This window comes from Aspergillus mulundensis (genome assembly GCF_003369625.1).
Source record: "Aspergillus mulundensis strain DSM 5745 chromosome Unknown scaffold_3, whole genome shotgun sequence".
In the NCBI taxonomy this organism is placed as follows: Eukaryota; Fungi; Ascomycota; class Eurotiomycetes; order Eurotiales; family Aspergillaceae; genus Aspergillus; species Aspergillus mulundensis.
This window is the reverse complement of record NW_020797891.1, coordinates 1800794-1852350: the sequence shown is the minus strand read 5'-3', so window position 1 is coordinate 1852350 and position 51557 is coordinate 1800794. Positions and strand designations below refer to the sequence as shown.

The following is a 51557-nucleotide window of genomic DNA, read 5'->3' as shown; positions in this document are numbered from 1 at the left end:
TAAAAAGTTTTTTTTAAATTATATTATTATTATTATAATTCTTTTAATAGTCTTTTTTAAAATTACAAGGTTATTAAAGTTTATTTAGCAGGGGACTATTAGTTACTTAATAAATTAAATAAATATATTATATATTTATTAATTAGCTTTAGCCCTTATAATTTATTAGCGTGCTTTTTTAATTTAAGTATAAATTTATTATTATTTTTTTTTATAGCATTCTTGCTTTTATAATTTTTTTTTTTTATTAAAATTACTTTTAGTATTACCTATAATTTTTTAATAATTTTTTTATTACTTTTATTTTTTTACCCCTAGGCGGGCCCTTTATATTTTAATATTTTTTATATAATTTGGGGTTTAATAATAAGGGCGTCCTTAAAATTTTTTAGTTAAAAGTTTATAAATTTTTTTTTAGGTATATTAATTAGTTATTAAATTAAGGTTTATAATTACTTTTTTAAAGTATTATTTACTAGTTCTTAAAATTAAGTTTATTACCTAGCTATTATATAAAACAGGTTTTTTTTAAAAAAAAAAGTAATTAAAATTATAAGTTATGTTTATATATTATAATAAACTTAAAAAAATATAAATTATTATAATAAAAAAGGCATTATATATTTATAATAAAAACTAATTACTAATTTTTTTAAGTTAAAGTTTAAAGTTAAACTTAGTATTTTATATATTATATAACTGGCCGCTACCTTGGCACGTGGCTAGTTTAGCGCCAAAGTTTTTTTGCCCGGCGGCCTCAGGCCGCCGGATTGCATTATTACAACACTACGCAGTTGCAACACCATAACGGTGATAACACTTAGTTAGTAAGCTTTAATATTAACATGTACTTTCTTAATTTAGTAGGGCCCTAGTTATTAAAACTATAGTTTAATTATTATTTTTAAATCTTGCTCCTGCCTGCTATTTTATAAAAGTATATAATTACTTTTTTTAGTAGCATGTGCCTAATAATATAATTATTATTTTAAATATTTTTATTTTTTTTTAAATATATTTTAGTTATAGCACCACTTTCTTTATATCTTTATTTTTTTTTAATTTACCGGGTTTTTATAATAATTAGGTTTTTTTAAGTATAAATATTTTTTTAAGGTAGGGTTACCCATGTGGGTACTTTAAGTTTAATTAAAAAAATTACTTTTTAGCCTATAAGTATTTAAATAAGTATTATTCCCGTGGTTTTATAAGTTATTAATTAAATAAATTATAGTATTAGGTAAAAGTATTAGGTTTAGTCTTTTTTAATATTATTAATAAGTTTGCTAATAATATTTTTAATAACTTAGTTTATATACTTCATAGTGGTATTTACTTTTAAATATTATAATAAAATATTAACCTGCTTAACCTTATATTTTTATAAAAAATATTAATAACTTCCCTTTTTATTTTTGGACCTTTATCCAGGACTATTTAGTAGGAAACTTTAAATTTATAAATAATATATTTAAATAAGAACTTTATAATAGCAGGTGTATTTATAGTAATTAGTAGTTTATTTTTTTATTATTTTAATAGCAGGTAAGTTCCTAGTACTATATACCTAAAATTAATATTAAGGGGTATATAAATAATATTAATATTAAAAATATTAAAAAAAGCAGCGCGGTAATAAAATAAAGTTTTTTATACTTTTATTAGGGATTCCTAGCTTAATAGGTAAGGTATTTTCTTATTAAAGCTATTATATTTATATAACTGCCTAATTACTAGTACCTAAAAATAGGTAATTATAGGTACCTTCACGATTTTTATGCCCTAATTTTTTATATATTATTTTAAAAATTATATAGTATTTTTTTATATTATTAACTATTTATTAGACTAGTTAGCCTTTAAAGCCTTTTTAAAATAGGTAACCTTTATATAAAATATAAATAGTAGCAGCGGCTTAAAGCTTATAATAATTTAATTAACTTATTTTTAATAATTTTAATAAGGTTACTAGGTACCGGGCAATCTTATAATACCTAGTTAAATAATAGCCTTTTAAAAATATACTTACTTTTAGGTTAGGCTTATTTTTATTTTTTTTAATAATAAGTTATAATTTTTTAAGATTTTTATAAACTTACTAAAGGCCCTTGCCCTAGTTAATTATATTTATATTTTAATTATTTTTAGTTTTACTTTTACCTATTTATTAATATTAATTTTAGTATTTTTTTATATTATGTTTTTCTTTATAATAGGCCTGTGTAATAAAATATTTATAATTATATTTTTATTACTTAGTATATACTTTATAATAAAGTTAAATATTTAAATTTATACTAACTAACTTACTACCAGCGCGCCTAATAAATTAAATACTAACTTATTTAATTAGCTTACTAGGGTATTAGCATTAATTTTTTAAAAAAAATATACTTTATATAGCTAAAACCTAAGCTTTTTAAAAGCTATTATAAAACCTTAATATTTTTTTTAATATTATATTATTTTTTTATATTACTTTATATGCTAGAGTTATATCTTACCATGTGTTATTTTTTATTTTTTTTTATATAATACATACCTTTTATTTATTTAGGCTTGTATTTATTACTAAGATAATTATTAGCAAGGTAATAATATAGTTAATAGGTAGCATGTATAAAAATATTATAATAATTTTTTATAAATAAATAAAGGTATTTTTTTATTTTTTTTCCTATTATTAATAGGTATTTTTATAAAGTAATAGGTATAGTGGTTTAGCTTCCTGGGTATAATAATTAATAATTATTTTAAACCCTGTTATTAGCCCCGCGAACTCGCGGACTTACTTAATATTTTAAGGCTTAGGTTAATAAAAAACCTTAACTACCTTTATTACTTTAAAATATTTTTTATTATAGTTATATACCTATCCCATAATTTTAAGCCTTTTTATATAAAATTATAATTTTTTTATTAAAACTATAATATTAATAAGTTTTACTAGGTAAAGCGCGTGATTTAGGTTTACTAAATACTTTAATATATATTATTAAATTTTTAATAAAGTCTTTTTATTATTATACTTAATTTTAGGTTTTTTCACGCTAATATTATCCAAAAATATTTATATTATTAATAGTATTAATTTTTTTAAAAATTTTTTTTAACCCTAATAAACTAGGGAATTAAGTTTATAGCTTTTTATATAATAGTTATTTATTAAAAAAAATTTATTATAATGTGAATGGTAGTCTTATTTTTATTTTTAGGGTTTAAAGTAATTTAGTTATACCTAAATATTTAATTAATAAGGGATGCCATGGCCATGCTAGTAAACTTATTAAAAAATTTATTAATATTTAGCGGGAGGTTTGCGTCACGCACGGTAACTTTATTAAGTTTAATAATATTAATTACTAGTTAATAATTACCGGGTGTTTTTTTAATAATTAAAAAGTATAGGTTTTTATAAGGGCCCTGGGAGTATTTAAATATTTTAGTTTTTAGGTATTTTTTAAGTATTTTAATTATTATTTTTTAGGCTACTCGCGGGATTTTAATTAAAAGTACTTACTATACTTGGTGTTTTATTATTTATAGTTATTATAGGGGCGCTACCTTTAGCCACACCTAGTTAATATTCTTGGTTTTTTACCCCAGCGCTTTTTTTTTAATATAATATATTTAATAGTATTTTTTTACGCTATTAACTAGTTTTTAATTTTTAATTTTATAGCTTTTTTAGGTATTAGTTAGGTTCCCCGTGGGAACTAGGCAATTTATAATTAAAAATAAAAGTTAAACTTGGTACTTGCTTTAAGCACTTAGTAAAAAAAATAATATTATTTAAAATAAAGTTTTTATTAATTTTTTATGCCTTTTAGCATGTTACCCCCTTTTGCACTATTTACTAGTTATACTTTATTAACTTTTTTTTTAAATAGGATTACCAGCCGGGCTGTATTTAAAAGCCGTGTTTTATATATTTTTTTAGCTTTATACCTTATTTATTAAATATATTTTAGGGGCTTACTCGGGCGTTTTAATAATTTTTAAGTAATTTTATTAGCGGGTGCTTTATATATATTAAGTAAATTAAATATAAACTTAGTGGTTATAAATTTATAGCCTGTAATTAGCTTAATAATTTTATATTTATTTAAATATAAAATTACTAGGCGTGAAATTAACTTGATTTTTAGATTTTTAAGTAACTAGGGGGTGTTTAAGTAATATTTAACTTACTTAATAATTTTATATTTAACTAAATATAAAATTATTTTAACTTTTAATTTTTTAAATACTTGGGTATAGCTTGGGCATTTAGCTATTTTATTAAAAACCTTATTTATTAGTTATTTTAGGGCCCCTAGTATTATTATTTTAGCTTTTATAATAAATAACCACTTAATATTATAATTCTTGCTTAGTCTTTTAAATCCTGCCTAGGCTAAATATTTTTTTTATACCTAGCTAGTAATAGCTTTTAAAATATATAAATTTTTAAAAGTTAGTTATAACTAGTGGAATAGATTATATATTTTATATTATTATTTTTTTAGTATTTATTATAAACAAGGCTTGGTATTAAAAAGGCCTTTTTAAAATATTTTTTTTAAGTTATTTAATATAAAATAGTTAACACTTTAGTATATAAAGTTATTAATAATTATTAAAAAGTTTTTTATAATACTTATATAGCTACTTTTAGCTTAATTTATAATTACTATTTTTATTTATGGTTTTAGCCTATAAGGCAAGTTAATTTTTTTATATAATTATTTATTAATAATATTAAGTTTTATGCCGGTGTCCAGGAGCGCCTTTATAAATTATTTTTTTATTTTAATTAAAATTTTAATACTTAGGAATATATAGGGTTTTTTTTACTAGGTAAAAGCTTAAACCTTAAGCCTTTTATAATAATATTTATAAGTATTACTTGCGCAGGTTAAAAAGGTATATTATTAATTAACTTAGGCCCTAATACTAGGTTTATAGTAACTATATCTTTTAAAATTATTTAAGAAATTTAGGTAATAGTGCTGGAAGGGCTTAAATTTATAAAAAGTTAATAAAAAAATATAAAGTATAGGTGTTTAAATACCTTAAAAAGGTTATTAATTATAATATTAATTATAGGTTGTTAAAGTACGCGGTTAAGTATAAAGTTTATTAATATTTTTTTTAGCTTAATTACTAGCTTATTTTTAACTACAGGCCAGGATTAAATAATAGCTTAAGGCTTTTTTTTTTAACCTTTATAACTTTTATTACTTTTTTTACCCGGGGCTATTTTTCCGCGTTTTTTAAAAGCTTAAACTTTTTAATTATCCTATTTACATACTAGTTAAATCTTATTAATTAAATAGTAGGGTACTTATTATTAATAACTTTATATTTTTTAATTTATTTATTAATTATAAATAACTATAGTTACACCTTAATTAAATTATTAAACTTATAGTTAAAGTTTTTATTATTTTTAATATTTTTTTTTAAGTTTTTAGTATTTACAAGCTTAATAACTAAGGCTTTAATAATACTAATATTTACCTTTAAAAACTTTAGCTTAAACTAGTTTTTAATAACTTTTAATACTTACTTTATTATTAATACTTTAAGCTAGCCTTTAATTTTAGGTTTTTTATTTTTTACCTTGCTAATATATAATTTATTAATATTTAGGTTTTTATAATATATTTTATTTATTATATTTATTACTTATATAATATAAGTACTTATATAATATTTTAAGGTTTTATAATAATAGTAATTATTATAAGGCAGGGGTACTTAAACCAGGAGTATTAATATATTATTAAATAAGTATTATTAACCTTAGTATTATTAAGGCGGGTATTACTAGGGCAGGTATTACTAAAATAAGTACTACTAGGGTAGTTATTATTAAGGGGCGGCTTTAGTTTAAGGGGAAATATATATAATAATTTAATATATAAATACTTAGGGGGGCGGTATTTACCATGTATTTAAAAGGTAAAAAAGCTACTATACCTACTAGGTTATTATAACTTTAAGGTTTAGTTATAATACTTTAATAGCTTTTATAATTTTTAAAAATTATTTTAAATAGGACTAGGGTGCCTTTCCTACTAGCTTATGGTTTTATTAAATAAAACTAGGGGTTTTTTAATTATTAAAATACTAGCTATATATTTAAAAGTATTTAAAATATAGCCTTTTTTTAGCTTTTTTTTTAAGAATATAATAACCTTTTTATTAAATTTAAAATATAGTTTTTTTACTACAAGAGCATCCAGCGTGTATTTTTTAATTATTTTATATTTAAGCTAGCGGTGGCTCCTTACCTTTAGCCTAGACTTTTTAAAAACTTATTAGGCTAGGTTACTTAAAAGGCCTTGGGTTAATTAAATATATTAAGTATAATTATTTAATTATTAATTTATATAACTTAGGCTAAAATTATATTATATTTTATAATATAATTATAAAGGTTATTAATTTACATGCATAGCTAGCTTTTAAATTTCTTAAAATATTAGTATAATTATTTAATTTAGTATTAGTTAAGGCGCTAGTATTTATTTAGTATAATAATTTTTAAAAATTTTTAGTCCTATTTAGCGTACCCTTTTAGGTTTTTAATAATATTTAAAATATTGTAACTATAATAGCCTGCTACTTAAATAACCTTTTTTAATTTATTATAAATATTTTAGTTTTTATAAGCTTACTTATACACTTTTAAAAACCTGGTTATATTTTTATTATTAAATATAGGTACGCCTAAAGTACCAGGAATTAATATAAAGATAATTAATAAAAGGTAATATTTTTTTTATTATACCTTTTATATTTTTAAAAATGCTAGTATTACTACCACGGGAGTTATTAAAAGGCATGTAAATTTTATTAATAATATTATTAGGCTTATCTTTAACCGCGGGGGATATATTATTAAAATTTTTAATTATAAGCATGGGTATTTACTTAGTATTTTTATTATTATTTTTATTTAAAAACTTAAATACATGGGATATTTTTACTTAATAATAAAAGTTAATAAATAGGTAGTAGGCTTGTATATATTAAAGGTTTTAAATAATTTTTTAAAGGGCTAGGTTTATAAATACTTAGTAAAAAATAAAACTTTATAATTATAAAAAGGGACTTATAAAATATTTTTATTTTATTATTAGGCACCTAGTATAACTACCTGGGTGGGCCCCTGGGAGCTTTACTTTAAATTTATTAGTTATATTAATAATAAATTTATTAATTTTATTATTTAATTTATTATATTTATTAGGTAATTAGCATTTTTTAGGTTTTTTTAGTTTATTATTTTTTTTAAAAATATTAGGGCGCTTTATGCGCGGCCTACCTATTTTTTTTACTAAATTTAATTTATACTTATTATTTAATTTTTTTTAACCTTTAGGCCTTAATAATTTTTTACCCCTTTTTTTAATACTTTTAAGTACCTAAGTTACCAAGGCATAGCTACTAGTATTAAAAACTTTTAATTTAGGGGTTTAGTAAATACTTTTTTTACCCTTATAATATTAAAAAAACATGCCTTGCGTTAATTACTAATATATAAAAGGGTAGTACTAAAGTATAAAAGCTAAAAAAGCTAAATAATAATAATAACCTAAAACTAAATAGTATATAATATAGGTAGGAATAATAATAAAAAAATGTATATATTAGGGTAAATAATAAACTAGGTACAGGAGGCAGGAGGTAAGGCTATAAGTACTATAGGAATCAATATTGGGGTGCAACCCCACTACAATATAAAATGCCTTAAATACTTATTTAGCTTAGTAAACCTTACTACTATAAATTACTATATAAGACTTAATATAGTGTTAAATTTAACATAACATTAGCTTTAATATAATATTAGCTTTAACTAGGAACCTTAGCTTGGGGACCTTAGGTTTTAGGCGTTGTTTAAGTAATAAACTAAAGGCATGCCTTATATTAAATTACCTTAATAACTAAAAAGTAGTTATAGGGGGCGTGGATATAAAAATATTTAAATACTACCTACTTTTTAAATAAAAATAACTTAGGGAATTACTTAAAGGCCTTAGGCCTTTAGGCAAGGCCTATATAAAAAGGCTAAAGGCTATAATATATCTAGTTTTTTAAGCAATCCTTTTAGTTAAATTTATTAAGGTTCTAAATACTTCATTCTTATTGGTCAAAGATACTTTGCCAAGCTTTATTATTATTAGTAAAGAACATCTGGGTGCTAGGGCGCCCTTACAAATTTTAGTAAGGTAAATAATTTTTATAAGGTTAGTATTAAGGTGCCATGGTATATTAATATATAAAATATAAATAAATAAAAGTTTTTATTATAGCTTTTATTTTTAGCTAAAAAAACTTTTATTTTATTAAAAATTTAGTTTTTATAAACTAAAATATCCTGCTAAAGAATTATTATAATACACTTAAATAATTATAGTTTTAAGCCTTTAATTTAATAAAATATAAATTTAATTTTAAAAAGCTAGTAATTTACTTTTTATAATTAACTAGTTTTTAAAACTTAATTTTTTAGCTTTTATAACTTAATTTTTTTATTTTTAAGGCTATAATTTACTTCTAAGTTTAATTATTTATAAATTATAATACTAAAAGTAACTTTATTAAATAATTTAATATATAATTAAAATAAATATTTTTAACTAATATAATATTTTAAACTTAATATTAAGTTAAAACCTAATTTTTTAAGGTTAAATTATATACCTATAATACCATAGTTTTTAAGATTAAAATTTAACTTTATTTTATTTTAATAATAAAATTTTTTTAAAAAAATATTAAAGTATTTATTACACCTAATACTTTAAACTTAAATATCTTGTTTTTTATTTAAATTAAGCTTTTTTTTATAAAAACTTTATATTAAGTTTAGGCAAGTAATTATTAATATTTTAATATTTTATACTATTTTTTTTTAATAAGTACTAAAAAATCTTTTTTTAAAACTAATTTAGTCTTACTTTTATACCTTTTAAATAAGGTATTTACAGGGTTATGCTTGCCTGGGTAATATAAAATTTTAATATTATATATTATTAAATTTATATATTATTTTACTTGCTTTTTACTATACTTTTGCTATTATATAAAAAATAAAAATTTACATAATTTAACTATACTATTATTATATAAAAAAACCTTTAAAATATTGCCTTTAATAATAAAATAACTAAATAATAGTAAATAGCTTTTTATTTAGGATTAACTAATTAATTTTTACTTTAATAAATTTATAAGACTAAAATATAACTAAATAATATTTTTTTATATTATTTAATTAAAAATAAATTCTAGCTATCCCCTTATTACTAGTATTTACTTTTAACTATTTTTTTAAATAAAATTAAAATAATATAATAATAGGGCTTTTATAAAAATATTAAAAAGAAATTAAAATACTAGCTTTTTATACTTTTAAAATTACAAGGGCCTAATTTTCTTTTTATATTATATTTTTTATTAAACTAGTTAATAGCAAGGTAGTTCGTGCAAAATTATAAATAGAATAATAATAAAAATTAATAAAACCTAAAAAAATTATAAGGCTTTATAAAAATAAGGTTTTTTTTATAAGGTTATAATAATTACTTATTCCAGGTTTATTTTAATACTATTTTAATTAACTATAAAACCTAGGAATTTTACCTCTTTCTTAAAAAATATATTTTTTAAATTAGTAAATAATTTAGCTTTGCGTAAATATTTAAAAACTTGTTTAATATACTTAATATATTACTTAAAATTAATTTAAAAAAATATTATTAAAATAAATAATATAAATTTAGTCCAAAATATTATAAACTATAAAATAAATATAACTTTAAAAAGTGGCAGGAGTATTAGTTAAACTAAAAGGTATAATAATATACTTATAGTAATTATAATAATATTAAAAAGCTATTTTTACTAGTCTTCTTCGCGAACCTAAATATAGTAATAAGTATTTTTTAAGTTAATTTTAGTATAATAAGTTACTCCTAAGATTTAGTTAAAAATTTTTAAAATAAAAAGTAAAGAATATTAATTTTTAATTATTATTTTATTTAACTCTTAATAGTTAATATATAATTATAAGCCTTTATTTTTTTTTAGGTATAAAAAAATAGGTGCTCCGGCAGGACTTTTAAAAGGTTTAATATAATTATATTAAATATTTTTATTAATATACTAGTATAACATGGCTAATTTAATAAAAAAAATAGATTAGCTTATAAAAAGGTAACTAGCTATTTATTATTATAATATTATATATAAGTATTAACTTTAAAGATATTATTTTTATACCGTGTAAGAAAAATATATTTTAAAATATATTAAGTTTAGGTAGCAAATTATTTATTTAATTTAACTTATTATTATTATAAACTTTTTTAAATAAAAAAATAATAATAAATATATAAGCTTAATTCCTGCAAGCCTTTATAAACTTATATTATTTAAAAATTTAGTGGTTTACTGCTTTATTACTAAATTATTATTAATTTATTATTATATAAATATACATGGCTTGGATAGTTATAATAAAAAAATAATTAAGTATTTAATTTTAATTTAATTTATTTTTATATAAGGCTATTTAAATATTTTTATAGTACCCTTAAAATTAGTAATCTTAATAAATACTTTTTATACTTTTTTAAATTATCTTGCTAACTGCTATATTTTTTTAAAATAAAATAAAAAAGTTTTACTTAATTTAAATAAGCATGCTTAATAAATTTTATACTTACTATATTTACCTTTACTCTAGTATTTAAATTTACTTTAATTTTAATTTTATTTTATAAAGCTTTTATTATTATTTTTATTTAAAAATACTTATTTATTTTTATTTTTAAATATTAAGCTAGGGCATAAGACTTTATTTTAATTTTTTTTATTTTTTTTATATATTTTACTTTTATTTTAATTTATATACTTACCTTTTTACTAATTATCTTGCTTTTTTTATAATATTTTTTATTTTAAAAATTTTTAACTACTACCTTGTAAACTTTTATAATATAATTAAAATTTATTAATTAAAAGTGAAGGTTTTATAATAATTTTATATAATTAAGTATAATATAACTAGGTTTTTTATACTTAAAACATGTTATAAAAGTTAATTTTAACTAATTTTAATTTAATATTATTTTAGTATAGCTTTAAAAGGGTTTTATTATACTAAAAGTTTATTTTATAAGTATTTTATTATAACTTTTTTTAAAAGTTTATTTAATAAAATAACTTTTTTTAGGTTTTTTTGCCACGAGTAAATTTATGTTAATTTTTTTTAAATTAATAATATTTTCTTTTTATTTAGTAGGTTTTAATTATTTATTATAATATAAGGTAATACAGGGTTATAAATATAATATATAAAATTAATATTATAAAGTAAGTTAAATTAAATATTTTTTAGTATTTAGGAGTTTTATATTATTAAAATTATAAATTTTATTTTAAAGTAAAGGTAAAAGCTTGCTAAAATAGTATTAAATTTATATTTTTTATTATTTTTTAAAAAATACTATTTTAAAGTAGTTAAATAATTAGTAAAATCCCTAAAATCTTGGTTTCTTTTTAAATAAGTTAACTTTAGTTTAACTATAGTATTTAGTAAATTAATTATTAAACTTTTTAAAATTATAGTAGTTTATTTTTTAAAATATTTTTAAAAAAAATCTTAATATTTTTTATTTATACCCTTTAATTTATTAATATATTAAATTTAGTTATTTTTATATACTAACTTTATTATAGTTAAAGCTTTTAAAATTTACTATTAATTTAATCTATATTTTTAGGTGTTTTTTAAAGTTTAATTTTAAAGTATTAAGCTAATTAAAATATTACTATAGGCTAAAATTAAAATTATACTTAAATATATTTTTATTTTTAATTTAATTATAATTTTTTAGTAAATTATTCTAGTATTAATATTATTTTAAAGATATTTTATATTTAATTAATTAATTTTTTAAATACTTAATATATTTTTTTATATTTTATAGTTATTAGGTTACTAGCATTTTATAAGTATTTTAATAATTTTTTTATAATAGTACTTTTAATAATTTTAATAATAATAAATTATTAAAATAGTTTTATTTAAAAATAAGGCGTGAATATATTAATAATATAATATATATTTTATAAGTGGTTAATAAATAAAAAAGTTAAAATTATAAAAACCTTAAGTAAGCTAACTAGGTATAAAATAAAGTATTAAAAAGGCTATTTAATAAAAAATTAATATTAAATTTTAAGGCCTAAAATATATAAAAATTAATTTTTAACTAATTAATTTTTACTAGGGCGTTAGCCTTAAATATATTATTAAAATAATAATATTATTATTAATACATGGCGGGTTAATATTACCATAATTCTTATCTTATTAGTTTTCTTATCTTATCAGGGCTTGGCATCCGTGGGTGTGACAAAAAACAAGTTATAAAAAAAATTAAAAAAGCAAGATTATTAGAATTTATTAGCTGGTTAAAAAAGGGGGGGTTTAAGAAAAAGGAGCTTGCTAGCTAGTAATAGCTCGCTAATTAATATATATAAATAATTTTTAAAAGCTTGGGAGTTTAATTAGTTATATAGCTTAATAAAAAATAAGTAAATAAATAAGTAAATAATAAAGTAAATATTTAAAAGTAAAAATTTAAAAAAAGTGCTATTAGGCCTCCCGAACGCCAAGAAATTACTTAATTAGTACTTTTTAGCCTAATTTTAACTAAAGTACCTAATTAAGTTATTAAGTTATTTACTTAACTGGTTATGTTAAAGGACATGCTACTATTATTATAAATACACAATCTAAAGGGTTTATAAGATTACTAATTATCTCCTAAAAGGCTAGCTATATTCCTAATAAAAAAGGGGTTAGGGCGGTGCCCGACAGCAGTATTATATGCCGTTGGGCGGCCAACATTGACAAACATGCTTTATAATTTTAATTACTTTTTTTTTAAAAAAAACTTATTTTATATAATAACTAGGTAATAAACTTAATTTTAAGGGCTAGTAAATAATACTTTAAAAAATAATTATAATTTTTAATTTAATAATTAATTAATATACTTAAAAAATTTATAAAATTTTAACTAAAAAACCCCAAGGGTATTTTTATTATTAAATCTTAAATTATATAAAAAAATATTAAAATATAAAATGCCTGCTTAAGGGTAAATAAATAAAAATAATAAAAAAATTATTAAGAAACTGCAGGTAATACTAAATATAATTTTTGTAAGACCAACAAGTCTTGAAAATCTCTACTAATAATAAAAATATTAACAAAGAAATTTAACTAATAAAAATAAAGTATTTTAAACCCCGCTAGATAATACTAAAAAAGTTACTTAAAAATTTAAAAAAAAGGCTGGCCTTAAGGCCACCTTTATAAACCTTTAAGTTATACTTAAATTATTTTTAATTAAAAAATAAATATAAGTTTAAAATACTTTATATATAAGTCCTTACTTAGGCCTATACTTAGGGCCTACCCTAGCCTTACTTAACTAGTAGCTAAAACTTTAAATAATAATAACTTAGTTAAGTTATATAACCTAATATAATAATAAAATATATTAAGCCTTAATAGCCTAAGGCTAAAGCTTAAGTTACCTAAGGTATTAATTTTAAATTAATAGTAAGTTAGCTTTAGTAATATTAAATAAAAAAATATTAGCCCTAATAATTTTTTTTAATTAAAGGGTTATCCGCGACCCGCTGCTAAATTCAAAAATAATAATAATAAAATACCACTATTATTATTAATATTAATATTATATATAGCTTTATTATTAATATTCTTAATTTTATTAAAGTATTATTTAATATATTAAAATTAATATCTTATTCTTATTATTTATAACGCTTTAAATAAAATATAATATTTATTTATAATTAAAAGGGGAAAGGCAGCGCTTTAACAATACCTGGTATAAAAGTATAAATTATAATATAATTTATAATTTTATAAACTTTTAAACTTATTAATTTTTACTAAATAAAAATTACCCCTTTTTTATTATAGCTAAGTATAAAGTTTCTTTAGGCGCTGCCCTTACTTTAAAAAAAATAAAAAAAAATATTTAGCTATAACTATAATAATTTAAAAAGTCCCTGCCCCTGCCCCTTGTATTTTTTTAATATAATCATAAAACCATTTTAATATAATATTTTTTACTAACTTTAAAAGCCCTTATTATCCCTAATTTCCTTATTACGTGTGTCTCTTTTTAGGTTTAATAATATTAATTTTAATTAGTTTTTAGGTAGTAATAATAATAGTAATAGCTAGTATAACTAATATTTAATAAAAGCCTTTAAAATATATAATAAAAATATAGGTACTAATTTAATAAATTATTTTTACTTTAATAATTACTAACTAGTGGCGCTTTGCCAGCGCTTTACTAAATATACTAACTTTTAATTTAAAAGTAGCTACTTTATTACCTAATTATAGCCCCTGCTTTTACTAGCTTATTTTTTCTTGCTTTGCCTTGCGCTGTGCTAGCTACTATTATTATTAATATTTTTATTATAAATTTTATGCTACCGCCTTTATCCTTTTACACTTTTTTAGCTTCTAGCCTTTTTTTATAAGTATACCTTATTTTTAACTAGTCTGCTAGTAAAATAGCTTTAGTATAAATATTAGCTAATAAAAAATAAGTTTACTTATAGTGCGCGAAATATATCTAGGCATGTAAAAATAATAGGTTAATTAATAACCTTAATTAATATATTTATTTAGTTATTAGGTATAATTACTTTTACTATATTATTAATAAGGGCAGCTATTTCCTATTACCTTTTTATATAAAAGTAAATATTATATTTTTATAATAAATAAATCCCTTTAACCCTAATAAATATATTTATTATTAAGTTAAGCTAGTAATTAAGGCTTATAAAAAAATAAGCACTATGGTCCAGGCCATGTTAATATTAGCTTTAGCTATTTAAAAGCTTATATAAAGCTTCTAGCTTGCTTTTAAATAGCCCCCGGCTTATTTTAATAATAGCTAGAATATTTACTAGTTTTTTAATATTTTTTTAAAAAACAAGCTTATCGCGCCTTTTAAAAAATACTAAGTATAAAAAAAATACTAGCAAAGGCCCTTGCTTTTACTTTTAATATTAAATAATAAATTTTTATTATAGCCTTGCCGCGTAACTAGTTATTATTATTTTTTTAAGAAAAATAAAAGATTTTTTTTAATACTTTGACTTTAATATAAACATAGTTTTTATTTTAAATTATAATTTAAAATAAGTTTTAATACCAAGCCGGCGGCGGTCTAGCTATAATTTATTAAATTTTAAAATTTTATAAAAAAATAAAAAAAATAACTACTTTACTTATAGCCTTAGGTATAATTTTAAAATCTTATAAAATAAAAAAATTTACACCCCTTTTTAAAGCTATAGGTAACTAGTAATATTTAAATAATAATTTAATAATTTTTTAATAATACTAGTAGTTTATTAAACCTTAAAACTTAGTAAAAAAAGGTATTTAATTTAGTAAAATTATTACCTTTTTTTAAATTAATAATAAACTAGTATTATTATAACTAGTTTTTTATAATTTACTAGGGCTTTTTATGCATGCTTAAAATTAAAAAGTAGTTTTTATAAATTTTTATAGCTAGGCTAGCCCTTTAACTTAATAAAAAATTTATTATATTTATAAATATATTATTTTTTAAAAATAACCTTAACTTTTTATTCTTTTTTTTATTAACTAACTTAATAATTAATAATTACTTTTTTTAAGCTTATCTTACTATATAAATAGCTTTAAAAAATATAAAACACTAAATAAATTTTTAATTAATTATATATATATTAGTAAGCTAGAGCTAATACACCTACTTTTTAATAATAAATCTAATTTTAAAGGGTTTATTATACTTTAGGTTAAGTTTCTTACTTAAATATATTAACTTAATATTTTTAAGAAACACTAAAATATTATTTTTAACCTTAAATTTTATTAAATAATATTTTTAATTATAATAAAGCGCTTGCTTTTTTTATATTTTATTTATATAATTTTATAAATTTTTATAAAGCTATTTTAAATGGTGTAAGCACTTTTTAATAAAAAAATAAAATATTAATTTTTTAAGTTTTTAAGCCTAAAAATTATTAATTCCTGCCCACGGCTTATTATAAGCAAAGTATAATTAATTAAGTTATTTTTTAAATTATTATAGGTAAAGCATGCTAGTAGTAAGTATAATATTTAATTATTTTACTAGTAATTATAATACACGTGTAAATATACCTTAAGTATTTAGTTTTAGTGCTTAGTTTAATTATTTAATTAAAAATAGTATATTATACTAAGTTATTATTTAATACATAGTACTTAATAAAAGGCTATTTAATATCTTAAAATAAAAAGTAAATCTTAATTTATTACTATGCTCCGGGGCAACCCTATATTATATATAATTTTTTTAATAAATAAATTAGCTAACTTTTTTATAGTAATTTTATTAATAATAAAAAAATATTTTACTTTTTTATTAAATTAATTTATAATTACTAAAATTATATTATAAACACGCCCTTTATACTTTAATAAAGGTAGGCTAATAATAAAGTTTATAAAAATATTTTTTATAATATATTTAATATTAAAAAAAATATTAAACTTTTTTAAGGTAGCTATCTTAAAACCTTAAATTTTTAATATAAGAAATATTTTTTAATATATACACACGTATTTTTATTAAACTTTTTTTTACTAAAACTTATAGGTAAGTAGTTTAATAGTCCTTTTATAACTAAAGTAGCTTATATAAAAATTATTATAATATTATTTTATAATCTTATATTATAACGCAGGCATGGAAGGTATATAAATAATACTTTTATAAAAAAAGTTCTTTTTTCTTGCGTTATTTAGTAATAAAAAAAGCTTATTTTAAATTAATAAAAATTATATTTTTAAGTTATTATTATAATTAACTAGCAAAAGTATTTTTTTATTAAGTTATAATTAATTATTATTAAAGGGTATTTATAATTAATTTAATAGTTTTTTTTATTTACTATTTTTATAATAAATATTTTAAAATTTAAAGGTTTTAAGTACTTACAAGCTTAACCACGCGGAGGGATAGCTAGGTTTTTTAATATTATTTTAATAATAGTTTATTAAGGGAATAAACTTAACTTTTTTTATAAGGTAAAAAGTATTTTAACTTAATACTTTTTATTTTTTATTATATAATTTAATTATTATAATAATATATTTACTAAATTATACTTGCTTAGTTTATACTTAATCTTAAAATTATAAATTATAAGTAATTTTACCTATTATACCTGCCTTTAATTTAAAACCTTTATTATAAAAAAATAATATAGGTTATTATAATTATACTATATATATATATAAAATATAAAAAGCCCTTAAAATAATAATATTATTTTTTAAAGTACTTAATTACTATAAGTAATTTTTAATTATAAATTTTATAATAAAGCTTAGGTTTATATAATTAATAAAAATAGAAGGCCACGGGGTGTTACTAGTCCTATTTTTTATTAAGTAACTTTTTTTACTTTAGCTATATAATAATTCTAGTAATAATAAATTTTAACATATTAATAATAATAAATTTTTTTAAAAAAAATTAAAGTATTATAGTACTAGCAGCCCAGTAAAGTTTAATTTAATTTTTTTAAATATATTTTTTATATTAATAAAAAAATAAAAATAGCCTATTTTTATAATTTTTTTACTATTTTTATTAAAAGCTAGGTTATTAAACGCGTTACTTTAGCGTAATTAAAAATAAAATATTAAAAATAATTTATAAAGCCTAAAAAATCTTATAACTTATAAAATAATATTAGTTTTAGCTAATTAATAATAATCTAGTTATAGTCTAGATTAATAAATATTTTTTTTATTTAATAATAAAGCCTAAAAACTTTACCTTTTTTAATAAAAACTATATTTTAAGAATTTTGCATATAAATTATGCCTTTTTAATTAATTAAGAACTTTTTAAACATGGTATATATGTTTCTTTTTTATTTTAAAAAAAAATAAAAATATTATTAAAATAAATAATATAAAATTTATTAAAAATCCTGCTTATAGCTATATTTATATAAAATTAAAATATAACTAATATATTTATTAAGCTAAAAGGCATAATTATATACTTATAGTAATTATAATAGGTTTAAAATACTATTTTTTATTTATTTTTTTAAATTTATATTTTATAATACGTGTCACGCAAATTTAGCTTAATAAAATATTTTATATTTACTAGCTAATTTATTAGCTTGTTAATACATGGTAATAAATAATAATTCTTATTAGTTATTATATTTAATCCATGGTAATTAATTTAAAAATATAAAAATTTATTAAGTTTTTAAATAAAAAGTACTAGTGCTTTAACACTACTTTAAAATAACTTAATTTATTTTTTTTAAGTATTTTATTAAAATACTTTTTTAATATTTATAACTTATATTAAAAAAATTATAAATAAAACCCCACGGAGGCTTTTTACCTTTTTTAATAAAATTTTATACTTTACTTTATTAATTAAAAGTTAAGCAGCTTTTTATTTTAAAAAAACTTTACTTTAATAAATATACTAAAATAGCAGGACCACTTTTATTTTTTTTAGCCTTTTTTAATTAATAAAGTATTATAAGTACTAGTCCCTTGCGTATAATTTTTATAAACTTTTATAATATTTTAATTTTAATAAAAGGCATATAATTTTACCAAGTTTATTTTATTATAATAAGGTAAAGGTCTGGATTTACTTTAATTATTTAGGGATATTTTAAAACTACTTAATAATTTTTATAAATAAAATTAATAATATAATACCCGATTTTCGGGGTTATGAACGGCCTCAAGATTACACTATGTGAGGACCTGCGGCTTGGTATTCACGACCAGCAACTATTCAATGAGGACTACGAATTTTTTCAGACGGTGGATTGGTTGCCGCAAATTCTTGAGGCACTGGGCTGCCCAGTTGACGAGGGAAGCTGGCACCAGGATTTATTCGTGCCCATATTCGGGGATCAGCTTCTTGACTAGGCTCGTCAAAGGAAACAGCCAACATCCATGCAGAGTCCGTGTCTTCCTTCGCCAATGCTATTGCATATTGGGTCAGGGATCTGGGAAATCATGCGGGACTATAGAATTTGACCTGACAGCCAAGCGTGCAAGGTGGGTTACTCCAGTGAGCTGTTAGACGTATATATTGATACCCAAGAGACTTTAAAGCCTTGTTCTTAGTACTTAAGGATGATTTTATACCTTTCTTGATGTCCTAACTCCCTAACTTTCATGTCAACAGCCATTGCGATGTAGATTTATAACCAGATTAATCCGGATATGAAGGGGATAGCTCTTTGAGGCATAATACTTGATTGAACTCCGGATGCTTCAAAGCCTTGTTTCCAGTATATAAGGCTACTTTATACCTTTCTTAATGTCTTAAGCCCCTAAATTTGATGTCAACAGCCACTATAAGGTACATTTATAACCAAATTAATCTGGAAAGAAGAGAGTTAGTTCTTTGAGGCACGAGGCATGATTGATTCCTGGATGCCTGAAAGCCTTTTTGGATATCTCAAGGAATAGGGTTAGTTTTACATGTTGGTTAACATGCTGATTCCTTTGCTGTAGATAATTAATGTAGACAGCTATTGTGAAGTTAGCTGTAACTAGATTAATCTGGAATAAAAGGAGCCAACTCTCGGAAGCCAGGCGACGACGTTTCACCGGTAGCCATAATATAATCTTCTCCTCCCTCTTCTCTTCTCCTCACACACACCAACACATCACCTCAAGGCATTCACCCACAGCCATTTCTTAGCTATAATAACATCAAGGTCCCAGGCTAACTAAATTCTTCTTATAGATGTCGTTGCAAAGGTTTACCAACAATACGAAAACCGCGATTGTTGGGGGAGAGGAGTTCGTGGACGCACAAGCACGCATACGAAGACTTGAGCAATGGCATACTGAGTTACCCATGGATAAATACACCAAGCGATTCAATGAGCGGTCGCAGAAGTAACAGATGTATTCCAAAAGCATCAGAACTTTGCAGATACAGTCTTCTTGACCATTTACGCGATGGCCGAGAAGACCATAAAGAACTTTGGTACCTTTAAGAACACAGCAGACTACCGCCATACATGGAATGAGATGTTGCAACGCATAACCACAGTTATGAACAACCAGAAACAAGTCAAGACCTCGAGAGAAACCATGAAGAGCAAGTGGCAAGAGTCCGATGTGGAGTTTTCGAAGTTGAATGATTCTCAAGGTTTCGCAAAACTCGGCGGCCAATTCGCAAGAGCTGTTCCAAATTACCAAGCTGCTATGGATTTGATCGTATCGGCACAGTACGACAGATACTCGGATCCCACTAGAGGGCATGCCCTGCGACTAGAACCAGGACAGGTTGATTTCGGAGGCGCAATCGAAAAGGCTAGACTGAACCCCCGCCCGGCCCCGCCAACGACAGCGCAACTCGCCGTTTACAAGGTCAAACGCGGGCCAGACCATCTATTGATGGTAATGCCCGATGCTGAATTCGCGCAAATCTCAGGGCATGCTTGCAAGACGGGACGCATGGACACAGTGCCGCCGATACCGCAAGGGCTCATAGTGGAAACTGTGGACGAAGAAAACGCAGGTTAGTCTAACACTGGACAGAGCAAGCTCAGTCTGATATACAGAGTACTGACTTTTTTGATTGCCGCAAATAGACGACCAGGTGGTGCCTCAGCCAGCACCTCAGCCAGCACCAGAGCCTCAACCTAAGCCTCAACCTCAGCCAGCACCAGAGCCTGAGCCTGAGCCAGAGCCGCAGCCCGAAAAACAGTCTGAATCTAATTAGAATGATGACCAGGATGATGGCTAAGAGGGCCCCCAAAGAAAGAAAGCAAAGCGGGGAAAGGCAGTGAAACCAACACCCGCCACAGTCTCAGGTCCAGCCGCCATCGTGCCAGCTGGCCCTGCCACATCTGCCACGGCACTGACACCCGACGCAGAGCAAGTCGTCGGTATCCTCACAGAGTTGGGAGAGCAGAATGCTCGTGAAAAAATCACCAGCGTGCTCGATGGAAAGCCGGTGGAATTGAATACAGTGTTTGCCTGGACAAACCAAAAACGAAGCACACAGCATTACACCCTCATGCAGCTGGCTGTCATTGAAATCCGCCATCTCAGGCGCCGCCATGCAGCCTTCTATGAGGACGGAGGAAGCCAATACTCATTACTCCAACAGATACTTGACTGCGATCCGCTTCTATACCTCATACAGACCGTTATAAAAGGGACGCGGGAGATCTTTGCCATTCGACAGGACGCAAAGATCGTCCAGACGGGAGTGGCGGTTGCTGGGTTAAAAAAGACCGTGGGTAATGGCGGAACGTTGGTACAATTCACGATCGGAGATGGCATTGGGTTGGTCTTCCAACCAACACCAGCAACGGAGCATGAGATGCGCCAATTAGATCTATTCGAAACTGGCCAAGATTGCATCAAAGATTTGATGATCACACGGTCTCTCGGAGAACCGGTTACTCTTGATATTCAAACGATGCACAAACAGGGCAATGACCAGCTTTCAAATCCCGGCACCTCGTTCGTGAGCGCAGATACCCCGATCGCCCTCGCATCGATTGGCTTCAAGTCATACACCGATGTGGCAGTCAAGGCCGAACTGGAGGCCCTTTTTGGATCTAGCGTACAAGAGGCAACTAGATTCATTCAGCATTGGCGCACGATGGTTAGTCATAAGCTCCGCTACCACTATCATATATGGAAGCGTACAGCGGACTGTGACGAGTTCGACAGATCCGTTTTCTAAAGAGTCGTTGGTCTCTCTTTTTTTTTTCTGTTACCTAGTCTGAACATGAAGATAGCTAAAGACCATAATGATTCTCATCTCAGCTCTATTCCATACTTCTAATTGTAGAAACTCAATCCATCCCTTGCCTTCTTTCCAGGTTAATCTGGATACAGATCAAGGTGGGATTTTGACGCGATATACATAGCTATTCTAATCAGAACAGGACCGCGGCAGAAGGCCATGATGCTTTTATTTCCAGCTCTTATCCCGTACTGGTAATTATAAAAGCTCGATCCCTCTCCTCCTACCCAGATTAATCTGGATACGTAGAGAAGATAGGATTTCAACGCAATCCACGATGTAATGCCGGTCAGGACGGAACCACAGCAGATAACCGTATAGTAGTATCTACCTCTAGCTCCTATTCCTAATATACTAAAAAGCTTGGTCCCTTTCCTCCTACCCAGATTAATTTAAATACATAAAAAAGATATGATTTTAATACAATGCACCTGCGCAGAAGACCGCGGCCAAACCTCGCGAGGCGGTCCGGGACGTTGGTTATGAGCAGATGCTTGTCCACCTTGAATGATAATGATAATAGATTGTCTATGGACCCTTGTTTTATATGGCAATATCATATCCAGATTAATCTGGATATACAAAAATAGTAGACAAAAAAAAATCAATAATGCTCACAAGCGGACTTGAACCGCTGACCTCGTGATATTACCCTGGTCGGAAAATAGTTTTTCCGCGATTACTAGTCACGCGCTCTACCAACTGAGCTATGCGAGCTGTTATTGAGCTTTACATAGTTTTTAACTGTTGATATATCAAGCCTCTTATAATACTACTGTTGCTGCATTCTGAACTGACGCGCTACGCGGGTACGAAGACGCGCCAAATTAATCTCGAAGGCTGGGTGCGCTAAACCGAGTCCGTCTGCTCCTTGAGAAGCTATTCCAAGGGCCCAGCCCCCTCAATTCTTCCAGGCTCTCTCGCAATTTCCTCAGGCTCACTTCAGCGAGGGATCCTGGACCTGCCACAAACCTGCATCTGCCATTTGCCTATACGCCAGCGGCCTAGGGGTGCAGTGTGCTCAGATCGGACGAAACAGCCCGCCTCCACAGCGTACCTAGCTCAATTGACGTGCTCCACCCGCAGAAAATAACCCAAGTTTCGACCCTCGGACCTTCATACCTCACTTCTGAGCTTAGCGCGACCTCTACCACCTCTACGCGGGAACACAGATTACGTCAAAATGGCTCCAAGAGGACGAAAGCCGGCATCGGCAGCTACCGGAAGCTCCAAAACCACAGTCTCATCGGGCAAGACAGCATCAACAGCCGCCTTAGGCACCTCCCCCTCTGCCTCAAAGGTGACAAAGAGCTCCAAAGCACCCGGAGTGAAAGCCTCAGGGTCAGGAGCGGGAGCAAAGCCAGGATCCAAGGGAGGCAAGCGACCAAGGAAATCAACAGATGGGCAACCCGGTGTGCAACGTAGGTTACCGCTCACACCACGGTTATACGCATCCCAAACTAACACCCTCAGCAGCCGGCGATCCAACCCCCAAAGGCCGCCGCCACCGCTACAAACCCGGCACCGTTGCGCTGAAAGAAATCCGCAAGTACCAACGCTCCTACGACCTGCTTCTCCGCAAACTGCCCTTTGCGCGCCTCGTCCGTGAAGTCGCGCTCGATATGCTCCCTGCCGATGTCGGGTCCCAACTGCGATGGCAGTCGCATGCAATCCAAGCGCTTCAGGAAGCTGCTGAAGCGTTCTTGGTTCACTTGTTCGAGGACACGAATCTTTGCGCTATCCACGCGAAACGAGTTACTATTATGCAGAAGGATATTCAGCTTGCAAGGAGGATTCGTGGGGCTTGGGGCGGTCTTGGTTAAGCTTTCTCGAGCTAGGGCTTCTTCTCATCTCATCTTGCGCCGTCTTTCCAAGTGGATGGTTCGATATTCCCTTTCGATACGGATACGGCTCGGGTTTGAACGAGGGTGATAACCCTGGTTTGCAAGGACGGAGATAGCACTGTGACTTGCAAGAGTTGCGGTATATCTCAACGAGCAAATGTGTGAATGTTTCAAGTTTCCTCGATTTATCTTTTTTTGGTGTTTACGTTGATCGTCGGACCCAGCGAAGTATAGGTTACGTCTCAGTGGGGTTCCTATCTGTTTGTTTCTTGTTGGTAAATGAGTCGCGGGCGCACAATGTGTTAAGGAGTAATTGCGGTCTTGCTTTCTGTTTAATCGTGGTCGAGTGCCGTATGAGATGCAGGCTGCATGGCGGCGGGTTCAGACAAAATACAGAGTCTACCAATCCAGCCTAGTTATAGAATAACCTGGAATAATATATCATCACCCACTTTGGTATCCTGTCACGCAAAGTCTGGACTGATTCTGCTATGGAATGAAAGGATGCTCATATCTATCAATAGTTGATATTGGCGCCGCCAATCTATAAATTTCGAATTATCGAACCACGCACAGCATGCAGCAAGAAATATCGCAACCGAAGTAATGCACCAAGCTGAAACCGCTGACCGACGGACTCTGTGATAACGAAACGCCGAGTAAGGAGTTTAGGAAATGGTATCATATGAAACCCGTGACAGGAAATGCATCAGAAGAGAAAAGAGACAAAAGCCAGATTACAAGAAAGCAATGATTGAGATGGGACGTATATGAGAAAGAACTTAGCTAGCCTGTAGCATAGCCTAGGTAGCCTAAGCAGGCCGTCTCAGCGCCGAAGGCAGGTCCATCATCACCCGATACCCCTCCTCGCGGGCATTATTGGCCTCCTCGCCCTTCCCTTGCGTCTCTAGAGTCTCCGCCAGCATATCGTCTGTAACGCTGACCCAAAGACGGTCGCTAGCCTTCGCCGCCATTGCGCGGCCCGCGCGGGCGCTTTTCTCAGCTTGCTCTCCGACGACTCCGCGAAAGTACTTCCAACTCATGAAGGTTAACGTAATACATATGATCTGACTGTTGCATATTGCGTTTGCGGTTTGAAGGGCTTGCTGGAGGTTCTGTTTGATCTGGATGGTTGAGTTCGTGTTCGTGGTTGCGCAGAGCAAGAAATAAGCTGCTTGGATGTATTTGTTAGGACTTGTTCGGCAGAAGGATTCGAGCATGGTGAGGAGGTTCGGAAGGTGAGAGTGAGATGGATGAGCTGGGTTGTTGATGATGAGGACGACGTTGATGGTTGCCAGGATGGCAAGGTCGCGGCGGGGGTCGTTGCGGGCGGTCTTGCTGAAACCAGAGAGAGAGAATAGAGGGGATTGGAAGGCGCTTAGGGCCGTCTCTAGCTCGCCCGTCGCCTGCGCAATAGTCCCCGCTGCGTACTGCATTAGGCATTGGATCGTGTCAGGAAGATTATCGCCCAATGATTGAGTTTCTTGCCGGAGCTCTCTTAAAACTCTGTGGGCCAGCTCCCAGTCTGTGCGGGCACAAGCCAGGAACACTTGCTGGACAAGTAGATTACAGAATATTATCCTGCGCCATTCCGCCCGTTTATTTGCATTGGCCAAAGACTCCGTGATTTCCTGCGGCGGCTTTTGAAAGTTACCTAAGGAATGTCAGTTGCTAGATTCAGACTATCCAACTGGAAGACAAACCCTTCAGCATGCGTACACCTTCTTGAAGGAACTTTTCAGCTTTCCGCCCATCAGATGAGTTCTTACAACTCAACGTGATAGAGCTAAGAAAGTAGCAAAGGCCATAGAGGTCGTGTTGTGGTAGCCAGCTGAAACTGAGTAGCAACGTGCCGCCCTGTACTTGGAGGATATCGCCCGTATCCATAGAGGAAGGGCCTGCCGACTTGCCACTCAAAGGAATGGAAAATGACCCGTCACAGCGCCAATTTGAATCATTCAGTCGATCGTCCATCAGACTTTGCAAAAACCCGAGCTTCTGGGCGGATTGATTGACATCATATTCAAGCAAACTGCAGCAGATATCAACAATCTGAATTAGGGCTGTAAGTTGTGGAACATGGCGTAGTTCATCATTCAGCTGATGGCTTCGTGCAGCCGCTATGGCACGCTGTGCTTGCTCGATAGAGTCTGAGCTGGATCCTTGCTGGAGATGTGCCAAAGCTTCAATGATAGCAGACATAGCAGAAACAGCTCTGTCGCCGTTACGGCTCGCCATGGTAGATACTTTATGGAGATTTTGAAGGGCTGACGTGGTTTCCTGGTGGGCGAGTGATGACAAGGAGAGTGATACCCTAAGAAAGCGAAAGGCGTATTCCCAGGCAGAGTGACGGTAGCTAATCTGGTCAGAGGGTGTCTCTTCGAGTCAATAAAGACTAACTTACGCTTCAGTATCCTGAATCATACCATCCACGGCTTTAAGAGCAGCCTTCGGATTTGTCTTGTACAACATCCGAGCTAGCAGATGCTGCATACTGTATTTCAGGTCAAGCATACGATTCTAGAAAGGATGAGCATTGCAGCCAGGAATGGCATGAAGAAATATCACTCACTCGCTCACATAAGTTGATCTAAACAACAAGACCTGTTAGTACGTAGAAGGCAATGAAATAGAAAAATGGACATACGCCTTTACTTAATGCTGTCTCTGCTTCCAGATCATTGTCCGTCTCTTCGAAGAGTACGCGTGCATATCTCAATCGCACCAGGGCTTCTACGCGCGGTTGCAACCTCCAGTTCTGCACAATGTGTTAGAGAGAATGTTAGTGATCTGGCTGTTGTTATCATACCTTCAATACTGCTTCCAAGCAGCCGAGACCAGTCGCAACCAGCCTGTAGTATTCCTCCAGCTCCTCATCCCTTCTCATCAAGGCGATAGTGGTCCCGTGGCTATGCGCGGCATCGAGATACTCCTCGGCCATAGCCAGGAGAAGGATTTGATAATCGATTCCAGGTTTCGCGGGTTTCGGCGAGGGCTGATGGGCCTGTTTCTTGTATGGTGGACGCTGAATCTTCTGTACATCTGGCGAAGGAGCTGGGACTAATACCTGCGGCGCTGGCGGTGGCACAACTGTAATCGGGTTGGCCTTTTCCGGCGGTTGCGGGGTATCCATAGGCTTAGTGGTGTTTTTGAAAGACTGATTACTCGCAGAATTGGGACTAGGTCGGTGATTTCGAGTCAGTGTTGGTGTTGGTGCTGGCCGTGGAGCCGATAAAGGCGGAGTAGGAGTGGTGACAGACGGGCTGTTGCCAGCAACAGGAACCGTAGATTGAGCGCCATACTGTGGCACGTGGTGATTGTTAAAGGACGCAGGCGACGATGTAGGCAGTATGGGTTGTGGCCGTTGAAATATGTCCGATGGGTTTACGTATGTTGGCATTGCAGCTGGGGCGTAGGGTTGCTGCTGTTGGGGCAAAGGCATAGGGGAAGCCTGCGGCTGTTGACTGTATCCATAATTTTGGTAGGACGGTAGTATGACCTGAGGTTTGCTATATTGATACGGCGAGACGTTGGAATTGGCGTTGACGGCGTTTGCGTTGTAGAGAAGTTGGGGTTGTATGGTCTCGGATGGAGGGCGGTTATGATGCAAGTGCTGCGGATAGTGGCCGTTGTAGCTCATCGCCCCAGGACACGGATGTCACTCATCCAAGCAATTAATTTGCTAGATACGCTTGATTCTCAAGTCAACGCCAGTTTCTGGACGTGTTCCTCCACCGCGAGCCTTTACCTTTGGTTCCGGATCGGAGAAATGGCGCGGTCGACGAATGCGGATTAGCGCGGTTGCCGAAGTATATCAGCACGTGAATGGTAGGGAGCATGGGGGACAGAGAAGACTTCATTGTATTTGAAACATGTCTATGGATGCGGTATCTCGGGTCAGGAAAAGGAAGAGGCCAAGAACATAGAGTAACACACAACGCCATAAAACGCCCACGCTGAGCTACCATCTCCCCATACACCTTGGTCTAATTCGTGTCAATGGAGTTATACAACTGATTAAGTGACTGGTCTTGGAAGGCAGGGTCAAGGATGTCCATGTCCAGCGACGGAGCGTTGCGAAGAGGAGGATGCTCCCTGATTGTCCATGGGCACAGCTCACTGCAATTGTCCAAATCGACCAAGGGTTCTGCAGGGTGGATTCTTTGAGCCGCCCATGTGGTATCTGGAACAGGCGAGGCGCCCCCAAGGCACCTCTCGGTCCAGAAGGTGTAGGTAGCTGTGCCAGCATCCTCATTTGTCCGACAAGGCTGCTTCCGTGGAGATCTTAGCACGGTGTTACACGAGTCACAGATAGATATTCGGCGACACGAAGCACACCGATTTTCGTATAGCTGGCATAAAGTTGTCTGGCAGACGCCGGAAAGCCAAAGATCCACAGATCGATGGGCACATCCAAAGCGTGCTGTCATGTAATCCTCCTTCCCCAGCTGCCCTGGGACCGTAGTGAGGTGGTACTCCGTTCTGATTCTGAGCTGGTCATATTGGTCCAGCTCAGGAAAGATCTCGATTTTCATTTCCGTGGATCCGTATTTCTCAGAGCATGAATGCCAGCAGAAGCGTTCTTCAACACCACCAAATTGCGATGCTAGGAGCGCCACAGAATTTTGCCGTATTTTGAGGATCTCGATAAGTTCAATCTTGTCTCGGAAAGTCACCTTCTTGCAAGGACATATGTCAACGACGCCTGCAAGCTTCCCCAATAGACAAATTCGATCCTCAGGACAGCGTCGTAGTTCTCGAGGAGAAAAAGCACATCGCGGGTGGAGTTTGAGACACCTTGAACAAGATCTCCAGCGGGTGTCTTCGAGAATCTTGATCAGCTGCCATCGAGTCGTAGCGAAGCTGTGGCCATTGCGATAATGATGGAAAATCGGAGCAAAGTCGCGACTGAATCGAAGCGCTTTAGACATTAGAATGGGAGCGGAGATAGAGAATAGTCTCTTGCACGTCAACGCAAGACAAGCCTCCGGTAACACCGATAGATGCGAAATAATTTCGAGTAGTAACTCTGCGGGGAGCTCGAGTAGATAGCATCGTTTTGAAGAGACCTGCTCCTTAGACAGGGTTTCGAAAGCGTGAGATCGACGATTCATGGTCATAACGGACTTCAACTTAATTCCAGCACGACGCAGACTATCTGCCATGACGGTCTGGATTCCTAGAATGTCGGCATGGGCTGTGGTAGGCGCTACAAGGGTCCAAAGGCGAGTTCTCCAGCGCGAAATACCTGAATTTTCCTTTGCTGGTTCCAGGCAGAGTTTCATGAGGAGCGACTGTTGGAAGCACTTGCCTTGCGTATGTATCGAAAGCACATAGTCTGTTTAAAAGTAAATGTACGCATTTACATCGCGTGATGAAGCTCCCTGAGAAAAGAAAAGAGGGAGGACCTTTTGACCACCAAATATTCTACACGGACGCCTATCACCTTGTACGCAAACGGGCACGCGCGAGTGTCACAGCTTCAACTTCAAAATGTCATCACACCCTAGCCGGCGCAGTCAGGGTAAAGAGATCGCTGTCTTTGTTAGACATCCCCCGCCTGCGACCCGCTGGCGGTTCTTTCAGAGCCCCAGGAATGAAGGACTTTCCTTAAATCGATCGAGCTGCGGAAAAAGCTGCGCATGATTTGCGATATTTTCTGGTTTCAAGAGGGAAGCCTGGTTTGATCGTAGGCTGTTCGTCTCTTGAAATCCGCATGCGGAAGTCCCACAGCAGCGACAACATAGTGGCAGGAGGAAACGCCTGTTCACACTGGTATGGGCTGAGCCGCGGCACATCCTGATCTCTAAAGTATCATCACCATCATCTGCGAACAGACTAGGAGGTATCAAGTGAGCGGTCCCTGCGTCCATCAAGTGACATGCCCCAGTCAGACGGATCGATCTGATGAGAAGTGCGATAAAGATAGATAAAGATAAGACATGTACCTATCGATAAGACCATCACATGATACTTATGCCTGAGGCCGAAAAGGCCACTTGGAGGCAGCTCCGTCATCCTTCCGAAACCTGGGGTAGGTGTCCTGACTGCTTCAAGTTGTGTTTCTTATTTACTCTTCAAGACACATCTGCACCTTATCTAGACTTTCTCAATGGCTGCCATTTGGAATGGAGGCCAGGGAGGGCAGTTCCCTCTCGAGCAGTACGTGCAGCAATACTCCCCACACGCATCTCAATGTCAAGCAAATCGAACTAAGAACACTGCAGATGGTTCTACGAAATGCCTCCGGTGACTCGAACATGGACTGCCTTAGTTGCCGGGACCTCAGTCTTGATTCATTGTCATGTCCTCACCCCGCTCCAACTGTTTTACTCATTCCGGGCAGTGTATGTGAAGTCGCAAGTAAGTAGAACCCGAGGCACAGAACGAACGTGGGCATCAGAACATGGAGTGTAATTGGCTGGACAATCACCTACATAAAACTATTTGAGACCGAAATATCTGTGTGCAGTTTGCTAACAGATGAGCAGTATTGGCGTCTAATAACAACGTTCCTGTACTTCGGACCGCTTAATCTAGACCTGCTTTTCCATGTCTTCTTCCTCCAGCGGTACTCGAGACTCCTGGAGGAATCATCTGGCCGATCCCCTGCCCACTTCGCCTGGTTACTCCTCTACGCCATGGTGTCGCTCATAGTCATATCGCCCTTTCTCTCACTGCCATTCCTGGGAACCGCCTTGTCCTCGAGCCTGGTCTATATCTGGAGTCGCCGAAACCCGGAAACCAGGCTCAGCTTCCTCGGCGTCTTGGTATTCACCGCGCCATATCTGCCCTGGGTGCTGATGGCGTTCAGTCTTGTTGTGCATGGGGTTATTCCCAAGGATGAGATCTGCGGTGTGGTGGTCGGGCATGTGTGGTACTTCTTCAACGACGTCTATCCATCTCTTCATGGAGGCCACCGTCCCTTTGACCCTCCGGCGTGGTGGGTACGATTGTTCGACCCGCGGGCAAGGGCTGAGGCGCAAGGTACTGATGCTACTAATGTCAATCAAGAATTCGTAGCGGCGGCGGCGCCAGAGGTCCGATGATCTGTTTGTGTGAGAAGAAAAAGCAACATTTCATCAATGAACATCTCTCATATTGCTTCAAACGGTCTTTTGCAGAGTTTCAGCAGTCGCATTGACACTACCACCACTCTCGAGGTATCCTCTTTTCCACCTGAGGTCTACTTCCAATCAGCCCCGCGACTCTAACTCGGCGCAGGGATCTGTCACTGCTCTACTGTCTCGCCGAAGCCCTCATTCGCAGACAGTCATTGCAAGCTACCATTGACTTCCGCCTGCTCTTGATGTTGGATTCAAATGAAAGGAAGATCCATGTCAGCCATCGGAGTCTATTATCAGCTCGAAGAGCCGGCCAGATCACTTGTGGGGATGTGGAGGCGTCTGAAGTATGGAGCAGGAGTAGTATGGCCGGGGCGTATCGCCTCGATTCTGATCATGGTTATTTGTATTATGCATATAATCCGAACTCTAGTATGAGGAGAAGGGAAATGACTACGAAAAGTATTCCAGTATCAGATTTCGACGTCGAGTCACGTCGATCCGATTTTCTCTCGAGTCATGGTTGACCGGGTTAGAATCATCGGATATCCATTGACATTCAAGACTCCGAGACGCGAAAGAAGCCACTGACATCAAACTTATATTGTCCCTCGCCATGCCCATAGCCCCAACTCCAAGAATTTGCATCCTTAGCCACCAGCTCAATAGCCAGTGACCACTACTGCATTGCACGTCAGCCAAATCACCGGGACACCGGTCAGAGTAGTGACCTGACCGTGTCCCAGATTTCTTCAAAAAGGCGTAGTCAAATTCCTGATTGTAGGGGAGCTAGAAACTCCACGCCGGATGCTATGCGGAGAGACAACACGCAGTGGCAGTGGCATAGGCCATCTGGTGATGTGCGTGGGGTAGGAACCGTAACCGTTACCCAAGGGACCAAAAAACGTGGGCGTCTGTTCTTCGAAGTCTGAACCTTCAAGCCAACATAGGTCCTGTTATTTCTAGGGCGCAAGCTTTAATGCCGGGAGTAATACGCGAGGCCGGAATAAAGTTTATCCCGCCTAAAATACTAAAAATATTATTATTAATAGCCTGTTTAATATTTAATACTTTTATTAATAGCTTATTTTAAATAATAATACTTTTTTTAATAGCCGTAATAATAGCAAATTTAATAAAGGTATTTAAAAAATAATAAAAAAATAGATTATATAAGTAGTATATAGCTTACTTATATAAACCTGTAATTTATAAACCCCTAATTTTTTAAATTCCTTTTATTATAATGGCTAATACCAAAGGCAATAACAGCGCTGCCTTTCCTACTTACTTGCCCTTTTTTACTTGCTCGCCCACTTCCACTTGCACGCCCACTTCTTTACTAACCTAGCTGCTGGCGGCCTATATTACTAATATAGTAAATTATCTAGGCCATAAATTAGCGGTTTTAAAAAAACTTTATAAATAATTATATTATTTATAGCGTGAGCTTATGCTTTATAAGCTTATTAATAAAATTAATATAATAAAAAAGATTATAACCTGCCCTATTAACCAGGAAGCTATTATTAAGTAATATATTAATATACTTATTAAAAATAATTTAATTTACAGGTATTATGCCTAAGGCCACGGGCTATTTATAAAGTATATTATTATATTAAGCTACTTTAATAATAATTATATAAATTACTATTAAAATAACTTAGGTATATAGTATATTAATAAATATAAGTTATAATTTTTATTTACTTATAAATATATTAATTAATATATTTAGCTTCTGTACTAGGCAATAAAAAAAATAAAAATAATAAAAAAAAAAAAAAAAAGAAGAAAAAAAAGGCTAAAAAAAAAAAAAAAAAAAAAAAAAAAAAAAAAAAGTAGATATTATTACCTTGCTTATATATATTATTTAGTTTACTTACTACCTACACTGCCTTATAATTATAGTAGTAATAAACTTTAATATTATTATAGCCGGGCTAGTTGCCCTGTCCCATGTTATAATTTTTATAGTAAATAATCTTATTAATAAAGCTAGTTTTAAAAATATTAAATATAATAATAATAATAAGTAAGTAATTTTTTTTAATTTATTTTTCCTGGGGCTGGACCCTAGTAATAAAAAAGTTTAAATTTATTATAATTTATTAGGTATAGTTAATTATAATTATTATTAAAAATAGCTTATATAAACTATAGGCAAAGATTTAATATTTAAAGATAAGTATTTAATAAAGTATTAATATTATTCTAGTTTATTAATACCTTTTATTTAATTTTAAAATAATAAAATTACTTACTTAATAATTTTAAAAGCCTTACCTAAAGCATGTTATTATAATTTATAGCCTGTTAGTTAAATACCATGGCCTTATTTTATTATTATTTAAGCTATATTTTATTTTTAATAGGTAATAAAGGGCTATTACCTTATTTATTTTTATAATACCTAAAACTTAACTTTATAATATTAAGCTATATATTAACATGGTTACTTCCTAGGATTAAACCTAATTATACTATTTTTTTAATATATTATTATAAAAAATAATTTATAATTATATTATTTATTATATTTTTATACTTTATTATAAAACTATTACCCGGCGCGCTAGCTGTGTAATATATTATAAACTATACTAAGGCTATAAGTAATTATTACTAGCAAGTACTAGCTAAAATATTACTAATATAAAAGCTAAAGTTATAGGTTAAGCGCCTGGAGGCCACCTTTATATTACCTAATAATATAAAGGTAATTATAATATAAATTATTAAAAAGCGCCCCCCTGCGCCCTGCGTTTAATATATAAAAAAAAATAAATTATTTATAGGTTATATTATTATTAATTGTTATTACCATTATGGTGTTATAACTGCGCAGTGTTGTAATAACACAATCCAGCGGCCTAAGGCCGCCGGGCGGAGGAACTTTAGCACTAAACTAGCTATATATTAAGGCAGCGGCTAGTTATATAATATATAAAATACTAAGTTTAACTTTAAACTTTAACTTAAAAAAATTAGTAATTAATTTTTATTATAAATATATAACACCTTTTTTATTATAATAATTTATGTTTTTTTAAGCTTACCATAGTATATAAATATAATTTATAATTTTAATTACTTTTTTTTTAAAAAAAAACCTATTTTATATAATAACTAGGTAATAAACTTAATTCTAGGAGCTAGTAAATAATACTTTAAAAAAATAATTATAAACCCTAACTTAATAATTAATTAATATACCTAAAAAAAAATTTATAAACTTTTAATTAAAAAATCCCAAGGGCGCCCCTGCTATTAAACCTTAAATTATATAAAAAATATTAAAATATAAAAGGCCCACCCAGGGGCAAGAAAATAAAGGTAGTAAAAAAATTATTAAAAAATTATAGGTAATATTAAAAATAATTTTAGTAAAAAAAAAGGAATTGCAGGAGCAAGAACACCATAAAAAAAAAAAAAAATATTAATAAATTTATGCTTAAATTAAAAAGGCATGCTAATAAATTACAAGGGCTAAAGCTAACTAATAAATATATAATATACTTATTTAATTTATTAAGTAATTAATAGTTTCCTGCTAAATAAACTTTAATAACCTTGTAATTTTAAAAAAGACCGCTAAAGGAATTATAGTAATAATAATATATTTTAAAAAAAACTTTTTAAAAAAGTTATTATTTATAAAACTATACCAGGCAAATAATATTAAAAAATTTAATAATTAAAAGTTAAATATAAAAACATACTTTAAAACCTTCCTAACTTACTACCTAAATAATAGCTATAAAATATCCTAATTTATTAAATTTTTAGCGGAGGACCGTAGGCGGGAATAGTTTAATATTTATAAAATAAAAATTATATTTATTTAAAAAAAATTCCTTAACGCGCTAATTAAAATAATTAATAATAAGATAGTGCTGGTTAATAACTTGCTAATTAAGTAGGGTAATATAAAGTAGTAATTATAGTAAATTATTAAGTAATTTATATAGTTACTAAACTAAATTAAGAAATACCTACTTTATAAGTATAATAATAATTAGTATTAAGGATACCTGTACTAAAAAATCCTGGAAAATATATAAAAAAAGTTTTTTATTTATAAATACCAAGAACTAAAGCATTATAATAATTATATATTATATTTAATAAGTATTAAAAATAATATACCTAAGTAAAAAAAAACTATTATAAAAAAAAAAAGAAATTTTTTAACTAAACTTATACAAGATTATTAGTAACTAAAGTTAGGGCGCTTTTTATTATTAAAAAAAGTATAAAAGTAAATACTAGTATAAAATAACCTAATAATTTAAATAATTTTTTATTTATAAAAAAGCCATACCTAGGTAAATACCTAAATTATAGCCATGCTAAATATTTTAAGTAATATTATTAGTTACCAGGCGGAGGTTAAAAAAAAAATACCTTTATAATAATAGCCTTTAAGTAAATTTAATAATATAAAAAATATAAAACCTTAAAGCTTTGCGCGGTACAAGTTTTAAAAATTTATATAAAATAAAAAAATATGCCGCGGGCCTAGGTAATTTAAATAAAAATAAAAAAAAAAAATAAAAAATAATAATATACAAGGGTTTTTATTAACTTTAAAGTAAAAGTAAATTTTATAAACTAGTGCTAGGCAAAGTCCTACCTAATATAAAGTAAAAAATTAGCCTATAAAGTACGCGTAGTTAATAACTATATAATAATATTTTATAAAAAATATATACTTATAGTTTATACTAGGGATTTTGCGTGTAATATATAATATTATTAATAAAATTTTAAAGCTATTAATATTAATAATTATAATATAATTTTAAAATTTCCGTGGCTGCTAGCCGCGATACCTATTTTAAATTAGTAAACTAGTAATTAGGCGTATAATTAAAAAGTAAAATATAATTTTAAATACTTATAATATATAATAATAGCATAAAAATATACTATAAAAATTACTATAAAAGTTAAAGTACTTTTAATATAAATCTTTAAGTAAAAAAACCATATTATAATATACCTTAATAGGGCAAAGGTTAAAAAAATCCTGCTACCTAAATAATATCACGAATATATAAATATATTTTTTAAAGTGAAAGTAAATAGCCTTATATTTTATTAATTTTATAATTATATAATTAAGTTATAACCTAGTGCTAAGTTTTTAAGTAAGTATATTTACTTATTATTTTTAAAAAAGCTTAAGGTTTTACGTGAATATATTAAAAAAGCACTTAAAAAAGGCTAAATATACTTATTAAAGAGCCCTGCAGGAGCCCTAGTGCTATTTATACTAAAAAAAAATAATAGCCTATGTTTTTATATAAATTATTAAGGCCTAAATACTATTATAATTAAAAATATATACTTATTACTACTGCTTAACGCGACCCTTAACTATTTAAAAACAGGGAAAATTTTTATATAATTAAATTTATAAAATATGTACTATAAACTCTAAATTTACAAGGAAAATAAATAAAAAATAGTATTTAAAATATAATTTAGACTTTATAAATATTAAGTTATATTATTTAAACTAGTAAATATACTAATAATATTTTAATTTTATATAAACCACGCCCTAGCTAGGCTAATTAATATAATTTATATTACTTATTTAAATAATATTATTATTTTTTTAAAAAATAAGAAAAAACATAAATAATATATATAAATGGTTCTTAAAAAACTATATAATTTTAAGCTATATATAAAAGTTAGTAAATACTTATTTTATATTAAAAAGATTAACTTCTTAGGCTTTATTATAATTATTAATAAAATTAAAATAAAACTAAAAAAAGTCCAGACTATTATAAAGTAGCTAATACTAAAAAATATAAAAAAAGTAGTATTTTTCTTAGGATTTTACAGCTTTTATTAAAGGTTTATTAAAAATTATAGCTAAGTTACAGTAACACTATTTAACCTTATAAAACTTAACATGGTTATAAAATACCTACTAAAAAAAAGGCCCTAAAGGTATTTAATATATTATGCCTTAAATTTATAAAATAGTTATTATTATAACACTTTAATCTAAAATTACACACGTAGTTATAAACTAACGCCTTAAGGTATACTATTATTAAAGTATTATTTTAATTAATAAAAAATGTATAGTAGCACTTAATTACCTTTTAGTTTTATAAATTAAAAAACATAAAAACCTAGTATAAAACCCATAACTTTAAAATGCTTATAATTATAAAATACTTTTAAGTTTAAAAATACTACCTTAAGAATAGTAAATTTCCTATTAAGGTACTTATAAATTATAATAATTTATAATAATTTATAATAACCAAGAACCTAACGCAAAAACAAGTATAATAAGCTAAAAAAACTTATAATTTTTAACTTTATTATTAAATACTACCTAGGGGTAAAAAACCTAGTAAATACTTTAAGTAAAAAAATAAATTATATTTAAAAAAAAAAAAAAAAGAGCTATAGGCGGGATAGTTCTTTATAAATTATAAAAGTAACTAAATAATTAATTACTATTATACCCAAAGTTTAAATTATAACTTAATATATAAGCTATTATAGTAAATAAGGACCTGTATATAAATAAATTATAGCTAAGTATTATAAAATTACTTTAGGTAGCCTAAAAATATAATAAAAAGTTCTAAAAAATAAGAAATAATCTTATAAATTTAAACTATAAAAAAAACCTTAAGTATTAGGAAGTAATAAATAATAGCTTGCTATATTTTAAAAACTAAGTTTATATACTAAAGTTAATGGTACTTTATAAAAAAATTATAAAGGTAAAGTATAATAAGCCCTAAGGTGGGTATTAAGGTATTAATATAATTATTATAAATATTTCTTAAAAATACTATTAGCTAAATATAACTAAGTATATTAAAAAATATATTAAAAAGTATAATAGTTACTAATAAATCGCGGTCCATAGGCATAAATTATATAAATTATTAAAATTATTAAGCCTACCAAGGGCACCTATAAAATAAATTAATATAGACTTTATTACTAGTTTATTACTTATAAAGTATAATAAGCGTGTATATAATACTGTTTTAGTGGTAGTTAAAATATATACTAAATTTATATAATATATTTTATGCTTAAAGAATATTAACACAAAATAACTTATAAATACCCTTATAAATAATATTTTTTACTTTATTAATATACTAAAAAATATAGTTAGTAACCGCGAAAGTTTTTTTACTAGTGTATTTTAGGTTATACTAAGCCACTGCCTAGGCATAAAATAAAAACTATTTACTATATATTACCCGCAAATAAACAGCTAAATTAAAAAATAAAATTAAGTTTTTAAATACTACCTTCGTGCTTATATTAACTAGCACCAAGATAATTAATTATAATAAATTAAAATAATATAATTTATAAATAATAACACGCATAAGTAATTTATAAAATATACTTTTACTAAAGCCCTTATAAATTTAAAGGTAACTATATATATTAATATTAAGAGGCCCGACCAGGTATTAAAAATTAAATTTTAAAAAGCTATAAAGTTTAAAAAAATCTACGCGAATTTAAAAAAGTAATTATAAAAATTAAAAAAAGCTATAATAGCTTAATATAATAAAAAGCGCAAGAAAATAAGCTTTAAAATTAATAACTATGTTATACTTTACATAAAAAATATTAAGTTAGCAAGACTAAATTATAAATTAAGTAAAATACTTATTAGCCTGTTCTTAATAATTATAAAATAGGAAAAATAGTTTTATAAGCTGCTACTTCTACTAAATATATAATAATTATATAATATTTTTTATATTATATTTTTAAAACCTTACTATAGTAACCTATTTTAAGTATTAAATATTAGCCTTATACTAGTAAATAGCAAGAAGAAATACTTTATTAAAAAAATTTTTAATATTTATAAATTTAAGGGCAAGATATAATACCTTATAAAATAGCAAGAATAAGATAATATAAAAAATAATATATAAAAATTAAAGGCTTATATAGCTAAAATTATAGCACTTAAAAATTTTAAAAAAACCTACAAGAATAAATTACGTAAAGTAAAAAGACATTAAATATAAATATTTATGTTTATAACCTACGCGCACTTATAAAAAAAAAATATATTATTTTTATTAATTAGCGGCGCCCGCAGGGCCTTTTAATAAAAAAAAAAAATAAAAATATAAAATAAAATAAAAAATAATAAAAAAACTTAAATAAGTGGCTAAGCCGCGTGGCGCGCAGCACTTAATATATATAAAATAAAAACCAAGCCTATAAGGGCGCTAATACCAATACCTAGTATAAAGGTAACCTTAATAAAAATCCCTAAAAGTATTAAAGCGCAGTATACCCTGTATTAAAAATAATAAAAGTTTATAAAAAAATTAATAATATAATATAATATAAACTAAAATATATAAATATATACTTAATAGCTAAAGCTATACTAGTATAAAAAAAAACTATAACTATTAAAATAGCGCTAAATAAAGGTTTAAAAACTAAAAAAAAAATTATTATAATAAATTAGTAAATTAAAATATAATAACACTACGGGAAGGAGACTAACTTATATAATAAATTATTATTTTTATTAAGGGGGGCACTAACCTACAAAGTAAAGTTAAATATAAATATAATAATATTTATAAAATTAGCTATTTATATATTATTAGCCACGGTAGTTTACTTAATAACTATTTTAAATACTTAATAAGCTGCCCTTAAAATAATAAGGTCCTTGCAAGCTCGCGGATTATTAGCTTTTATATATATAATATTAATAATATTAAAAATATTTTATAACTAATTACCTACTAGGGTAATATTAATAGCTATATATTTTAAAAGCACTTTTTTTATATTATAATAAAACTAGCACTTTTTATCCCCTAAGTAATTATATATAAAGGCTTTTATTATAATATTAATAATAAATATATTTTTATTATAGTGCCTTATAGTAATAACATATATAATATACCATGGGATATAAAAATTAAGTGGTAAAGCTATAAAGCCCGGGGGCGGCAGGGGGAGAATATTAATAAGAGCCCTATTAGCAGGGGCGGTGGGAATAACAGTGGGGGTAGTAATAGTGGTAGCGGTAGCAGGGGCCCGCGTGTCAGGGCCAATGTTTTTCCGTTTGACGTCACCGGAGCCAATCCACCGCCGGTCTAGAATTAGCGCCTGAGCTTTGGCCTTAGGCTGCCAAGGCTTAACATACCTTACTATTATATTAGGCTATATAACTTAACTAGGTTATTAATATTTAAGGTTTTAGCTACTAGTTAGGCAAGGCTAGGATAGGCCCTAAATATAAGCTAAAATAAAAACCCGTGCGTAAAGTATTTAAACCTATATTTATTTTTTAATTAAAAATAGCTTAAGTATAACTTAAAGGTTTATAAAGGTGGCCTTAAGGCTAGCCTTTTTTTTAAATTTTTAAGTAACTTTTTTAATATTATTTAGCGGGGTTTAAAATACTTTATTTTTATTAATTAAATTTTTTTATTAATATTTTTATTATTAGTAAAGATTTTTAAAACTTATTAGTCTTATAGTTAAAGTTGCTTTTACCTATTATTTTTTAAACTTTTTTAATAATAATATTCTAAACTAGATTTTTAAAGGGTAAGCGGAGGTAGTTTATAAGTATTTTAGTTAAGGTTTTTAAAACCTAAACTTAAATAGTTAAAAAAGTGTCCCCTTTTTTATTTATGCTTAAAAATTCTATTACTATTAAAAATAGTTAAAAAAAAACTTAACTTAAATAATTTAGTTTATTAGTTTAATAAAGCATAAAGTAAAATATACCCTTTATTTTATTATTTTATATTATTATTAAAACCTATTAATTTAAAATTTATTATAACTAAAACTATTTTAAAAAAAAATGGCCTAGGACTATAACTCCTAGCTTATTTATTTTTTAACCTTAATATAATTAGTATTATATATTAAAATTAGAATATTTTTTAAAAAAAAATAAGGGGAAGTTACCCCTGTAACCTAAAGCTAAAATAATATTAAATTATTAATTTTTATATTAATTTTTTTAATAATCCCCGCGCTAATTTTCTTATTAATATTTTTAATAAGCTTTAAAAAAAATTAATCCTAGTAATCCTTTTAATTCTAGTTTAAAGTTAAGCTTAAATAATTTAAGTTATTATTTTAAAGTTACTTTACCTTTGGAACCCAGTGCTAGTAAAACTAGCTTTAAAAAATTTAAAAGTTTTAAATATATATAAAAAAGGTACTAAAAGGCTATTAGGGATTATAAGCTCCGCTATAAAAAAAAAAGGTTTTTTAAAAGCCTAAGATTAAGTTTAAAAAGGTTAAAAAGTTAAAAAAAAAATATAATAAAACTTAAAATCTAGTTTAAAAATTTAAAGGATTACTTTTATAACGCTCCTAAAAGGTTTTAAATAAATAATAAAAAGATGTTGTGGTTGGTGACGGATAACTTATAGCTTAGTCACATGAATACAGTTAGTCAGCCACAGGGCCATCCTTAAAGGATTTATTCAATATCTTTTTTAGTTATATATAATATTTCTTCAGGTGTCGCCTGGCCACTACCACAACAATGATAGCATGTCTTTAATTTAATTAAAGGCTAAATTTTTAACTTTAGGAAGTTTTTAGCAAAGTCCGGGAGTGTTTATAAGTCTTTACTATAGCAAAGTGCTTAAGCCCTTACTTTTATGTTAGTTTTTTTTAAGTTTTTACTGCAGCAAACTCCTTAACTCCTTAAAACTTTTTATATAAAAATAATTTCCTAATCCACAATTTCCACGATTCCCTGAGTTTTTTTTTTCCTTATTTTAATTAACCAAGCAAGCAACTAGGTGGCCTGGTAGCCAAATGTTATAATATTATAAACTTTTAAAAGTTTTTTTTGCTTGCTAAATTTAGGCAAGAACTGCCTGGATTAAACTATTAAACTTTGTTTTTAACTTCTTGTTACTATTATATAATTAAACTTGCCACTTATATAATCTTAAACTATTAAAACCTCCCTTGCTTATGTTACTATCTTTTTTTAATAACCTATATAAGACTGCTATAAATATATATAACTTTTATTATTACTTATAGCATAGCTATACTAATAAAATCTTATTAAAATATTTAACTTATGCAAAGTTTATTCTTTTATCCCGCCTAGATAAAAAGCTAACTACTATTAGCAAGGACTAGTTAAAATATATAAGTATAAAAAAATTTTTAAGTAATTAAATTTACTATTTATAAGGTTTAATAACTACTTGCAAGAGATTATAATTTATAATAGTTATTAACTTTTATTTAGATTTTGCCTTTTTTTTTAAGAAAAAAAACGGCGTACTATTAGCCTTTAAATATAATAAGTTAAAACTATTAACACCTTTTTGCCCTACGCTTGTAGTATTTACTTTTTTTATTTTAAGCTTAAAATTAAAATATTTAAAAACACTAGCTGCAGACATAAACATGGTATCTTTTTTACTAAATATTTTTTAAATACTAGGTTTTAAAAAATTATTAGAAAAAAGGCCTTTTTTTTTAATTATTTTACCTTTAACTAACGCTTTGGACGTTCCATAATTCTTTTAAGATTATAAAAAAAATAAGAATATATTTACTAAGAACAAGAATACGCGTTTCTTAGTTTTAGATTCTTTATCCACACCAGATCTTTGGGATACTAATCATGTTAATAAAATAGCTAAAAATAAAGTAGCTAGTGGTAGTATAAAGGGACCTGGATTTACTAGGTTTTCCTAATAGTAACTAATAATATTAGCCACTTTAATGGCACAGGCGGTAATAAATACTAATTTTAATAAAAATACTATAAATAGTAAGCAGCAGGGAATAAATACTAGATTTTTTTATTAAAAAGCAGCTAATATTAAATTCTTTTACCCAAATATGCCACTTAATTAAGGTTTTAGTATAAAGGTTAAACAAGATAACAAGCCTTATTTTTATAATATTTACGCGTTTACTACCTAAATCCGTAGTACTTTAAAAATTAGGACTATTACTAAAATATATTAAAACTTAAAAATATATTTATAAGGTAAAGCTACATGCTAGTATAATTTAAAACTTAATTAGGTTTAGCGCAAAAAATTAACCACCTTTAATAATATTAAGAACTAGTATAAATAATTAAAAAAAAGGTTTAAGCTCCCGGCTAGTAAAGCAAGATCTAGGCTAAATAATTTATATTATATAGTAACTAATATTTAAGCTAGGCGTTTACCTACTACTTATATGTTTAATATAATAGCTTTAGCTAAGTAGTATAAAAAGTTTAATTATAAGTTTTTATTAATATTAAAAGCTTGGCGGAACCTAAATATTTTTTTACGGGATATTATTAATAAGCCCTTAAAAAAGAATAATATAACTATTTTAAAGTTTATAGGAATTTTATAAAAAAAGTAAACTAATTAATTTAATAAGTTTTAACCTTAGCAAGCACGTTAGCCTATATAAGCCTTTTATAAATATATTAGTTATTATTTCTATAATAATTAAACCTAAACCTAATATCCTATGCAATCCTAAGGACCTTCTTATATTACTTAGCATGCACCCTAATATATTAATTAATAATGGAACTTTTAGGAATAAGACCCGACAGCTAATATAATATAAAATAGTTAACTAATTTAAATAAGCAATACTTGGAATACTTAAGCACCAAACTAGCGGTATAACTAGAATTATTATTTTTAATAATATAATTAAGGCCAACAATCTTATCCCTAGTAAAATAGGAACTTTTAAGGTTTTTAATAATAGTATTACTAGTAACAGCAGCCTTGCTAGAATAATAATTAAAAAAATTTTAATAATAATTACCGCTCCCGTACTTATTATGCTAATTTTAATAGGTTTGCTACTTTAGATTTAGAGGACGGAAACTTTGCAGGCAAATTTTATAACTTTTAAAAAGTTTTTAACAAAGAATATAACGGTCCTTTTAAAAAAAATTATAAAATTAAAAATCCCTATAAAATTAGCTATTATGCATGTTATTTTATTTTTTAGTTAAATAATAAGCTACACGAGCACCTATTTATATATGCTAGTAATAACTTTACTATATATTATATTTTTTTAAGTACTTTAAGTACTTTAATTATAGAATTTTTATAGCCTATTTTTATAGCTTTCTTTAAACTTTTTTTTAAAAACTAAAAATATGCGTTGGCAAAGGCTTCTTTTACTATTAATAAACCTTTTTATTAAATTTATATTAATTCCGGGTTAACTTTTATATTAATAAACAAGGTTTTTTTAGCGCGGAATTATCTAGAAATTCTAGTATATTAATATTTATTACTAATATTATTATAAGGAATTAGTGTAGGATCCATAAATTAATTTATATATTTACTAATTTATTTTAAGGCAAAGTAAATACAGGGGAACATCTTAAAAAATATAATAATAAAAATAATAGTTAAAGCATATTTTACTTTACACTTAAAGGCAAATTTACTAATTAATATTAACAAGCTAGCTCCTTATAGTGCTATGGTAAATTTAAATAAAAGAATTTTTTATATTATAGCCTGCGGAAATATAATAATTTTAATTATAATTATACCATGTTTATACTACTAATAATTATAATAAGTATATACTATAAATTAAATAATAATATAACCATATTTTTCTTTAAAGGTGCCGGTATAGTCACGCACAGATCTTTTAATAAATAAAGATTACTTATTTAAACCGCGCTAGTAAAAATAATTATCCTTATATATTTACATAGTAAATTATAATTTTAATTTAGTTATTACTACTAATAATATAAATATTTTAGTACTGCTAGAGAAGGGCACAAGGCTAGGCATGTTATCTAAATTTAAGGCCTTAAAAATATATTAACTAAATACTATAAATATAACTATGCGCAAGAAATATTTTTTTGTGTTAATAAAGCTACTACCAAAGTTATATAAACCTTTAATACCTCCCTTATTAGCAAATAAATCCTTGGAGATAAAGCTGTTTAATAGTATTATTATATATAAAAATATAATAATAGTGGCGGTACTTAAGGCTTTAGTCTAGGAATTTATAAATATATGGATAATTAAATAAATAATAAATATTTTAAAAAAAAACTAAATGCGCATGCACTTTAAGCCAGGATAAAAAAACTATTTTAAAAAAAGGGTAACCAAGGTCTATTTTTTAGCTTATTAGGATTAATAAAAAATTAATAAAGTATATGATAAACTGCACTAGTAAAAAAAAATAAAATAAATAACTAGACTTGCACTAATATCTTAGCTAGTATTTATAATTTATAAGCCTAAAAAAACTAATAAAAGTTCCGGCCGCCCAGTATAGGATATATAGGATTTAAATAAATAATAAATTAAGAATATATATTTTTTGCCTATGCAGGCAGAAATACTCGCGGAAGTAGCCAGGGATAGTTTTATTTTTATAGTTAATACTATATTAATATTTTATTAATAGCCCCTTTACCTATTAGCTTAGATATATACTATAGTAATTTCCCACAGGGGTTAAAAAACTTTACTTATATATTTTATAAAATTTATTAATAGCGTTGCTTATGTGTAAAAAAATATAAATAATTACTTTTATACCCTGCAAGTATTCCTACGCGCCTATATTAATAATTTTATTATATATTTTTTTACTTTTAATAATTATATATAGTATTTAAGACTATTCTTCCTAAAATGCAAAAAATTAGGAATTTTCTTAAATTTTAAAAAAATATTTCTAGGTTTTCCTTTTATTAGGCTCCTAGGGAAAAATGTCTTTTTATTAGGATAAATAATAACTATAAATAAGGTTAAGGTACTAGTGTTATTAAAGTTCCCTAAGATATTAGTAAATTTAAATACCTATATTAATATAACAAACTAGTTTTTAAAGTATATTTTTTATTATGCTATAAAAATTAAGCCCCTATAATAAAAAAAAACTTACCTTTTAAAGGGGATACCAAACTTTTATAAAAAATTGCATGCATAAAAGGCCTATATATTAAAAATCAAGCTTTCCTAAATAACTACAGCAAAAAAAAAGTTATTTAAAATTATTTAATTATACTTTTATAACCTACTTTAGTTAATTTACTATTTACCCTGTTAAAATCTTTATATTAATATTAACGCATGCAAATAGCGTATTAGTATTATGGTCTTTTATATTAAAAAAGATCCTAAGGCTAATTTAAAGAAAAATCTGGATGCTAATTTAAAAAAACCTCTAGCACTAGTAAATGTAAAGCTAATTTTATTTTTTAGTCACGTAGTTTTTAAAGTAAAAAAGAATTACTAGCTTATAAAGTTAGAAGTTTTAGGCCTAGTTTAGGTAATAAGAAAACTGTGTTATATAATAAAATCCTGTTAAAAAACTATTTTTATTTATATAAATTATACTAGCACTTTAAATATTATAAAATAAAAAACCCTTATAATTAAATTACTAAAAAAACTTAACCTATAATTAATACAAGTATTAATCTTTTTATAATAGTTTAAACTCCGTATTTTTTATAAACCTAGGAAAATAAATATAGTGCTTAATGTATTATTTTATTTCCTTTTTTATACTAAAAATAATAAAATAAATATGGAGCATTTATTAGATGTTTTTTATACTTACGCATAAACTAGCTTAATAATATAGTATTTTAAGAATTTTAAGCAGAAACTTTTGCAAGGCTATATAAATAATTAAAAATAAAAAAAAGTTAAGAAAGTCCTGGAAGTAAATACTACCTTTACATGCCTAGTTATACTACCTTACTAGATAAATAATAAAGGGTTTATTTATGCACTTTTTTATAAAACTTTCTTAGCTATAAAAACGCTGTATATTTCTTTGGTAATAAAAAAAAAAGTATTAAAAAACATATATAATAATAAAGGCCACCCGGGCATTTACTATATAATAAAAAATTTAGTTAATATATTATTTTACTTAAAGTTAAAGTAAATTAGGGAATATATCTTAGCATGCCCCTTATACCTATATTATAAAAAAAAAAATTATAAATTATATAAGAGTTTATAACCCATACTACTACTAAATATTTTTTTTATATTATAGCTATTAATATAGTAACAGCACTGCTAATAACTATAAATAATTTAAATATAATACTTACTTACACATGTTATTATATTAAATAACTAATTATATTACCTAGTAAAAAGGACTAGAAAGCACATGATTAGGCCTTGGCGCTTTTAATAAAATAGGCTATAGTAAATTAGGAACTACTAATTATAATTATTAGTAATAAAAATATAAAATTTATTAGCAAGCTTTAGCAAGCGCTTTTTACTAAGCTAAAAATAAAACTTTATTTTTTAATAGTATGGCATGCCTAAATAAATAAATAAAGTAAAAAATTAAATTAAACTATAAAGGTGTTCTTGCGTTACGCTATTACTAGCTTAAAGTATTTAAATAAATAAGTAAAAGCTTTACCTTATTTACAGGCAACCCTAAATATTTATATAAATACTTTAACTAAGTATTTACCATATAAGCTTATATATAGCTTAAAAATTTATACCTTATTTTTACCTTTTACCAGCGTCTCCCAGGATGCAGAATCTTTACTAAAAAACTTTAATTATAAAAAAAATATTATTATAGCTCTTAAACTAGCGTAAATAACTATAAAATATTACTATAATAAAAACTATAAACCTATTACCTTTATTTTAAGAGATTAAGTTAAACTACGCTTGCATAAAGGGTATAAGGTACAGGTAGTTTTAAATAAAAAGCTTTTAGTATAATATACTAGACCCTTTAAGGTCTTAGAGTATGTGGGCCCGTTAGCCTATTATTTAAACTTTTTTTTAAATTAGTAACTGCATCCGGTTATATTTATTATATATTTAAAAAGATATTTTATAAATTTTTATAATTACTTAAATATTAAGCCAGGCCTAAAGCCTGTGGAAGAAAACATAAAAAAGTTTTAATTATATAAAATTAAAAGGCTACTTATAAAAAGATGGACTTTTAATAAACCTAAATACCTAGTAAAGTGGTTAAGCTAGTCTAAATATTAAAATACCTAGTATTATAAATCTTTGCTTTAGAATGCAAAAAAAATAATTAACTAGTATAAAAAGGATTATTTAAATAATATTAGCCTATAAATTAATAAATATAAACATACTACTATTAAGTGTTAGCGCACTAAGGCTACCCAGGAAATTTTAAAAAGGGGTTGTGAACGCCTTTATAAAAATACTTCTTAAGCCTTTGCAAAAAATAATTATATTTTTTTTATTTATATCTTCCTAACTATTGCGCTATATTTTAATAAATATTAACTACCCCGCTATTACTAACCCCTAAGTTTTATATTGGTTTTAGATTTAGGCATAGCCATAATTACGTTATAATTTCCAAAGCTTTTTTTAATATTACCCCGCGTTTATTAATTACCCCGCTTTTACTTTTTTTATTTTTTATTAATTTTATTATTTTTTTTCTTAATCCCTATTTTTTATTATTTTTTACCTGCTTTTGCTGTTTTGCTAGAGCTATTTACTAGTTTTTAATTTTTTTATTATTACTTTACCTAAGTAACTTCCACAATACTACTAAAATAAAAATATAACTTAGTTAGTGGTGCTACTACAAGCCTAAAGTTAAAAATTAAGGACCTGGAGAAGTAAATTAAGACTTTTTAGGCTAAGAAAATATCTCACGCCTTAAGTAAGATAGTAAAAACAAAAATTATTTAATAGTTAAGAGCTAAAGTTGCTAAACTTTGCATATTTAATAAGAAGTTAAAAATAATATAAAGCAAAGCGCTTGCAAATAAACTCTTATAGGCAAACTAGGTTAGGGAAATAAAATATAAGAACATGCTTGGCCTAAAACCAGCATTTTAAATAGTAGTTTTAGTTTATAATAATAAAATTAAAAAGGTAACTAATTATTTTAAAAAAAACTAATAATAATGTTCCATTACAATTAATAATAGCTATTTTTAAAATAAATTAAATAACATACTCTAGTCCGGATAGACCTTTTTATATATATAGCTAAGGTATAGGGCGTTTATTAATAATAATACTTACTTTTTATTAAACCCTTTTTTAAAGCAACTAGTGCTAGACCTTAAAAATATAAAAAAAAGCTAAAAGTTTTAATTAGCATTTTAAATAATAAGACCTTACTTACTTATAAGGTTTTAAATATTAATCCGCGAGGCAATATATAATATATTTTAAAGCCTTTATAGCCTTGGCTGGAATATAATAAAAAAAAGTTTTTTATTATTATGGCTAATAATTAAATACTAACTTTACTTAATAATATTATTTAATACCTAAAAATTAAATAGCATGCTACTTCTAAATAATTACTTTATAACTATTTAAAATCTTTGGCTAAAAATATACTTAAGGCTTATTTAAGAGATGCTTATGCCCAAGAATACAAAATAAAGCCTTTTTAAAAAAAGTAGGTAGTAAATTATAAGTAATAAAAATTTTTATTAATAAAAAAATTTACTAAGAACCTAGTAACCTGTTAGCCCTTAAAAACTATAGTATAAATAATTAATACTTTTAAATTTATAAATCTTATTACTTAAAGCTTAAAACCTATTATTAATATAGTACAAGCGCTTATTATTATAAATAAAGTAATTTAAAAGTCCCAAGAGGAACTTGCTAAAAAAGTAAAAAAAAAAATATATAATAATTATTAAATTACCTAGTAACTCCTAGCGGTAGGAAAGTGGTATATTAGTATATAAAATTACTTAATTTTATATGTTTGGTATTAAAACGTTTATGTAAGGAATTTTTTACCTAGCTAATAAAGGTGTATAATAATAATGCTAGTATACTATTTTTTAAAAAAGATTTTATTAAGAACCATAAACTAGTTAATAAGTTTATGGATAAACTAAGCTTTTTATAGGGAGATATTAAGTCGCGGGAATAATAAAAGCAAGGCGACTAGTCCTTTATTTACGTGGAATTTATGTTAACCAGGTGATATTATATTTTATTATAAGTGATATTTGTTATTGCTTGCAAGCATTATTATTGTCCTTTTTAGGGAATTTTTACATTTATTTTATTATTACTTACTAACTATAACTATAGTTATTGTCCTTTTTATGCCAACTTGTTCTAATAGTTACCTTTCTTTTTATTTTTTATTTTCCTGTCCTTTCTTTTACCCTGTGACTTTAACCGAAGTTATTAAGTTAGGGGGGACTATTATGGTTAGTAATGGATAACTTATAGCTTAGTTACATAAATATAGTTAGTTAGCCACAGGGCCATCCTTAGAGGATTTAATCAACATCTTCTTTAGTTATATATAACGTTTCTTCAGGTGTCGCCTGGCCACTACCACAACAAAAGATTATATTTATTATTTAAAATGCTTTAAAAAACGCCCGTAATTATTAAAAAAGTTAAATTAAACTTTAGGATAACAAGCAGACCTAGGCAAATTTTAAAAAATTTATACGCATGTGGGTTAACCTAGTTATAAACCAGGGCTACTGCGCCACTTAGTATTTTTTAATTAAATAATAAGGTACTTAAAATGCTGCTTCCTAGGGACTTTACTTTATAAAATTAGGCTTATATTTTAATAATCCAAAGTTTAGGGCGTAAGTACTTACTAAAACCTATAATAAAAATATTTACTTGCACTTAAAAAAGTTAAAAAAACCTTTAAAAATTATGTTTAAAGTAAATATAGTAATAATTTATATAAAGTTTATTAATAAGTATAATAAGGCCTTAAAGGCCAAGAAGGAGAAAAAGTCCAGAGCTAGTTTTAACTTTAAAAATAAAAAAAATAAAAATAACTTAGGATAAAACTAGAATAGCAGTAAAGTAGCTTTTTTAAAAAAGGAAAAAAAAAAAAAAGGTAAAAAAAAAAGTAATAACTTACTTTTTAAGAAGAAGAAAGAGCGCTGTAAGAAAAAGGGTTTTTATTTTAATTATAGTAAATTAGGCCACTTATTAAAGGCCTGTCTAAATAAAAAAAAGCTTAAAAAAAAACTAGTAAAAAATAAATAGCAATCCCCTGGTCCTAAGTTATTAAAATTATATAATTTAAAAAAAAAGACTACTTTTTTTATTTTTATAAATTTTAAAATATAAAAAAATAAGGTAAATTAATAATTTTAAGCATTACTTAATACTAGGGCTAATATTAATTTTATTTTAGTTTAATATTTATAAAAGCAAGATATTAAAATAAATACTAACTATATAATATAGCTAGTTTAATATACTAATAATATTTTTACTTTTTACTACAGGCGTTTGCAAGCTTGTACTTAGGTTTAAAATTTAAAAAAAGTTATAAAAATATTTAATTTAATATATTATATTATTAATTTTATTTACAAGGATTATTAAGCAGTCCTAGAATGTTCTTAAATAGTTAAAGTAAATTTAAACCTTTACCTTATTATAATAAAATAAACTTAGTAAAACTATATGCCTTTTATTAAAATTAAAATACTATAAAAATTTATAAAAACTATATATAAGGGACTAGTACTTATAATACTTTATTAATTAAAAAAAACTAAAAAAAAAATAAAGGTGGTCCTGCCACCCTAGTATATTTACTAAAGTAAAGTTTTTTTTTAAATAAAAAGCTACTTAACTTTTAACTAGTAAAGTAAAGCATAAAATTTTATTAAAAAAAGG

The 51557-nt window shown here is 27.2% G+C and overlaps 5 protein-coding genes across 5 annotated transcripts; 3 read left to right on the top strand and 2 right to left on the bottom strand.

The window, feature by feature from the left end:
• Nucleotides 1-20137: 20137 nt before the first annotated feature.
• Nucleotides 20138-21881, top strand: DSM5745_04282 (uncharacterized protein; the record flags this gene model as incomplete). The annotated part of the gene is made up of 3 exons (XM_026746298.1): nucleotides 20138-20702; nucleotides 20776-20890; nucleotides 20945-21881. 3 exons carry the CDS (start codon nucleotides 20138-20140, stop codon nucleotides 21879-21881), a joined length of 1617 nt encoding a protein of 538 aa, XP_026605294.1.
• A 1246-nt stretch (nucleotides 21882-23127) lies between these two features.
• DSM5745_04281 (uncharacterized protein) lies at nucleotides 23128-23767 on the top strand (the record flags this gene model as incomplete). Its single annotated transcript, XM_026746297.1, has 2 exons — nucleotides 23128-23365; nucleotides 23421-23767. The coding sequence occupies 2 exons, from the start codon at nucleotides 23128-23130 to the stop codon at nucleotides 23765-23767; spliced, it is 585 nt and encodes a 194-aa protein (XP_026605293.1).
• Nucleotides 23768-24600: 833 nt separating this feature from the next.
• On the bottom strand, nucleotides 24601-27428 carry DSM5745_04280 (uncharacterized protein; the record flags this gene model as incomplete). The annotated part of the gene is made up of 6 exons (XM_026746296.1): nucleotides 24601-25442; nucleotides 25492-26144; nucleotides 26193-26308; nucleotides 26361-26378; nucleotides 26436-26546; nucleotides 26598-27428. 6 exons carry the CDS (start codon nucleotides 27426-27428, stop codon nucleotides 24601-24603), a joined length of 2571 nt encoding a protein of 856 aa, XP_026605292.1.
• Nucleotides 27429-27774: 346 nt separating this feature from the next.
• Nucleotides 27775-28953, bottom strand: DSM5745_04279 (uncharacterized protein; the record flags this gene model as incomplete). Its single annotated transcript, XM_026746295.1, has 1 exon — nucleotides 27775-28953. The coding sequence occupies one exon, from the start codon at nucleotides 28951-28953 to the stop codon at nucleotides 27775-27777; it is 1179 nt and encodes a 392-aa protein (XP_026605291.1).
• A 947-nt stretch (nucleotides 28954-29900) lies between these two features.
• derA (putative ER-associated proteolytic system protein Der1) lies at nucleotides 29901-30837 on the top strand (the record flags this gene model as incomplete). Its single annotated transcript, XM_026746294.1, has 3 exons — nucleotides 29901-29950; nucleotides 30016-30151; nucleotides 30280-30837. 3 exons carry the CDS (start codon nucleotides 29901-29903, stop codon nucleotides 30835-30837), a joined length of 744 nt encoding a protein of 247 aa, XP_026605290.1.
• Nucleotides 30838-51557: the final 20720 nt, after the last annotated feature.